Below are 72089 nucleotides of genomic sequence, written 5' to 3'. Positions count from 1 at the left end.
AGACATTTACAACTTACTTCATTCTGAGACTGTGCTGTTCCAAGAATGAGTATCGAGAGAACCTGTGGGAAAATGTTTCTGTTAAAGTGAGGATGGTGTCGTAATGAACAGTGTAGCAGATCTGGAGGCAGGAATGTGTGGATCCAATCCCTGATTCCACTTTAGTAGCTGTATGAGCTACAAATCACTTATCTCTCTCAGCCTCAGTGTCTTCATCTGGAAAATCAGATGATTGTCACAACCTTATATGTTTTTATTTAGTATTTTATTTTCCCCCTGTTACATGTAAAAACAATTTTAACATTTGTTTTTAAAACTCTGAGTTCCAAACTCTCTCTTTTCCTCCTTCCCCACCCTACCTCATTGAGAAGGCAAGCAATTTGATATTGGTTATAGCTGTGTAGTCATGCAAAACATATTCATAATAGTCCTATTGTGAAAGAAAACATAGACAAAAAAACTCAAGAAAAATAAAGTTAAAAAAAAATCTGCTTCAATCTGTATCCAGACACCATCAGTTCCTTCTCAGGGGATGGACAGCATTTTTCATCATAAGTCCTTCAGAGTTGTCTTGGATCATTGTATTGATGTGCTTGTTTTTGAGGAGTGAGTAATAGAACATATCTGAAGTGTTTTGCAAGCTTGAGAATGTTATGGAAATATATTTCATTATTATTTTAAAATATATTGGTCTTAGTGCCAGGGAGCAGCTTGGAATCATTAAAAGCATTATGCAACTTCCCAAATGCCATCCAGCCTTCTTTGTCTTGTATTCCATTCTAGGCCCAACTGTACTCTAAGTCTGCAATGTATACATTATCTCTGTGTCTCTATCTCTCTACACACATTTATCATATACATTAAAATATAATATGACATACATGTACACGAGAGCATGTACACTTACACATAAAATACACATATACATACACATATTAAGTAATATACACATATGTAACAATAGAAATGCTTGGTCCAAGGAGCTTGGAACACTCACTTTATCTAATTAATAGGCCCCAGTCTGTGTGATGTCAATTCTGGGCTCTTATGGATCAGGTTGGGGAATAGGGGGACGTCTGGTTTCTGAAGGGGAAGGTTCAAGTTCTTTCTCTTTCCCTATTCCTTATCCAGGGAGAGGGGTGGGGGTGGGGAATCACTTAAATCTTAGATTTGGCTCAATGTAGGGTCTCTCCAAAAAGAGAGTAAAGAAAATGTTCAATGGACAATGTAGATTAAGTATGATAGCTATTTATTTCCTCTCCAAAAAAAGAAATACACAGAACACAAAGGACTCAGAAATTTGCATAAAACCTCTTATTATATTTCCTGGGAAAGTGGATAATGCTGTGATCGATTTAATCTTTTCTGGTGTTCATTGGTGGTTACCTCAGTCTTTTCTTGAATAAACCACTCATATTAAAGAGACATGAGGCTTTTTCAATATTCTACAAGTCTTTTCATCTCTTCAAACTGAGCCTTATTTTTCGTCATACCTTTCCCCTTCTCCTAGAAGTTATATTGAAGTTGCCAAACAGCAAAGTATTGAGAACCTTTTCTAGTTATTCGATGACATCACTGCATCTTCATTTGCAACTGAGCTTGTATATTACCAACATTAACTGATCTTTCTTAATCTTAGTGCCTTCCCTCTGAATTTTCCTTCTATAAGGTCTACCTCTTCTAGAATAGTTGTTGTACTGTTTACCACCTTGCTTGGAAAATATAGTGCCTCAGCTACTCAGTCACTTCACTAATGGACTAATCATTTGAGTCATTCCTGAGGGTTAGTTGAATCCTCATTCAGCTCACCTGCTGTCACCACTGGCAGACTGTTATGGACTATAGTAACCAAAACTCTGATGGTTCTTCCAATCTATAAAAGTTTATGAGGTTGTGAGCTTATCCACTCCAATTCCAACAGTTAGACCCTTAAGAGCAAGGAAGAGTAAATGTAACAAAGAAATAAATAATGCTGCCATGTGTTCATAGCAGAGCATACTGTACATACTCCAAAGATATGCCTTCCATTAGTCTTTCTCTTACTTAATCTATAGCATATAAAAGGTATATTTGGTTGTGGTTAAAGGACCGAAAAATATTCATAAATATTCATTTCATTCAGATGTCTTGTCCAACCACAGAACTCAGTTTGCAGTACAAGAATAGAATGTACTGACTGTTGAGGTCAAGAGTTTAAGCATAGGCTGGACAACCAACCACTAACTACAGAGATTGTAAAGGGAATACTTACAATGGGAAGAAGGTTGGGTTAGAGTGTTTCTGAGGTCCCATCCCACTCCCAAATTTCATGCTACAAAGTCATAAAAAAGGAGTATTTCTCTTGAAATGCTTCCCACAGGTAACCCTTTGAAGTCTAGAGAATAAAAGTGTCATTTCCATTTTATAGAAATGAGTATTTGAAAAAAAATCCTCTTAAAAGATGATGATAAAAATCATCGAGGGAATTGCATAAAGTAGATTCTCAATTATTCATGGGCAATATATGCCTTTGAAAGAATGGCCCATCATAATTTTTTAATTGTATTCTGTCTTCCCCAAGAATACAGCATAGCTTTAGTCTATAGCAAGGGTGGGGAACCTGTGGCCTTGAGGTCACATGTGGCCCTCTAGGTCCTCAAGTGCAGCCCTTTGACTGAATCCAAACTTCACAGAACAAATCCCCTTAATGAAAGGATCTGTTCAGGCCACATGTGGCCTCAAGGCCACAGGTTCCCCACCGTTGGTCTATATCTCTCTCTTCCATCTAGGATAGCTACTCAAGGAATCCAGACTACGTTTCAGCCCTTAGGTTGGAAGGCCAGTCTACTGAAATATCATGCAGTGTCTTCCAGAGCCATGTATAGATGACTTTTGAATATTTATTTATGGTTACCTAACCCCCAACCCCCAATGCCTTAGAGAGCAGTGACTGCTTTTATACTCACAATCTCTGCTATCTTCCTCACAAAGACTGCAGATCATGTAGCTTTAAGAAGCAAGATGTTGAGGGGGCAGAGCCAAGATGGCAGAGTGAAAGCAGTGACTTTCTTGAGCTCTTGCCCAAACCCCTCCAAATACCTATAAAAAAATGGCTCTACACAAATTCTAAAGCAACAGAACCTACAAAAAGATAGAGTGAAAGAAATCTCCAGCCCAAGATAGCCTGAATGGCTGATCAGAAAAGTGTATCTCACCAGGCTGGGAGAGGAGCGCAGTTAGGCATGGGTATACATGCCATAGGGCACCTGCAGCAGGCCTCAGAGGCTGAATCGCAGGCTGCTGTGGCGGTTTCCAGACTTCTCAACCCATGAACGCCAAAGACAACTTAGAAGGTCAGTGAGAAAAGTCTGTTTCTTTGGTGAGAGAGGAGCTAGGTCTCAGAACCAGTTTCAGAATGCAGCACACAGAGCGCTCTCTGGGGCGGTGGCTGCCTCCTGAGCTTCTGGCCCACAGACTTAGGGGGAATCGGGTGGCTGATCAGAGGGGGACTGCGGGGATCTCTTTGCCAGTGCTGAGGCAGGAATCTCTTGCTTTGCTGGTGATTGGATCTGGGTCACAGTTCTGTGTGGTGGTCCTGGGGCAAGGAGGAGCACTGGAGTGATGGAGCTTGTAGTGGGCTGTGAAGAGAAAATCATCCTCACAGTTCCAATGCAGAAAAGAATGCTTGTGGTCACTCATAGACCAGATCACAGGCCAGAAAAGGAGTAAACACCTCGCTCCTTATCATACCACCTTAGAAGAACTGAAAATTTACAGGTCCCTAGAAGTATCTCTGAAAACAGCTATACAAACCCCCGAAGCCTGGGGCAGTACATTCTCCACATTGGAAGCAGACTCTTACCTTAACAAAGAGTTTAAAACTCAAGTAGTTGGCTGAGATCATGAGCAAACCTCGCAAAAAGAGTCAGACTATATTATTTTACTTTGGTGACAAAGAAGATCAAAACATACAACCAGAAGAAGACAACAAGGTCAAAGTTCCCACATCCAAGGCCTCCAAGAAAAATATGAATCAGTCCCAGGCCTTGGAAGAGCTCAAAAAGGATGTTGAGAAGCAAGTAAGAGAAGTAGAGGGAAAACTGGGAAAAGAAATGAGAGTGATGCTAGAAAATCATGAAAAACGAGTCAACAGCTTGCTGAAGGAGACCCCAAAAATACTGAAGAAAATAACACCTTAAAAAATAGCCTAACCCAAGTGCAAAAGAGGTCCAAAAAGCCAATGAGGAGAAGAATGCCCTAGAAGGAAAAATTGGCCAAATGGAAAAGGAAGCCCAAAAGGTTACTGGAGAAAATACTTCCTTAAAAATTAGAATAGAGCAATTGGAAGATAGTGACTTTATGACAAATCAAGACACTGTAAAACAAATCCAAAAGAATGAAAAATTAGAAACAATGTGAAATATCTCATTGGAAAAACAACTGACCTGGAAAATAGATCCAGGAGAGAGAATTTAAAAATTATTGGACTATCTGAAAGCCATGATCAAAAAAAGAGCCTAGACATCATCTTTCAAGAAATTATCAAGGAAAACTGCCCTGATATTTTAGAACCACAGGGCAAAATAGAAATTGAAAGAATCCACTGGTGTCCCCCTGAAAGAGATCCCCAAAGGAAAACTCCTAGGAATATTGTAGCCAAATCCCAGAGTTCCCAGGTCAAGGAGAAAATATTGCAAGCAGCCAAAAAGAAACAATTCAAGTATGGTGGAAACACAATCAGGATAACACAAGATTTAGCAGCTTCTACATTAAGGACAGGGCATGGAATATAATATTCCAGAGGGAAAAGGAGATAGGATTACAGCCAAGAATCACCTACCCAGCAAAACTGAGTATAATCCTTCTGGGGAAAAAAAATGGTCATTCAGTGAAATAGAGGACTTTCAAGCACTCTTGATGAAAAGACCAGAGCTGAATAGAAAATTTGACTTTCAAATACAAGACTCAAGTGGAACATGAAGAGGTAAACAGGAAAGAGAAATCATAAGAGACTTATTAAGGTTGAACTGCTTACATTCCTGCATGGAAAGATGATATGTATAACTCGTGAGACCTTTGTCAGTATTAGGGTAGTTGGAGGGAAAAAACATATGTATAGATAGATAGATAGATAGATAGATAGATAGATAGATAGATAGATAGATAGATAGACAGATAGATAGATAGAGGGCACAGGGTGAGTTGAAGATGAAGGGGTCATACCTGGAGAATAAAATTAAGGGGTGAGAGAGGGTTATACTGGAAGAAGGAGAAAGGGAGAGGTAGAACGGGGTAAATTATCTCACAAAAAATAACAGAAAAGAAAAGGCTCTTACAGTGGAGGGGAAATGGGAAGGTGAGATGGAATGAGTGAATTTTATTCTCATAGGATTTGGCTTAAGGAGGGAATAACATACATACTCAATTGGGTATGGAAATCTGTTTTACCCTACAGGAAAATAGGGGGAGAAGGGGACAAGAGAGCAAGGGAATGATAGAGAGGAGGGCAGACTGGGAAAGGGGGTAATCAGAAGCAAACACTTCTGAGGAGGGAAAGGGTCAAAAGAAAGAATAGAATAAATGGGGGGGCAGGATAGGATTAAGGGAAATAGAGTTAGTTTTTCACGGCATGTCTACTATAGAAGTGTTTTGCATAACTGCACGTGTATAACCTATATTGAGTTGCTTGCCTTTTCAATGAGGGTGGGGGGGAGGGGAGAAAATTTGGAACCCAAAGTTTTAAAAACACATGTTTAAAAAAATGTTTTCACATGCAACTGGGAAATAAGAAATACCGGAAATGGGGTACAGGAATCTATCCTGCCCTACAGGAAAGTAGAAGGGGAAGGGAATAATAGATGGGGGTGAGAGGTAGAAGGGGGGGCAGATTAGGGGAATGGATATTCAGAATGCATGACATCTTGGGGTGGGGGCAAGGGTGAGATAAAAATTTGAAACTCAAAATCTTGTGGAAGTAAATGTTGAAAATTAAAAATACATGTTTAAAAAAATTTAATCTGAAAAATAAATTAAAAAAAGAAAAAGAAAAAAGTATGTAAGCTGTTATCTTACATACATATTGTCCTAGAAATATGTAGAGAGCTAGAAAGAATAGTGGAAGCCATCTAATCAAGTCTCCTCATGTTATAGATAAGGAGGGTGAGACTTAGAGAGCGTCCATCATTCCCTCAGGGTGACATAGGCAGCAAAAAGATGAATTGCAATGGGAATCCAGTACTTTTGACTTCAAGTCCAGCACACTCATTCCCATGGCACTGCTCTGCCTCAGTTTGTAATAGTGTATTATCAATAAGTTTAAAATTGTGAGTTCAAAAGTTTGCTCTATTCATGGGCCTTGGAATCCAGCAAGCCATTTTATAATTGATCTACCATAAACTAAGACAGAAAGGAGCTGGAGAAATTCATCCCTTCCTTCTCTACTTCAGAAGTCTGTGATTGTGTCAGTGCAAATCCTTATTCCATTCAAGCAGATCATAAGTTCTTTGTAGTGTATGGGATGGACTGGAAGAGTTGCATCCAAATTAGTAACTTAGGGGCCAACCTCATGGCAGCTGGACAGGATAATGAATAGAGCGCTGGCTCTGCAATCACAAAGACCTGTGTTTAAATCTGTCCTCAGGCTGTTGCTAGCTGTATGGCCCTAAGCAAGTCACTTAATCTTGATCTTACTCAGTTGTTCAACTGTAAAATGGGGGTAATAATAGCACTTACCTCCCAGGGTTATTGTGACAATCAAACGAGAAGATATTTGTAAAGGCTTGCACAGAGTAAATACTTAATAAAACTTCTACCCTTTCACCTTCCTCCTCTCTCAGAGTGAATTTCTCCACCATTATCTAGGCAGAAGCTCAGGTGGTAGACACATAATCTGTTGCCAATTTGTACTGGAAGCCTTTCTATTACCACTGTTCCCTCCATGCCATGAGAAGGCATCAGAGTACAACTTTTAATTGAGAGATCCATACCTATTAAAAAAAGAAAAAATCAGAAATCATGCCCTATTGAAATGAAATTTCATCTCAATAAATAAATGATTAAAAAATATCTAATCATAATTTTTGAAGTCTAAAAGCAATGCATTTTCCCTCAAATGATTTTAATAAAAGCATATTAACCTTCAAAAAAAAAGAGAGACAAATTGTTGAGTAAAGGAGTTCATGTTGGCAGTTCCAGAGAATGTGCAGAAATGATCTACTGCAAGTACTTGTCTCTACAGAGTCAGGGAGAACACGGGCCTCTTGCCTTTGAATTATGAGGATCTCCAAGGAATCTGTCGAGAAGACAGAGAAGTAAAATGTAGGGAGAAATTGCATTGTCAGAGCATACATTTACACAAAAGGTCAAGAGACTTCTGTGAAGAGAGTTTGAGGAGCTGGAAAGTACAATATATTTTTGGGGAAAAAATAGTTTTACTGTAATTATTGAAGACAACCCCAAAGAACTAATCTAACATTTTCTAAGAACTGGATTTAATCATTATTTTGAGGAGAAAGTTGAAAAAAATAGTCTTAATAAACTTTAAATAATATCTAAAATGAGATGAATAATTTAGGATTATATTTCCAAACAAGTGAAGCAGCATCATTCATTGTCATACTGTGGTTTCAAAGGAAACTGATTAAGATTTTTCTCATAACAAAAATACTGTTAATAGTTACATATGTCTTTGTCTGTTATTAATCTTTTGTCAATATGTTGTATGTGCTCAATAATGGTAACATTTATTTAAATATAGAAAAGTTAGCATTATTACTATTGGGAAATCATTTTTCTTCAGGTCATTCAATATAAATAATTCAATAAATTAATTATTAACTTAATTAAACATTAATTCATATTTAATGAACTCAGATGGAAGCTCAACCCAATTAATTATTAATGGGAAAGAGATTGAAATTGTATTAATGAAGTAGCAAATTATCTCAATTTGGCCTCTGGGTTACTCTAGATCTCAGGACAATACAATGAAATAAAAGAATGAGTAATGGGGTGCTAGGTGGCACAGTAGATAGAGAACCAGCCCTGGAGTCACGAGGACCTGAGCTCAAATCCAGCCTCAGATAGAAAATACTGGCTGTGTGACCCTGAACAAGTTATGTAACCCCAAATGCCTGCAAAAAGAAAAAGAGTGAATAATGAAGCAGTTGAACATTGGACATGCAAGTGAGAAAATAGTCAGGTCTCCATTTAGCTTCCTATAAAATTAGGTAGGCAGCGTAGTTAATAGAACCTAGACTTGGGTCAGGAAGACTCCAGATACTCACTAGCTGTGTGGCCCTGGACAAATCATTTAATTTCTATTTCTCTCCATTTTCTCAAAAGCAAAACACAAATAAAACCAGAATTGACCTCTCAGTGTTATCCTCAGGTAGGAATCAAATGAAATAACATTTACAGAATGTTTAGCACAGTACCTGCTAAATAGTAGGTACTTAATAAGGACTTAATAAGTTCCCTCCTACAAACAAAGGGTCATTCTACCAACTTATCATTTTTTTTTCCTTTTCCTTTTCTTAAATAGGTCTTTATCTATAGAAATTTTCACTCATCCAAAACCCAATGCAATTTTGAGGCAGAATCTAGCAATTGAACAAATAACTAAAATAGAGATTTTGGACATGAATTCATAACAAAATCAATCTTTTAACAAGCATTTATAAAATGCCTAATATGTTCTAGATGCTACCCTAGACACTGGGGATAGAAAGACAGAACTAAAGCTTTGCCTACCCTCAGGGAGCTTACTTTCTTTTTTTTTTTTTACTAATTTATTTTGATTTATCAACAATCACTTCCATAAACTTTTGAGTTTAAAATTTTCCTCCCTCTCCCTTCCCCCCTCCCTCCCCAAGATGGACTGAAATCCGATACAGGCTATACATATACATTCCTATTAAACATTTTCATATTATTGACATTGTAAGGAAGAATTAGAACCAATAGGATGAACTATCAGAAAGAGGAAACAAAACAAAACAGAAGAAAAAAATAGCAAATAGTCTGCTTCGATCTGCATTCAAACTCCATAGTTCTCTCTTTGGACATGGATAGAATTCATCATGAGACCTCTGGAGATGTCTTAGATCCTTACATTGCTGAGAAGGGCTGAGTCCATCAATGTTAGTCATTGCACAATGTGGCTGTTACTGTGTACAATGTTCTCCTGGTTCTGCTCACTTCACCCGGCATCAGTCCATACAAGTCTACTGCCTACTCATCATTTCTTACAGCACAATAGTATTCCATTACATTCATATACCATTATTTGTTCAGCCATTCCCCAAATGATGGGCATTACCTCAATTTCCAATTCTCTGCCACCACAAAAAGAGCTGCTATGAATATTTTTGTACATGTGGGTCCTTTTCCCATTTGTATGATCTCTTTGGGATGCATCCCTAGAAGTGCTATTGCTGGGTCAAAGGGTATGCACATTTTTATAATCCTTTGGGTGTAGTTCCAAATTGCTCTCCAAAGTGGTTGGATCATTTCACAACTCCACCAACAATGCATTAGTGTTTGAATTTTCCCACATCTTCAACATTTATCATTTTCCTGTTTTGTCATGTTGGCCAGTCTATGTGTGATGTGGTACCTCAGAATTGTTTTCATTTGCATTTCTCTAGTCAATAGTGATTTAGAGCATTTTTTCAAAGGACTATAGATAGCTTTAATTTCTTCATCTGAAAACTGCCTGTTTATATTCTTTGACCCTTTCTCAATTGGGGAATGACTAGTATTCTTATAAATTTGACTTAGTTCTCTGTATGTTTTAGAAATGAGGCCCTTAGAGGCAGCTAGGTGGCTCAGTGGATAGATCACCTGCCCTGAAGTCAGGAGGACCTGAGTTCAAATCCGGCCTCAGACCAAATACTTGACATTTACTAGCTGTGTGACCCTGGGCAAGTCACTTAACCTCAATTGCCTAAAAATAAGTAAAAAGAAAGAAAAGAAAGGAGACCCTTATCAGAGAGACTGGTTATAAAAATCCTTTCCCAATTTTCTACTTTCCATTTAATCTTGGTTGCATTGGCCTTGTTTGTGCAAAAACTTTTCAATTTAATGTAATCAAAAGTATCCATTTTGCATTTTGTAATGTTCTCTATCTCCTGTTTGGTCATGAATTCTTCTGTTCAAGGAGCTTACTTTCTACTAAAGAAGATTGTATAAATATGTAAGTATATACAGAATAATTTCAATAAATTAACCGATAAACCTTTAAGGGTTTCATAATTAGCTAGGTGTTGCAGATATAATGAAAGGCAAAAAAATGTACAAGATAGGTAAAGCAAAGCAGGAAGGGCACTAGCATTGAGGGTATCAGGAAAGGCTATTTGAAGAAGGTGGATTTTTGAGCTATGTTTTGGAAAAAAGGAGGAATTCTGTGAGGTGGGGGGAAAGAGGGCACAATTCCACTTGGAAAGATGGCCAGTAGAAAAGCACAGTGATGGGAGAATGATTGACATATGTGGAGGACAGAGGGCTGATTTAGTTGTATCATAGAATGGGGATAGAAAGGGTATAATGTAGAGGTTGGCTGGAAAGATAGAGGCCAGGTTATGAAGAAATTTAAAAGCCAAACACACATTTATGCTTTGGGCAATAGGGAATCTCTGCACAATACTGAGGAGGAAAATGACATGGTTAGAACTACATTTCAGGGAAATCACTTTGGCAGCTGTGTAAAGCATGGATTTTAGTGGGGAGAAACTTCTAGCAAGGAGAAAAATTGGGCAGGACAAAAAGAGAGAGAAGGATAAACTGAAGAAAATATAACGGAGAGAAATGCAATTAGTAGTCATAACTGTGAATGTTTTTTTTTAATTTTATTAATTTATTTTGATTTATCAATAATCACTTCCATATGCTTTTGAGTTTAAAATTTTTCTCCTCCTTCCTCCCCACCACCCTCCCAAAGATAGTGCACAATCTCATATAGGCTATACATTTACATTCCTATTAAACATATTTTCACATTAGTGAAGTTGTAAGTAAAAATTAAAACCAATAGGAGGAACCATTAGAAAGAGGAAACAAAACTCAACAGAAGAGGAAAAAAAATGATAGCAATTCAACTTCCATAGTTCTTTCTTTGGATGTGGGTAGCATTTTCCATCACAGGGCCTCTGGGGATGTCTTAGATCCTTTTTGCTGAGGTACTGGGAGACCTGTTTGCTGGGCTGCTGCACTGCTGCTCCCCATCTTTCTTCTATTTAGCTGTTCCAGGGTTTTTTTCTGGGGTGATATTTTCCAGGTTTTCAGAGGTTGATAGGGGAGAGTGAGAGCGACCACCTTTTTACTCTTCCATCTTGGCTTCCGGAAGCAGAAGGCCTATAACTGTGAATGTTAATGGGATGAATTAACCCAAAAAACAGAAGCAGAGAGCAGAGTGGAATAAAGAATAGAATCCGACAACATGTTCTTTACTATGGACACACTTGAAACAGAAAGCCACACACAATGTTGAAATAAAAGACTGAAGTAGTCTATTATGCTTCAGCTAAAGTAAAATTAAAAAAAAATGCAGGAGTAGTAATCATCGTCTCACACACACACAAAAGCAAAACCAGACCTCCTAATCAAAAGAAATAATCAGGGAAACTACATTTTGCTAAAAGGTACCATTGACAATGAAGTAATATAATTTTTTTACAAGAAATTTCTCAAATATATAGAGGACTGAGTCAAATTTATAAAAATAAGAGCCATTCCCCAATTGATAAATGGTCAGTGCATGAGCAGGCAGTTTTCAGAAGAAAAAAATCAAAGCTGTCTATAGCCATTTAAAAAAAAATGCTCCGAATCACTATTCATTAGAGAAATTAGAACAACTCTGAGGTACCACCTCACACTTATCAGAAATGAAAAATGCTTGAGGAAATGAGAGAAAATAGGTACACTAATAAACTGTTGGTGGAGTTATAACTCCTCTAACCATTCTGGAGAACAAGTTGGAACTGTAATCATAGGGCTATAATACTATGCATACCTTCTGATCCAGCAATAGCACTATTAGGTCTACATCCCAAAGAGATCAAAGAAAAAGAAAAAGGACCTATATGTACAAAATATTTATGACAGCTCTTTTTGTGGTGGCAAAGAATTGGGAATTGAGGGGATGCTTGTCAACTGGGAAATGGTAGAATAAATTGTGGCCTATGAATATGATGGAATACTACTATAAGAAATGACAAGGGGGAGGTTTCAGGAAAAGAAAACGTGGCAAGATCTATATGAACTTATTCAAAATGAAATGAGAACTGGGACATCATTGTGCATAGTAACAGAAATGTTGTAACGATGATTAGCTGTGAGAGACTTAACTACTGTGGTCAATACAATGATCCAAGACAAATTTGAAAGGACTCCTGATGAAAAAACAATGCTATCCACCTCCATAGAGAGAACTGATGAACTCTGAGTGCAAAGTGAAGCATATTTTCCTCACATTCTTTATTTTTCTTGCTTTTTTGTGATATGGCTAATATGGAAATATGTTCTGCATGATTTCACATGTATAATTGACATTATATTGCTTACCTTCTCAGTGGATGGAGGAGTAGGTGGGAGGGAGGGAACTCAAAATTTACAAAGAACATTAAAATAATTAAAAAAATTAAAAACCAGCAAGATTTAGCAATTAATTGGCTATGTATAGGGGTTAGAAGTATGGTGGCACTTTCAACAGAAATAGGGAAATGTGGTAAAGTGGTCTATTTTATTTAGTTTTTATTTGGGGGGACAGTGAATTCTACTTTGGACAAGTTAAGTTTGAGATAGCTCTGGGAAATCCAGTTTGAAAATGAACAAGGTGTTAACATGAGACAGAAATTCAGGAGAAAGGCTAAAGTCTGTAACTCACCTGAATAGGGATGAAAATTCAATCCATGGGAACCAATTAGGGCACTAAAGGAGAGAGAGAAGAACAGGTACTAGGAGAGAACTTTGGAAATAACCAGACATAAGAACGTGATATAGATTATGACCCAACAAGGAAACCCAAGAAGCCACACTCATGTACATATCAAGAGAACCGAGAGGAAGCAGTGTCCCTAGAATCCAGGGAGGAGGGAGTGTCTAGTGAAAGGACAGTTAATGGCATCAAATGCAGCACAGCATTTAAGACCCATAAGCCTGAGGGAGACCACCAGATTTGGCAATTAAGAGGTCATTTGCAATTTTGGAAAGAGCAATTTCAATTTAGTAGTGAGGTCAGATGCCAGATTGCAAAACCTCGAGGACAGAGTGAGAAGAGGGGAATTGAAGGTAATGAGATTAAGCATCTTCATTTCTGGGAGTCTGAGAAAGGAGAAGCAATTTTAGGATGATAGCTTGAAAGTAGGATCCATATCAGAGGCTGGAGGAAAGGAAGGCAGAGAAGGAGGTGGTCTCAAAGTGTTTTCAGGAGAAGGAGAGACAAGGAAACTCATGAGAAATAAGCTCAATTTTCTTAATAAAATAAGAGGTGAGAATGATATTCAGTTGAGAAGGTAGGGCTGGAAAGGAGCAAAGGTTTGGAAGAGAATAGTTTCCAACATGCTATTCATTAACCTGATTCCAGTCATAAGGAAAGAAATCACAGATAGTAAGGTACCCAGAAAGTTTCAGAAAACAGATTCAAGAAAAAATATAATGATGTCTCTTGCATATTCCTTTAGTGATTTCCCAGGCATGCAGTGAATGGAATATAGAAGGCTGGTCTGAGGCTGTCTCCAGCATGGTTTCAGAGAAATTTTTCTCTAGGCAAGACATGCTATTTCCATTCAGATCCACATGGGGAAATATGGCATGCAACATTCTTTAAAAAAAAAAATTTGCACATTAAGCCTAGTAACATAATCCATTTCAAATCAAAATCTCCCTGGCACCCACAGGGCTAGTTCTTGGCCTTGTCCTCACATTTTTGTGGAGCTAAATTATTTCCAAAGTAATTGGACCTGCATCCTCAGCCTTTCCAGTATTCTGCAGCTGTAATATCTGTTACTTTTAACCATTGCCTTCAGAAGAACCCTGTGGAGCTTTGGACCATTACTTCCTTCTTCCCATGATGCTTAGATCCAGCCTTGCTGAAAGATGTCAGTGTCCCAGAAAGAAAACATAGTGGCTGGCATGAGGACTGAATGCCACACCAGCCCCTGATCATTTATACATTTTCAGGCTCCAAAACTGAATTCTGATACTTAGCTCTGTGTCCTATATGACTTCAGATAGTCATTGATGTATCTGGGAAAAGATAATTAGGTATTCCCATCTTTGCCATTTCATCAAATGAATGAACACATAAATAAAATGGCAAAGATGGGAATACCCTCCAATGTCATTATGTTCCCTTGGCGTCTGTCCGAACTTAGAGGTGTCTTTCATGTACATTCTATAATTTTAAGATGGAAAGAAATGTTGATAGAAAGCAATGGGCTATGGAGTCCAATGAGCTTGACAAATTCATCCATCTCTTTTAGCTACAAGTATAAAATGCTGCTTAAAGCCTCTAGGTCAGCATAATCACTCCACAGTGCAAAGGGTATTTACTTAGTACCTCAGATCAGCGTTCTCCCAAAACAATACCATGACCCTGGAGTATAGCATGCAGGAAGTTTATTAGTAGAGACCTAGAGTCAGTAAAGTCTATGACCAGCCTGAGGTCAACAAAGGCATTTGTGAATAAAAGAATGTTACCTGTGGCCTATTCTGAAATAGGTGAAGACTAACATAAATTGCATTGTTTAGCCAAGGAAGAGTGGCTTCAGACATTCCTTAGCTTTCAATTCTGTGCAATTCCACAAATATTTACTTGGATAAGCCCTAAAGGAATAGGAAGATTTTAACTCCATTGGTCCCTTATGTCACTCTTTCAAGTTCACCTTTGTATGCTTCTTTTGAGCCTTGTATCAGGGCAGGTGCAAGCGCTGGTGTTCCTCCTGGCCCTGGAACGAGGACCAGGCCCCTGCTCTCTTCCAGTCACAAGTGCCAGTGTTCCTTTCTCTCTTGGCACTGCAAACAGGGCCCCTGCTTCCTTTTTATTGACTACAAGCACTTCTCTCTGCCCTACATCTGAGCCCCAAAACTGTGTATGGGCAATAGAGTTGCCAATCAGTGTCAGCTGCACCCAGTCACTGCAAAGGGTCCCCTGTAATTTCTTTCTGACAAGTTATCTGACCCTCTTACCATCTCTGGGCCGAGAGCTCTTCAAGCTGCTGCTGCTGCACCATTGCTATAACTGCTGTCGCCTCCAGGGCTCACCACTGGTGCAGCTGCATCATGTGTTCAGGGTTGGTGCCCATCTCCATGGCATGAAGGTCTCCTGTCAAGCTCTTAATTTGTCTCAGGTTGTAAGAATGTCTCACTCTGACCTTTTGTTAGCTCTGCCGCTCCAAAATTTGACTGGAGGAGTTACTTTAAAATTGTTTGGAGGGAGTTCAACTGGATTGCTGTGTCTAATCCACTATCTTGGCTCTACCCTCAAGTACCTAACTTTTAAGAATAACTTTGGGGCAACTAGGTGGTACAGTGGATAGAGCTCTGGCCTTGGAGTCAGGAGGACCCAAGTTCAAATCCAGCCTTAGACACTTAATACTTACTAACTGTGTGACCCTGGGCAAGTCACTTAACCTAGACTGCCTCACCAAAAAATAAAATAACTTAAAGAAGTTTCTCCCAATACTTGCTCCTATCCCTAACTTCTCTGTTTCCATAGGTTGTTCCACCACCTTTGTAGACACATGATTCCTTTACATTAGAGTCATCTTTTACTTTTTCCTTTCCCTTACCTCATATATTGAACAAGGCGCCAAGTCCTATAGATTCTACCTGCATGATCGTTCCCATTTTTTGCTTCTTTTTCACTCCCACTGCTATCGTCTTAGTTACCCAATATTTGTATCATGTCATAGCTGAGCTATGATAATAACTTTCTAACATCTTTTTCTTTTTTCCAGTGTGTAACATCTCCAACCTGTTCATTATACTGTTGCCAAAGTAATGTTCTGATACCACCATGCTGATTTACTACTCCTTTGCCCCAAGGCCCTTCAGTGTTGTCACAATGGTTGGCAGTTAATACCACTACTAGTTCTGTATCCCAAAAAGATCATAAAAAGGGAAAAGGACCCACATGTACAAGAAATATTTATAGCAGCTCTTTGTATAGTGGCAAAGAATTAGAAATTGAGGTGATGTCCATCAATTGGGGAATGGCTGAACAAGTTGTGGTATATGAATGTAATGGAATGCTATTGTACTGTAAGAAATCTAGAGAAGGCAAATTTCAGAAAAACCTGGAAAGACTTACATGAACTGATGTTGAGTGAAGTGAGCAGAACCAGGAGAACATTGTATACAGCAACAGCAACATTGCGCAATAATCAACTATGATAGACTTAGCTCTTCTCAGCAATACAATGACGCAAGACAGTTCTAAAAGACTCATGATGGAAAATGCTAACCACATCCAGAGGAAGAACTACGGACTCTGAATGCAGATCAAAACATACTATTTGCACTCTTTGTTCTTTCTCATAGTTTTTCCTTTCTGTTCTGAGTCTTCTTTCACAACATGACTAATGTGAAAATATATTTAACATGATTGTACATGTATAACCTATATCAGATTGTTTGCTGTCTTGGGGAGGGAGGAGGGAAAGAAGGGAGGGAGAAAAATTTGGAACTCAAAATCTTACAAAATGAATGTTGAAAACTATCTTTACGTAAAATTGAAAAAAATACTATCAAGAATTTGAAAAAAACCCACAATGGTTGGCTGTTGTCCTTTGTGCTTGAAAAGGACCAAAATGAGATCTCTATGTTGGGGTACAAGTAAAGTGTATCTGACTACAGCTGATCAGACTAATACAAGCTCAGAAGACACAAGTAGTCCATGTGAATATTTGGAGTGCAGATGTCTCTAAATTTATGCATCTCACTTATTTTTTTAACTACGGCAAGTTTGCTTTGCTCATAGAGCACAGTGCCCTCTCTGATGCATGCACACCATGCTGGGTGCCTCTGTGTCAGAGCTGTTATGCTGACCTAATTTTGTGTGCCTGTGAAACCTGGACAATCTACTAGCACCATGTTAGGAAACTGAATCACTTCCAATATAATTGTCTTAAAAAATTCTGAAAAATCTGAAGGAAAATTCTGAAGATCACCTGGTAAGATAAGGTACTGGACACTGAAGTCCTTTCTTGAGCTGAACTGTCAAACATTCCTATTCTACTGCACAGAGCACAACTCTGATGGGCTGGCCACATTGTGCAAATGCCAAATTTACATTTCACTGAAAGAATATTTTATGGAGAACTCACACAAGGCAAGTGCTCACAGAGAGATCAGAAGAAGCAGAAAAGGACACTCTCAAGGCCTCTCTGAAGAACTTTGGAATTGATTGTTAGACACAGGAGACACTGGCACAGCAACTTTATCAATTTTTACTGGTACCTAATGTGAGATCACAATTTCCTGTCTTTTAAAAATATTTTTGAAACATTTTTGTGATATAATTTGGTGCTCACTGTATCCACTGTTTATCAACCATTTTCACACACAAAAAAACTTATCCTATAAAGACATGAGGCTTATGTGTACTCTGTATCTGTAAGCCTTTGAACCTTCTCATTTATTTCTCCTTTATCATGCTTTCTTATATACTTCTTGCCATCCTCACCTTTTCTCACCTGAATTGAAGTCATCAAATATCAGTGTGTGTATTGATATAAATTGAAGGATATTATTTTTTTCATAGAATTGTTCAACTTCCATTTTGGTGCATAAACTGCAATTATTTCCATGTTAATCTTTTTCTTGGAAAATGCATAGCAATATTTCAGTAGAAGATGACCAGAAATATTATTAAATGATGCTTATTTTTGCCTTTGGGTATATATTAAAAATAATCCTACAAATTCCTTTGTTTTCTTGTTGTTTCGTCAAAAGTGTATTCATAGCCCATCCTTAAATGTAGCTGTAGCTACAGGATGGAAGCATTAACTAGCTGGGCATCACAGTGGATAAAGTGCTGAGCTTGGAGTTAGGAATACTTGAGTTCAAATCTACCTTTAGATTCTTCCTAGCTGTGTGCCCCTGGACAAGTCACTTAAGAGCCTCCATTTCCTCAACTATAAAGTCACTTCATCTATGTTGCCTAAGCTTTCTCAACTTTAAAATGGCACTAATGATATCACTTACCTCAAAGGGTTGTTGAGGGGATGAAATAAAATAATATTTGTAAAGTGCTTAGAGCAGTGTCTGGCACATAATAAATGTTTGCCACCTTCCTGCCTGTAACTCTTCTTTTTTTCTCTCCTTATTTTGTTTATGTAAAGAATGTCAAGATTGTTACAACACAGTTCATGTAGAGTATGTTGATTAGTTCATCACTGGACAAATATCTTCCACTTAGAAAATTATTAGTGAGATTAAAGACAATACACAGCTCTAAACCCGTGATCCTTGGCACGCCTTGCCTGCTTTCCTACCCTTCTTCCACTTTCTCTCTGAAGCATTAAGGGATCAGAGGGGATTCAGGACCATTTTACATTTCTCTTTATTTCATGGATTGCCATGTACATGTACATAAAAACTTATATGCATATGTAGCAATCAATAAATCACATATTTATTAGGCATTTACTATAGTTCTAGGCAATAGACTCTTTAAATACAAAGGGAAAAATGCAATGCTTTCTGTCCTCAAAAAGCTCACATCTGTGTGTGTGTGTGTGTGTGTATAACACATACTAGAATATAACATGACATAACATGATGTAACATAATATAATGTAATACAATATAATATAACACAACACAATATAACAATATAATAAATACATATATATTTCTATCTGCACACATATAAATACCTATTTTATACATATGTATATATAGAATAAGCATACGCATGTATATGGCTTTAAATAAATATATATAATATGAACATATGTGTGAATTAATATTAGTGTGAATATAATATGCAATAACTTAAAATTGCATTAAAACTGTTGTTGAATGTGTATATGTATACGCCTCATATATATGTACATTTGTATATACATTACATACCCATATACTTTGCTATATATATGTATATTCTAGATGTATATGTATACATGTGTATATACATTTACGTAGATCAAATTCTCCAATAAAAAGAATAAAAGAATAGAGAAATAGATAATAAAACAAAATCCATTAATTAGTTGCATACAAATAAAAATGAGAGGGTAGAAGAAAACTGTTCATTCTTTAATGCACTCCAAAAAGCAGGTGTAGTGATTATGATTGAGTATTTAATTAAATTGCTGAAGTCAAGAGACACAAATAAATAAATTACATTGTTCCAAAGGTACCATAAGCAACGAAAAAAAAATTGGAGCAAACGTAGACTTGGTAATGTATGTATGTTTTACTTGTTACAGGGAATGTCCTGAGTGAGGAAACTTCCTAAATCATTGCAGGGCAACACCTTCTCTATAACTTATAATTGTAGAGAGTGGCTGCCCCAGGATCATACATCCAGAACATATTAGAAATAATTATTGAACCAGGTCACCAATAATATGGAGAATAGTAGAATGGATTTGAGAGTAGAATTCAGCAACACAGTGTTTAGCAGAGACACATTTGAAAAAAAAAGATTCTCACAGAGTTAACACGAGGGACCAGCTCAGAATTTAATATACCTCAGGGAAACTCAAAAAAGCAGGGGTGTCAATCACCATCTCAGATAAGGAACTGATAAAAATACACATGGTTAAAAGTAACAAGCAATGAAACTAGATTTATTATGTTTAAAAGAACCAAAGACAACAAAAGAACATCTCACATACATATATGTATATGTATATGTATATGCATATATGTATATGTGTATGTGTGTGTTTGTGCATCCGTGCTATGAGTATACGTTTATGCACACATGTGTGCACATGCACACTCACATCAAATAACACATCATGTAGGTATTTAAAGAAGGTTACAGTAAGAAATAAGCGTTAAAACTAAAGTTATTGGGAGCCTCAATGCACTCCCTTCAGACCTATAGAGAGCAAACAAAAGGATAAATAATGAAGAAATTAAGGACCTGAAGAAAATCATAAAAGCACTGAACATAATAGATCTCTGATGATTACTGAATGGGAAATGTAAAGAGTACATATTCTAAGTTATGCACAATACCATTACAAAAATTGATCATTTACTACGGCATTAGCAGCAACAAACAGTTGCATGAAATTGGAAATATTAAACACATCTTTTACTCACTACAGTTCAATAAAATTATAATCCACAAAGGACATCTAAAGAAAGGATCTAAAATTAAATAGAGGCTAAATAATTTAGTACTAATCAATTGGTAGGTCAAAGGACAAGTCATAGAAATGACAGGTGATATCATTAAAGGAAATTGAAATGAGTCAACATTCCAAAATTTTTGGGAGGTTACCAAAGCAACTTAGTTGAAAATGTACATCCTCAAATATTTCCATCAACAAAAGAGAAAGAAAATAAAATGTATCAATAAATTAGGCATGGAACTAATAAAAAATAGAAAATTAACATTTGAAAATCTAAAAGCAAAAATATGAATTATAAAAAACAAATACCCTTAAAATAATAAAGTTGAGATTTTTAAAATAATATAATAAAATAGACAGTCTGTCCTAATTGTCACAATAAAAAGTTTTAAAAGGGGAATTCCTAAAATAAGAAGAGGAAAGAAGGGGAAAACTGAAACTAGCTTACCAAGTAATAATTTAAATGAGATAGATGAATATTTATAAAATGTAAATTGCTGAGATTAGAAGATCAAGAAACAGATCATTTAGAGACTCTCCTCTTAGAAAAAAGAAAGAACAAGCCACAAATAAGCTCCTAACAAAAACATCCCAGGGACTAGATAGATTTAAAAGTAAATTCTATCAAACATTTAAAGAAGCATTAACTCCAGTTTCACATACATTATTTGTAAAAATAGGAAAATATAGCATCCTGCCAAGATCCTTTTCTGAGACAAATATGGTCTTTATAAACAAATTAGGGAGAGATAAAGTAGATAAAGAAGACTACAGACCAATTTTCCTCATAAATATTGTTGTAAAATATTTAATAAAATATTAGTAAAGAGGTTGGGACAAATTGAAAAAAGATTAATAATAGCCAACATTTATTTAGCAAAGTGCTTTAAATAGACTATCTCATTTGCCACTCATGTCAAGCCTGTGTGTACATGTTATTATTATTCCCATGACAAATTTAAATGGAAAGAGAAGTTAGGTGATTTGCCCGAGGACACATAACTAGTGAGTTTCTGAGTCAGGTTCCACTGAATCCAAATCTGATCTCTATTTACTGTGTGATGTAGCTGCCACTATAACAAGGTTGGATTTATACCAGGAATACAGAATGAATTCAACATTAGGAAAACTAAACATAATAGACCATATCAAAAACAAAAAAGAAATAAACAAAAATCACAAAATATCACTAGATTTAAAAAAAAATCCTTTAAATAAAATACAGCTTTAAAAAAACTTTTCCAAACATTAAAAAGCACAAAATTAAATGGACCTTTCCTTAATATGGTAAATTTTATTCATTTAAAACCAAAATATAGCAGTAGCTATATTAAGATCAGGGGTAAAACAAAGATGTCACCACTACCAGAAATTCTAGGTACAGCAATAAGACAAGGAAAAGATCTTAAGGGTACAAGTACAGGCAAAGAACAAACCAAATTATTGGAGGGTTTTGCATATGATATGATGGTTGATTCATAAAACTTTAGACACTGAACTAAATAAAAACAACAACCAGTCAAGTTTGTAGTTGTTTGCTGTGTTCAACTTCTTTGTGACCCCTTTTGGGTTTGTTCATTTTTTGATGAAGATACTGGAGGGTTTTATCATTTCCTTCTCCAGCTCATTTTATGGTTGAGGAAACTGAGACAAACAGGCTTAAGTGACTTGCCCAGGGTCACAATAGCTAGTAAATATCTGAGGCTGGATTTGAACTCAGGTCATCCGGACTCCAGAACTGGTTCTCTACTCACCGTACCATTTAGCTGCCCTAATCTGTCAAGTAGTGGGATACAAAATAAGAATATAAAAATTCTATAAAAAATAAGTATAGAATGTATAAAAACATTTGCAAATCCATCTACCAAGACACATAAAGGAATTTTATGAATTCTACTACAAGATATTCTTTTCCAAAATGAAGGAAATCATAAATAATTAGAGAGGAATTAATTGCTCATTGTTTAGATATGCTAATTTTAAGAAAATATTACATTATCTAAATCAATCTGGAAGAACAAAAAAGTTAATAATCTAGCCTAAGGGAAGAATGGAATGACAGAGGAAAATAATGAAAAGGGAAACAATTAAAGAAAGTGGGAAGGAATGGGGGATAGCAGTAATTATACATCACTCTATTAAAATGTAGGAATCACTAGAAATAATTTGGTAAACATTAAAAAATAGAAAAAGCCATCAATGGAATATATTAGGTACAAAAAACCAAGAAGCAATTGAATTTCATAGTAATATATTTATAAATTGTGATAATTAAATTTATGGAAGCCAACAAAGTCACCAAATGAGAGAATGTAAAAGGCATTGAAAAATCAGTGGTTAGAGTGCCAGGCCTGGAGTCAGAAAGACCTGAATTAAAATCTGGGCAAGTTATTTAACATCTCCTCTTCTCAGTTTCCTTTTCTGTAAAATAGGTATAGTAATAGCACCTGCCTCCCAGGGTTGTACTGAGACTAAAATGAGTTTTTATTTGTGAAGTGCTTTGTAAATCTTAAAGTGCAATACAAATTCTTGTTGTTATTATCATTAAGACACAACAAGGTCACCAACTACTGAGGACAGGGATCACTAGCTGATGAAAACTGGTGGGGAAAGTGGAAAGCCATCTGGGAGAAATTAAGCTAAGACCAAATGTGACACCAGATGCTATAAGAAACTCCAAATGGATACATGTAGATATGAAAGGTCACATCATAAGTAAATTAGAAGAAAAAGGGAGGAAAGTCATAGCTTCACAACTTTAGATAGGAGAAGAGTCCTTGCCCAAAATGAGGGCACAGAATATCACAGGAGATACAATGCGGTTATCATGAGGGAATGTAATAGACGTCTGTTGAGAAACTTTGCCTCCTCAAAACACATGTGAATTTTTTTTTTTTTTTGCTTTTTTTCCCCCCACCCAGCCCTAGAGATGGCTACCATTAGACACAAATATTTACAGTTTCATGTGTAATCATCTTTTTTATTATACTGTTATGGAAATGCTTGTTTTGTTACATAAATTAAAAATAAAATAAATAAAAAAATTCCAAGAAAACAAAAACACATGTGGTATGTTCAGACTGCTGCCAACCCACATTGGCTAGGGATTAGGAGTGGGGGTGGAAGTATATAATAATGTATAAAGGAAGGGCCCTGCCCTTGGATTCAGGACATGCACTGTATTATATGGCTATTTAGTTTTCATTTACTCTATGGTAAGGGAAAGCTTTTTCATTGGCTGCTGACCTGGAACTCAAATGTGAAAGATTCCCATGGGAAGACTTTGATCTTGGTCTTTCACTGGCTGCATTTGAGTGAGTACAAGAAGCTATAAGCCTCCAGGTGGGGAGAAATGCTTCTGGCCTTTTCGTCCCTTCCAAGATGACAGAAAACTACAAGCAGAAGGCCTTGCTCTTGCTTCTGTCCATAAAAGTGAAAAGGTTTTGCACAATCAGATCAATGAAGTTAGAATTAAAAGGGAAATATTTAACTGAGAGAAGAAATTTTGCAGCAAACTTATCTGATGCAGATCTGATATCTAGTATAGACAGAGGGATAGATAGATCAATCTATCTTGAGATATATTTATCTGGTACAAATCTGATATCCAAGAGATGGATAGATAGATTTCTCCCAGATGGCTTTCCACTTTCCCCACCAGTTTTCATCAGCTAGTGATGCCTGTCCTCAGTAGTTGGTGACCTTGTGTCTTAAAGATAATAACAACAAACACATAAACAGATAAACATACATACATGCATACATACATACATGCACACAAACACACACACGATATAAGAACAAGAGCCATTTCCCAGTACATAAATAGCAAAGGGTCTAAATCATTAATAATAATAATAGAAGTGGAAACCAAAGCAATATTGAGTTTCTAGCTCACATCCATCAGATTTCCAAAGGTGACCCCTCCAAAAAAGAAAAGAAAAATGACAGTTATTAGAGAAGGTCTGAAAGGTCAGGCATATTTGTGAATGATTGATGGTGAAGCTGTGAAATTGGTTTGATCATTCTGGAAGTCAAGCTGTAAGTATAACCCCCAAATCACTAAACTACCTCCTCTTTGACCCAGTACTGCCATTATTAGGCAGATTTCCCCAGGAGATTTTTTTTGATGGGAAAAGTTAGATATGCACATATTCATGTACATATAGATATATGCATGCAAATACATATATATGAGAGGGACAGACAGAAAGACACAGAGAGAGATAGAAAAGGTGAAATCATTGTATTGACCCAAGTTCTGAAGTCTTTCAAAGTTACTTTCCTTTACAATATTGCAGTTACATAATTTATTCTTTTATTTCTATTTACATTTCTGGTTCTATTCATTCTACATCAATTCAGGTAATTGTTCTGTGTTTCCCTGACCTTTCGCTATTTCTTTTTTTCTTACAATACTAGTATTTATTATGTTCCTATGCAACAATTTGCTCAGCCATTCACAAATGAAAAGTTTTCTCTTTGTTTCCAGTACTTTGCTACAACAAATAGCATTGATACATACATGCATACCCAAAGAGACACACACATTCATTCATACATACATTTATGGCTCAATGCATGACCAACCACTACTCAGGGAGACAAATGATGAAGCATGTTTTCTGTCTCTTGTCAGAAGGGTGATGGACAGGAGTCACAGAAAGTCACACATTTTCAGTCATGAACAAGGCAATGCTTATTTCACTCGACTTAGATTTACCTGTTACAAGAAGCAGCTTCTTTGAAGAGAGGGAATGTTCCAGTTCAGATTGGGTTGGTGATGCCATTGATGAATAAACAAGGAGAAAGAAAGATTGTTAATAAAGCATTTAAAAACAGAAAGGAAAAAGAAGAGTACACAGATAGGTATAGTATGTAGCATAGTCATGGTTTCATTTATATTTTTCTCTCCTTTGAATATGGAAATATCCATGTTTGTTGATTGTTGAGTTCCTAATAAAAATATAAAAAGATTGTTGACAAAACCTCTCTCCTAACCTCCACTCTTGTATCTCTAAATGCCTATTGAAATCTCAAAGTGGATATACTGTAGACACCTTAAAGTCAACATGGCCAAAACCAAACCATTATCTCTTGCCCCCTATTTTCCCTCTTGCTCAATTCCATATTACTTTTGAAGACACCACCATCCTCCCTGTCACTCAGTCTTACAGTTGTCATCCTTCACCTGGCACCCTCCTTCCCCACTCTATTCAATCTCTTTTCTCCTCTAACACAACCACCACCCTGATAATCAGCATGTCCTCACCTTTCACACCTAAACTACTGCAATGTTCTGCTGGTTGTTCTCCATACCTTGTCCCTTTCCACTTCAGTCTATCCTACACTTAGCTGTCAAATTGATTTTCCCAAAGTAAAAGTTTGATCATGTCACTCCACTATTCAATAAATCCCAAAGGCTCCCTGTCACTTCTAGGATCAGAAATACAATCCTTTGGCTTTTAAAGCCTTTCATAACGTGAGTCTTCCCTACTTTTTCAACCTTCTTAAATCCTTTTCTCCTCTATGTACTCCATGATCCAGGGACCCTTCTCTTCCTCACATAAGACCAGTGATCTGCTAGTAAAGGTTTAACAACTAGCCTTGAGGTGGAGGAAGTGTGTGCATAGATACTTTCAATTTTAATCGGCATTATTACACTTTCATAAATCTAGACAATCAACAACATAATATTTCCAAGACACACTGAAAATTTGACAATGGGTTCTTGCAAGCCAGTTCCTGCTAGCTTCAGCACACTCCTGAATAAGCCTCGCCACGTCCTTACTCCTTTTCACTGACTGCCTCCACACCTAGAACACTCTCCTGCTCATCACTGCTTCCTAGCTTCTCTGGTTTACTTTAAATTGTGAGCTAAAACCCAACCCTCTGAAATGAGACTTTCTTATTCCCCCTTAAGCTAGTGCTCCCCATGTTGATTATTGCAACTTGTCCAGTATACAGCTTGTTTACTCTATACACAGTTATTTGTATATTGCTCTCTCCATTAGACTATGAGCTCCTGGAGGGCAGGGACTACTTTTGCCTTTCTTTGTATCACTAGAGCTTATCCTGGCGCCTGCCATATATAATTCCTTAATAAATATGTGCTGACATTACCTCACAAACTTTGGTACCAAAAAAAGTCAAAGAATACATTCAGTAAGGCACACAAGTCAAAAGTGACATGTACAATTAGTCACAAAAGCTGTTCGGTGGTTTAGCTTTGCTGTTGTCAGGGAATGTACTTTGTCAAGAGGTTGATTTGTGTGGCTGAATTTGGATAGAAAGTTCTTATAAATCAAGGTTCAGATCATGAGATTTCACTTTTTTTCAGAGAGAAAAAGAGACCAAATGTGTCATTTTTTCCCCCCAAAGCAGGGATCGAATGAGTGAACTGGCAACAACGCCGTAAAAGAGATACAGCTTGTTTTCAGGGCTGCCTTTGCCAAACGCTTCAGACTTGCTTATCCAATCTTCTGAAGCATCATCTGCTGGACCACCCTTCCTCTCAGTCAGTCAATCAATGAACATTTACTAGGAGCTGAAGACTTCTCTTCCCGAGGTCAAATCTGGCTTTAGACACTTATTAGTCGTCTGACCCTGTGGTGAAGAAGGAAATGGAAGTATCCTTGCCAAGAAAACTCCAAATGGAGTTGCAAAGAAATGGTCACAACCAAAAAACAACTCAACAATAAAAATGTGGCAGGCATTGCGCCAAGTGCTCCAGTCACATGGTCCAGAAGGAGGCAGCAAGGCATCTCGAGAGGCCCTCAGTATGCTTTATCCATATCAACAAAGCACTTGGAAGCTCTATTATTTCATGACATTTCTCTCTCTGCCCTTAAATTGGAACCTCATATGTCACTGGAACTTCTAGTATTTCATTTGATGTTTCTCTTTGCCCTTAAACTAAAGCTCAACATGTCACTGGAATTCCAGTTGTTACTAGAAATGCAATTTTAAAAATTATTTTACAGAATTTTCCTCTAGTTGGACACATGGGAAAACAATCTGGCATATTGTCTATCTCTTTCCTATTTTAAAGCATAAGATCTTAAATGCTGCACTGGAAAGGATCTTAGAGACCATGGAGTCTAACCTCTTTGTTTTACAGATGAAAATAACCTAAAACCAAGGGAAGAGAAATGACTTGTCCAGGGTCATGTGGGGTATGGGTCGCTGGTATGACTGGAGTCTAGATCATCTGGCTCCAGAGTCTCTTCTCTTCAATGCTTCCTCTTTACAAATGCTTATAAACATGCTTGTAAAAGCTTATAGGGCATGTGTGGTGGTAGCCTACTTTAAAAGACTCAAAACAATCCCACAAGATTCATTTCCAAGAATTTTGTTCCCTCCTATTCCCCAATAATGTTTTACTGCATTCTGACTTTGACAGCCCAAATTTTGCTCATCTCACATTCTAGGGATAGAGAAAGTCATTTGGGTTCAATGAAAGATTCTGACTTTAGATTTTAAAAATGTGCCTTAAGTGTTCGTAGCTGCCAGAATGTGTCCTGCGTCTTAGAGACAAATGCTGATGAGCTCTGCTGTTGGCACCCTGGGAAAGCATGCGATGATAAACACTCCAGCTGGCAAATATTCCTTCCATTTCTATGGCACCTATGATGTTGAAATCTGTAAACAGACATATTGAACAAAAGTCAGAACATGGCATGCTCAGTTCACCCCCTTTGGGGGCAGAGAGAGCAGGAAGTTGTAAATCTGTGCAGCTATGCCTTCAAGGAGCTGACAAAGTGAATGAATCCTTCCCACAGTGCTTAGGGAGAAGCCTTGCAGCCTAAGCTGAAGCTAGACTGAAAAGGGGGCCTTAGTTGAGGAGTACTACGGACATAGGCTCAGAAGGATGAGAGCCTGTTAGTTTTTTAAGGGCAGAGAGGTAAATTGTTTGCAGAGGGACAAGAGAGTAGAGAAATAAAAAAGATGTCATTTGCTTCTCTCCATCCAGATTTGGTAAAATTTGATAAACTGATAATCATGGATTTTTAGAGCTAGAAAGCATCTTCAATGCAATATGGTTTGTAGGATTGTAGATATACAGCTACAAGACACTTCAGGGTCCAGCTGGTCAAATCCCCTCATTTTAGAGCTGGGAAAAATGAGACCCAGAGAAAGTAAGTGACTAGTGTCACCTTTTTTTTTTTTTGCAATTGGGGTTAAGTGACTTGCCCAGGGTCACATAGCTAGTAAGTGTCAAGTGTTTGGTCTGAGGACAGATTTGAACTCGGGTCCTCCTGACTTCAGGGCCAGTGCTCTATCTACTGGGCCACCTCGCTGCCCCAGCATCACCCTTTTTTGGCTAAAAATTGCCATGCATTGGTGGGCCAAATAGTTTACCTGTAAGCATGGTGGATAGTACTCAGCATTCCCAACATTCTGGAATAAATGTCTACAGGGAACCCAAGGATGTAGTCCAGAAGCCATTCCAGTCAAACAGAGAGGCAGAGAATGACAGAGGAACACTGTTGCGTGTTCGTGTTGGCACAGACCTCTCTTTGGTCCCCAGGATATCTGGGCTGAGAACAGCCAAGTGATGAGATTAGCCTTTGGATGTTCACTATTACAAGCTGAATAGCGTGAGGCAGTGGCCAGCAGACTCTGGGCCTGGTGGAAAGCACCAAGCTGGTTTGCAACTCTCTTTTTTTAAAAGTCCCCCACCCCCAAAGAGGAAAATCTACTTATCTAATTAGGTGATTCTGATTCTAGTTTTAGTTCTGTCTTCTGATGCCCCATTTTGTTGAGAGACAGACAGACAAATACAGAGACAGAGAAACAGATAAAGAGACAGAGACAGAAACAGAGAGTTACAGAGAGAGAGAAAGAGAGAGAGAGACAAAAAACACAGAGACATAGACGTAAAAAGAAAGAAACAGAGTCAGAGAGACAGAAATGGAGAGAGAGATTTTGAGACAAAGGGACAGAGAGAACTCATATAAACTCTTGGTTAAGGCTGTAAGTATTTGTCGAGAGGTTTCCTTTGTAATTCCCCCATAATGCTGTCCACTTATTCACAGCAAACACTTGCTTAGAATGCAGTGAAAATCATTTTATGTCTATCTGGAGACAACACCCAGTGTAAAAGTACAGATAGCAAATGGACAAGATTTAAGAGTAAGCAATGCCAGTTCTCCAAAGTCAAGCCAGGTTAACTAGCATTTATTAAGGACCCACTATTTGCCTGTGCTAAGTGCTGGGAATGCAAAGACTGAAAAGGCAGCATTGAGGCAGGGGAGCGTTAGGAAGTGGAAAGGGGATAAGTTCACCCCATCCCAGTAGAGGAGCATATTCTGTCCCTGCAGGTCACTTTTTAACCAGGTCTATGAGCCAGACAAGCCTCCAACTGTTCATAACTATATACACTTCAGGATAATACCCTTGAAATCAGCACTGTCTTCCTATATTTATGTCCCAAAGACTCCAATGTTTCTAGGTTTTATCATGCTTCCCATGATCCTCCAAACCTGCTTCCAGCTAAAAATATTATAGTCTACATTAGCTCCCTTGCTGAAAAGGTGCTATGCTTCTAACCAATCAAAAAGGCTTTAAATTAAAAAGCTGGAGGGGAGATAAAATCACATCCAGAGACCTCCTAACTAAGATAATGTGTTACTAGATATGGAATGTCCAACTCTGGAAGAAGACTGGCAGAACAGTGTGCCAGGAATGACTGGAAGATGATAGCCAAGAAGAAAGACTGCAGTAAAGCTCAGCAGGTATCAGTACGAATGAACCAAGAAGGGGTCCTCAAGAAGGTGAACTCAAGAGTCCAATCCCCAAACTGGCAGGTCTGATCTCATTGATAAAAACTGATGAGACAGGACTCATAGGTATGATATACTCATGGCGTTGTTGTTCATCCTTCTTTTTGGGGAAGGACCAATGACATTACTGGGGTGATGGTATTACTTGCACATGAATTGGATATAAGTAAGGTAAAGTCTCACAAAGTCATCAGCCTTGCTCTCTCTTCCAAAGTCATCAAAGTCCTGTGGCCAGACAAAAGTCAAGGTGACTGGAGATGGTCTAGGATGCAGTGGATGACCTTTGTGTCTTTGATATCCAGCCAATCTCTAAGCACTCCATGAGCACCTGCTCGAGCCACCCCCATGATTGTTGGAACAAATTGTTCTCATCTGCCCATTCTGCTGGGGGAAGTCTTTACATGCTTGCAGTAGACATCCCCCAACTTACTGATGGCTTTGAGGCCTATCAGTTAATCTCAACCTGGGTTAGCCAGTCTGCCAAGACAATTTTACTGGGGTGTCACTGCTGAGCATGATACAGCTTCTTAGAGCTACAGATGAAAGTTGGGTGACAGAACAGTGAAGGTGGATGAGCAGCCCTGAAAAGAGCTCAGCAAACCCTCACACCAGAGGGGCTCATCCTTCCTGAATACCCCATATACTCCAGAATATACTCATGCATATATCCCCAAAAGAGTTATATCTTTCTACTGCCACCACTAACCAGGCACCCCTAGGCTGAGACAATGAGGGCTGGTGACCTTCTCCAATCCCTGTCCTTTACCTTTCCTCAGCTTGGGTTCATTGTCTGAGTTGCCTGTCTCTTCCACAGAGGACCTAGGCTGACCAGTATACCCATTCCACCTCAGCCTCAGGTTTCATATGAGAAATTCTATTTCGACCTCTCTTCTAAGGGGGTCTCGCCAACATAGAGAAAGGAAGTAAAACAAGTTGCCACAGTACAAACATGGATCAAATATGGAATGAACAATTTTATTCTCACCCAGGAAGGGAAATGCCAAATGATAGTCTCATGAAAGGATTATAATCTGTTGAGTACCTGGTAGCAAAGCTACAGTGGGACATTTGTAATGGTTAGTCTCTAGCTAATTTATATTTCATGTCCACCGAATACATACTGATTGATGCCATGTGCATCCTTTTCTTTCTAGTGGTTTCTTTCTCTGTGGGAGATCCTTTCCCTATTGGCTGGTTTGCTGCTTCTGCCGCCTCTGCAATATCTCCAATAAACAATATACTGCTGCTCAGGAAGAAGGAGGAAAAGACGCTATGAGATCTCACAAAACCTTGTATCAAAGTAAAGAAGACACAAACAGGAAGTGTTCCTATCCCAGACAAAAGTGTCTGTGACATGATATCTTGTGGTCTGTAGAAGGAGAAGAGTCCCCCACCACTACCACTCTCCTTCCAGAGTTCAGAGCATTTTCTGTATATATTGAGGCCAGAAGGAGAGGCCCGAGGAGTGGGGATTGGCCTTTTAGCATATCTATGGAGCTCCAGCTCAGCAGCTGATCAAATGTATTACAGTGGTCCATGGGAAAGAGTCAGAAAATATATGTGCACAGGCTCCAAAGTAGAGGATGGAGGAGACATCACAATCTCCAAGGGGCACTATACCAAGTTCAAAAGAAACATGCTAGGTAAGAGGTGCAGTAGAGCTCTCTGTTATAAATTAATCAGGTACGTGCATGTAAGTAGATCCAGGAATCCAAATTATTGTTCTTTATTTTTATTTGGGAGCATGAAGGGACAATGGAAGGTGAGGTATAGTAACCTGGTAATGAACAGTAGGATGAGGAAAGTAGCAGAAACAGGGAAAAAAAGCATCATTGAAGCATTCTATGAACCACTAGATTGAAGGAGAATTAAGCAAGTTATTCCATAAATTGGTTTTTCAAAACCTGACTTAATGGTAGGTAATAACAATTGTAATTATTCACACATTGATAGGATTGCCATCAAAAGCAGAGTGACTAAGAAATGTGTAGCATGATAATGAGAGTTTCTTCCTCAAAGGATGTGCAGGAATCAATAAGGAAAACAGATTCTAATTAACGTGAATGAAGGCATAAAGCATTTATTAAGCACTTACTATATAAAAAGCACTGTGCCAGGCTGGGTAGAGAAAAAGAAAGGTAAGCCAGTCCTAGCTGTCGAGGAGCTCCCATTCAAAGCAGAGAGGTAATCCATGTGGGAGGTTTCAGCTGCAAATCCAATGCAAAGGTCCTACAGCCCTTGGCAGGCAGCAGCAAAACATGCAGGTTCTTCTCTTCTTTACTGTCAAGCGAGTACCGCATAGCGGGTACTGGGCCTGAACTCAAAAGCTGGCCTCAGACTTAGATCTGTGATCTTAGGCAAGTCACTTTAACCTCTATTTGTCTCAGTTTCCTCAACTGTAAAATGGGGATGATAATGGCACCTACCTCCCAGGGTTGTTGGTAGGATCAAATGAGAAGGCACTGGAATTAAGAGATGATAGATAGGGCTTTCTGTACAAGGCTTCCTAAAGGAAGCCAAGGAGTTCAGAGTGGGTACCTAGAGCGTTGCTGCTTTAGGGTCTATAGTCCAGGCTGAGGATAAGGAGGTGAGAGAGGAGCCCCCTGATGCCTGACTAGTCCAGGCACCTTGGTTCTCAGAGTCCTGGCCCATTTCTTTGTGGAGGCTGCCTCTTCTGTGAGTATTCTCTCTTTGCCCCAACACGGCTTCTGTTTCTCTAGCTTCATGTGTCTCCTGCATATCCCATCAGAAGCTGAGATCCTTTTCTGGTATCCCTCCTGGACTTTTTTAACTGACTCCTGAAGGTGACCTGGAGGTATGGCTTTCTGTTCCTTGCTCTGTGTTATTGCTCCTTTGCGACTTATTTGGACCTCATAACAGGATCATTTGACCAGTGACCACATTTTCCCACATTTTCATAATTAATTTAGCAACTCATTATCAGGCCCCTTTCTGTGATTAGGTTTGTAAAAGGCCAATTCCCTTACACTTAGATATAAATATTTCAAGAATCTAATGGCCACTTATGTTTATGTCTTCTTTTGAAAACTCCATCATCTACATTAGAAATTCTCAAATCCACCTCAGAAGTTGGGCCTATTCTTAAAAAACATTAGTTACCATTGGGATTGATTAACAAACACTCCCAAGTCCAGTTTTAAATCCCTCTTCCCCAGGCTAACCAGCCTTCTAAAGACACCAAGAACCTCCTTTAGCAGATAGATGTGACATAAGTTAAGGGTGCTGTCTTCCAAGAACACATATACTTTGTTGAGGAATCTGACACACTTTTTGTCATCAATAACATCAAACATTTATCCTTGTTACACAATTAATTCTGTGGAAATTTTTATTCTTTCAGATAGAAAATGGATGAAAGTATCACTGGAGTTTTCCCATCTTCTTGAATTATATTTCTTCACTTTGTGGTTCTTAAATTATATTTCTTCACTGTGTGGTTGGGCAATACCATTGATTTTCATGTGACTGCAAATATGGGGCATTTAGCTATCAGGCCTGATTGGTTTATTCATTTGGTTCTCTTGGGACACTTAGAAGGGTCATGTAGCTCCCAGATTACAAGGTTCTGTGTGTGGGAAAATCCCTTTTCTCTTTGATCAGTCTACCTCTTGGATCTGCTGATCTCCAGAGGGCTTATAGCATTCTTTATTAAGAAGGCCCTGTATTTCCTTTTCCAGTTCTCTGGTCTCAGTTCCCAGTGGAATAGGAGATATTTCACTTGTGTTCATTTATGATTTCTGGTCAACTTCCTTCCTATAAACAAGCATTCCCCCTTGTTGACACCCAATGCAATATATTCAGTAAATCCTTCACCTTCTTTGCTCCTCCAAAATCAACAAACCTCCCAATGGAGCTCTTCTAGCATGTCAGTGTGCTGATTATCACTCTCTACAAGCTTCTCCCATAAGTCACCAAGGCTTTACTTTCCTTAAAGGATCATATTTCCTGCCCCAGAGCATCTTGGGGAAGCATATCCACTCGGACATGGACATAGTCCAAGAAAAGGTAGTTAGCAGTCTTCTTTCTTCCTCTCTAGATAGAGTTTACACAACCTTTTCCTTTCATCCCTAGTTCCTTACACATTTGATTCTCTTGTAAGAACCTAACACCCATCTCTTTAGTCACCACTTTATTGCTTCCTTAAATGTGTTTGCCATTATATAAACATGAGCTGAGTCATGCAAGTGATATATGGTAAACCACTGCTTTGTATCTGACAAATAATCAGCAGTGATTCTTAGCAGTAAGGCTAAACCCATGTTGCCTGGAGGAAGATAACATGAATCTTTTTTTTTTTTCCGTTTCGAAGGCTGACTTATAAGCATTTAGGGGGGATTGCTGTTCAGTCGTGTCTAACTCTTCACAGGCTTATTTGGGGTTTCTTGGTAGATATGCTGGAATGGCCCATTTTACTGATGAGGAAATTGAGGCAAATAGGGTTAAGTAACTTGTCCAGTGTCATATAACTAGTTTCTGATGTTCCTGAATCCAGGTATTGCTCTATATCCACTGCCCCACCTAGCTGCCACATAACATTGATTAATTGTTTCAACTACTAAAATCTAAAGGTCATGGAAAACCTTTTCTCCACACACACACACACACACACACACACACACACACACACACACTGAACATCTTATATGGGGAGCCATATAGTGAGCATAGACAATGGATGACAGGACACAGGATGCTAGGTTTAGAGTCAGGGGGAAACTTGGACCAGAGTGGAGGACACCCTGGTTAAAGGAATTATCCTAACCAAACTTCTGAATGCCTTCATGTGCTGTCAGTACCTTCAAAATTCAGGCTTCAAGGACAAAGCCCAGGCTTTCCTTCCTAATTGTAGCACTGCTTAGAGACAATCTAATCCCATATTCTCATTTTGTAGGTTAAAAACCCCGGGGCTTGGAGAGTTATGGTGACTCATGCCCTCTGACTCTACATACTCGTTGTATTGAATTGAAAAAGAATTCTGCATTCAGCTCTGGCTCTGCCATTGATTTTTTTTGTGTGACCTTGAGAAAGTCACCTAACCTCTGTGGGCCTCAGTTTCCTTGTATGAAAAATAAGGGGACTGACTAGATAACCTCAAAGCAGAGCTATAAGTAGTATAGGGAAAGCTGGACTTTGCCCCAGGGATCTGCATTCAGAGGGTACTGATCTCACTTATACTTCAACAGCTTGGTTTGCAAGAATGATTATTTCAGTTAGGAAGCTTCTTATCATAAAGTTAAGCATCCCCAAAAGTAATCTGTCTCCTGGGCTCTCTATCTCTTACCCCGTGCCTGCTGAGGTTGTGGATGCATCATGCTACTTGCCCTGGTGAGATTTATAACCTTTTACTTTTAAAAGCCAAAGTGTTGCCGTCTACAAGATCCTCTCCAGATCTTAGTCTGATGATTCCATGATCTGAGGCGAGTGAAATAATTTGAAGATTCTCTTTCCTAAAATTTTAATGAGTCAAAGAACAGTTATCTCTATAGATAATATTTCTGATACTGATTTCCACACTACTGTTAAATAGAAAAAAAATTGAAAATACAATTCACCACTCTCAAAAGAAAAACAGAAAGTGGAATATAATCCAGATACTTCTTTTCATTGTTCCTCTGTAGCTCTAAGCAGTACAGTGGGTAGAATGATAGGGCCTGGAGTCAGTAAGACCTGAGTTCAAGTTAGTCCTCAGACACTAAATGTGTGAACTGGGATAAGTCATTTAACCACTGTTTGTCTCAATTTCCTCAACATCACATGAAAAAATGGGAATAATAATAGGACCTATGTCCCAGGGTTATCATGAGGATCTAATGAGATAATACCTGTAAGGCATGTGGCATGTAATAGGCACTGTAGAAATGCCAGTAATTATTACTGTGTTGTTACCATTATTATTAATCCATCTTCCCTTCCTTCGATTCTGACACAGAAATAAAGAAAAAAGTAATTCTTGTTAGACTCAGTGCCCATGAGTGTCAAAATCATATGTGCTCTCTGCCCTTTTCCAGCAATGCTGAGGCTTTGCTAGTGCCAGAGATTCAAAAAACAAACAAACAAACAGAACTATATTTTCTGGGGAAAAAAATCAGCCAAGAGTGTGCCGAACACAGGCCTAGGAAGGTGGGTCATGCACTAATGAACAAGGAGATCTCTGGGTATGAAGTCAAAAGATGTGGGATCAAGGAACCTTGGTGCCATTATGTAAATTGACTTCTCCAAAATTGCATGACATAAGGCAAGTGATTTAATCTCTCCAAGACTTTGTTTGATCTTCTGTAAAATGATTCTTGTATTACCTACCCCAAAGAGTAGTGAGGGAAGAACTTTCAAAACTACAAAGTACTATATAAATAATATGAATAGCAGTTCCTGATTTCCCGTAGCTCATCATAAGAACTACCTCTTCATGGCAATTCTTAGTTTTTAAAGTGATTTCCCTTGAAAGATATGTAAGATAGTGAGGGACTCTGTCCCCATTCCACATATGAGAAACTGAAGCTCAGTGATTAAGTGACTTGTCCAGGATCATGTGGGATGAGGACACATATTTTGAATCCCAGTCCAATGTTCTGTCTGTTATACTATTCTACTGTCCACTTAATGAAATTGGAACAAAAAGAGCAAAATCTCATTCTTCAATTAGTCACATGTACTTTTCACATCCTTATCTTCTCTCCTTGAAAAGTAAATGATAGACAAATAGAATGATGAATAGATGGATAGATAGATAAACAGAGACAGACAGACAGACAGACAGATAGACAGACAGATAGATAAAAAAAGCTCCCTGAATACTGAGGTCATAGGGTTTTAGATTTTTAATTGGCTATAGAGACTGTTCAAATCCCCTAAAGATGATCATTTTGAAAATCTTGAACATAGAACGGGGATGCAGGATAGTATATGTATTCTAAATATCAGAAATATCAATACATTCCCTGTAATCAGTAGAGCCAACATGATGCAGGACAATGTAAATTTCCTCTGATGTAACATATTGAAGCAGGATCAAGGTTCCTTATTCTGCAAATCTTCCTTCCCACCTTTCTTACCAGAACATCACTAACTCCTCCCTTCCTCATGCTTCTCCACCACAGTGGTCTTTGGTCAAAGTATTGCTCTCTATTTGTCCCTTCCTTCTTAGCATGGCAGGGCAGGGGATGAGGCGGGGAAGACATGCATACTATTACACTTCAGCTGCATCATGTTATAGTGGACAGATTATTAGTTCTATAATTACAAGACCTGCATTCAAATCCCACCTCTTCCACTCACTGGGCCTACTGAATGACCCTTAAGAAATATTCTTAGAGACTTACATTAAATAGGCAGCTAGGTGACACAGTGTTTAGTGGAGTTGGGAAGATCTGAGTTGGAATCCTGGCTCAAACACTTACTAGCTCTGTGACCTTCCCTGGGCAATTCAATTAATCTCACATGCCCTCAGTTTCCTCACCTGTAAAGTGGGGATAATGATATTGCCTCCCAACAAGTGAGGAAATAATGAGATAACTGAAAACTGAAAACAAGGCAAACCACTTCCTATTAAAGCAATGAGACTATTGGTCATTCCTTCCACCATTTCATTGCTAGTGTCAACTGGACGTAAGCTGATTTAAAATGAAGCCATTGGGTTCACTTTTTAAAAACTAAATATGGTCATGAAAAAGTAGCCCATTTTCTCCAAGAGCAATCATCTGATTTTGAGGAATAATTTAGTCTTCCAACACCAGATCATCTTGCTGTGTGTGATACATGCTGTGTAGACAGAAAGATCCAGCAGGCTGGAGCAGGAACCCTTTGCGAAACCCAGCAGGATTAATTCTTGGTAGTTTAACAAGCCCCCAGCTATATTATCCATTAAATCATCTCAATGTCAACTGCTTCAAGATTTATTTAGGTTAAACAAACCATGATCTGTTGCTACGGGAGACGAAATCACAACAATGACAGGCGGGAGGCGCTGTAACATTTCCGTTGAAGGCACTGTTGAGATTTCAGCTCCCTTTCATGAATCAAACTTGTCAAGTTTACATGGATGGTATTTCCACTGATTTCCTTTCATATGTGCTACAGCGAAGCTTATCTTAGATTTTCAAACAAAGTGCAAAGAAATCTGTCAAATAATGGGTAATATCCTGGAAGGAAGATTTTTTACTGGAGACTTGGGCTATGTCAAAACAACAGAAACTGTTTTGACTCAGTCTCCTTTCAGACTGTGCCATTAGACTGGAGGCTGAGAAAGAGGTGTCTTTTGATAACATTTGGAACTATTTATTCTATGCTTTTGGAGGATTTTAAAGATTCATACACTTGCTAAAAACTAAAATGAGGGACTCCTTTGGAGTTCTTTGAACATGCCCGGAACACTTTTCTTTTCTTTAAAAAAGAAAAAAATAATAATAATGCAGCTTTGGATCATGGTAAATAAAAAAGAAGATTGAGGGTTTTGAAGTTTCCGGAACCTATTATTAACCACCAAATGTACCTTAGGTCTATTACATTCACTATATGCTTCCTGGTCTCTTTATCCCAAGAGAAATTCCTCAGTGCACAATGTTGTCATATGAATTACAGATCCTCTGGGGTAAGCAGGTTAGCATTTGGCTCACAAATAAGAACAGAATGTTTTCATCTGTGATTAACATACTAGCCTTGACAAGGTTTCTAAGTGGATTCATGTTTTCATGGTGATAGAACAGAAAAGAAGCAGACAAAGTCATTATGTGGAATCAATTCAAAATTATGAATGAGTGGTGGAGACCATCAAAGATGAAGAAATTATACTTGAGAATTCTATTTGCTCTTGGACATAATATAAACAGCAATGTCAATAGAAGCAGTACTCTACAGTTTATTCTGAGCATATTAAATAATTCCTTGACCTTGAGACTGCTATCTCTAGATTTTGGGTGCAGATTTTTAACTTGTAGTCCTTCTGTGGTCAATGGTTATGATGTCTGGTTATATAATTTATACAAAGGATATTTTCCATTTGTATGAATAATTGTTCTTTGCTTTGACACACTATAAATCATCATTTACTTTTCATGATTTACAGCTGTCATTGGGGTTGAATCCAAATGTGACTAAGGAGCTATGAGCCACATAAATAAATCTGTCCCAAATAGCATGCTGAAGGGATACATCTGTTGTTGAGGTAGGCAGCCTAACATTTGGCTAGTTTCATTTCCTGAGCAAATTACTGTAATTTCCTGATTATAACCCTCAGGAGCTCATGTTCAGGCAGCTCTGAGTTTCGATACCCGCTACACTGAGTGATAGCCTGATTCTTCAGTCATGAAAAATATTCTCTTTTGTAAAGGCATGAATGACCCTGAAAATTCTGTCTCTGAAGACTCTGAGGGCCCAGACTGTCTTCAAGCTACTAAAAACACAGGGCTGCCTGAGTATCTGGTGAAAAATACAAAGGGATCCCTGGCTGAGGATATCAGAGATCATTTATAATTCTAAATCCTAAATCGAGGTCTCTTAGCGTGGAGTCCATGGGTCTGTGGATGGATTTCAGAAGGTCTGTGAATTTGCATGGGGAAAACATACATCTTGATTGCAATATAACTGATTTCTTTTGTTAAACTATGGGTTATATTTTATACATTTAAAAACATAATTCTGAGAAGGGGTCCACAGGCTTCACCAGACTGCCAGAGTGGCCCATGACACATAAAAATTTAAGAAACCCAGCCCAAAGTCCATATTTGGGTATGGGTAAAGGAATGGGCAGAGCCTTCAAAACTGACGGGAGGATCGCCTCTATTTGCCTTTAGGAATTAGAGGTAGAAGAAAATAGTACTTAGATTTTAATCTCACCTTTGATGATTACTACATGTGACTACTACTTAACATCCCTGAGACCTTGGTTTCCTCATCTGGAAAATGAGTGTTTTGAACTATATGAATTATGAGGTCCTTTGCAGGTCTTTGATCACATGATCATAATGAAAACTTTATAAAATATCTGAAAATATATCTTGGCATCGTGGTGTAGTGGATAGAGAACTGTATATGGGCTCAGAAAGACGTGCCATTGACACCTAATAGCTGTGTGACCCTGAGCAAGTAACTTAACCTCTCAGTACCCTCAGAGAACTTGATAAAACTAAAGGATAAAGAAAAAACAACGCCAACCCAATTTGATAGAGGGAGTTCTTTCACCATGACATCAATAAAATTATCATTTTAATCCAATGGTGGTGATTGTGGGTGCCTTCAGTATGTTTGATAGTATAAGCTAACACTTGTGTAGCACTCAAATGTTTGCCAAGAACTTTATATACATTTTCTCTTTAATCTTCATGACCACCCCATGAAGTAGGTGCAATATTATACTGAGACACAGAAGTTAAATGAATAGTTCATGGTTGTAACAGCTAGTAACTTCAAAAGTTTCCTCCTGACTCCAAGTCCAGGGCTTTTTGACTACCTCATGCTGCTCCTTTTGGGGAAATCTGGAATTTTGCCTTCATTGTTAATATTTTAAATAGTCACCAAATAGAGAAGAGAATTAGATAAATTTTAAGACATCATTTTTCCTACATAAAAGGAGGTGGCATAAGAGGGAAGAAAGATTCTGTGATTTTATTTGGATAGGGGGCTACAAAGGAAGAAAATGTCTCTAGTAATGCAGATATGCACAATTTCTATGACTTCTAGCCAAGAAAATTTGCCTGGGGCAGTGAGAGGTTATATGATTTGCTGAGGGTCACTCAGATGACCCTCAACAATTCTGAAGATGATTCAATCCACTATGATATGGTCTCTCCATTTTTATACACAAATAATATCTGTTGAAAATCTTTAGGTTTTTCAGTAGAGTATGGGTTCATTCTCATTTGAAGGTCTAAGATAGAAACCATTATATGCTATCCCAATAATACTGACCTAATCCATAAGCCAAGAAAAGACTACTTTCATGTTAGGGCAGCTTTACTGGGATAGGGTCTCTAAATTAGAGATATAATTGTAAGTATTGCCTCTGATACACACTGGCTGTGCAACCCTGGACAAGTAATCTAACTCTTCTAAGTTTTAATTCATAAAAATGGGGATGGTATTATTTTATAGTGTTCCTACCTCATAGGGTTTTTGCAAAGCTCAAATGAGATAACCATAAAGTGTTGTGTAAGTTTGAAGTCTCTATGAAAATGACAATTTTTATTGTTATGTGAACCCTCAAGTTTTATTCACTCAGAAGTTAATAGACACAGCTCATACTTTCAAGAAACTTGTTATAATTTATTGATACAAAAATAAAGGATACAGGGAGGATATCTGTCATCTTGTGATGGAGACACCAGGTCCCCTCTTGTCCTGATGATTACACAGTGACTGCTCAACTCCATTGAACCCCCAATTGACTTGGAAGACTCTTGAATATAGGGGCTTGTATTGTTTTATACTCAAAATTACAAAAGGAGCTGGTGCTCCTTATAAAGGTGCAAATCGAAGGTATGGCACCTTTCAATACACCAATCGTGAGTGGCTAGATAAAAGACTCACCTAGGGTTGGTAAGATTCCTGCAGAGTTTAGTGGGTTACACCTACGGATTCATCAGCCATTCTCAATGTTACCATCTATTCCCTCACCCCATCTTTCCTTTGAAGGAAGGAACCTAATCTGAATAGATTCCCTCAAACAGATCTTTCTAAATAGTGATCTAAGTTATTTCATAAATTGCTGTAAAATATTGGATAATTAAAAAAGTAAAACCCCCTTCTCTTCTTGTGACACACATATGACATAAATATGCTATATATATGAGGGTGTGATCATGACCTGGAGTATTGGCTCATATGTGCTGTCATACAGGTAAAAAGTCCATGGGGTTGGGGGGGGGTACAAGTTTGAATCTGCTTAGAGTTCAATCTCTGAATTAGCTGTGGAATCATACAGTTGGAGCCAGAAGGAATATCACACTTTCATTTTATAAATTAGGAAAGAGAGGCCAGAAAATTGAAGTGATTTGCCCAACGTCATACAAGTAGTAGAGCTGAGTATTGTATCCCCAAAAGGTGTTATGTCCCCAAATCAGGTTCTCTTTCCTCTGGAACATGAGTCCACACTATATGGGGCTTTATTCCATTAGCATACACACTTTTGAGACAAACGCCCTCATTAGTTTAAACAAAAATTCTTTGAGCACACTTCATATGCCCACACATTTATATTTATATATGTGAAAAGTGCTCAGAGGATTTTTGGTACACATTACATATATAGCAAGTTAGGCCAGTAATATATAATCTATAAGTATGTGTCTAAACATATACATACATAATTATGCATGTATATGCCTATAAGCATGTGTAAGTATATATACATACATGTAATTATAATCATATATCTATATATTATTCAGATATATGTGTGTACATTTCTAAATATATATGTGAATGTTCTATTATGTTGTGCATTATAAAACATAAATAGAAATAAAAGATTAAAGATAAAATTACAGTATTTTTAAAATATTTTATTTTAATAATGGTACAAAAAACTTTCTGCTTTAATAAGAGTAATGTGATTGCAGATGCTTCATTATTTTTTAAATTCTTGATATGATATTTAGTGATGTGGTAATTCAGACCCCTGGTTCAAAGTTTAGTTTGCTTGATACTTGGTCCTAATGACTGCCATAGCTAACAAGGAGATAGAGATGGGCATCTGAAGATGGAGGAAATATATGATTGGCTCAGTTTACCACCTCATGATGCTAATTACCAGTCCTATCCATTGACTATTGATAGCTTAGAATTCCACCTTTGAAAACTGCTTATTCATATTCTTTGACCATTTATCAGTTGGAGAATGATTCTCATTGTAGTAAATTTGACTCAGTTTCATATACATATATGTATATATGTATATATGTGTATATGTGTATATATATGTATATATATACACACACACACACACACACACACACACACGGGTATATACACACACATATGAAATAAAACCTTTATCAGAAAAATTTGCTGCAAACATTTTCCCTCAATTTTTTTTTGCTTTTCTTTTAATTTTGTTGCATTGGTTTTGCTTATGCAATTTTTTTTAATTTTATGTAATCAAAATTATTCATTTTACCTTGTGTGAATCTCACTCTCTAATTTGGTCACAAACTTTTCCCCCATCCAAAGATCTGACAGGTGTTCTCTACCATGTTCCTCTTATTTGCTTATAATGTCACTTAAATCAATTAGCCAATTGCCGTCTTCCATGACATCAATCAGTTGTTCTCTAAAAAAAACTTGTAAAGCATTGCATTTGTTTTTAACAAATGGGTCCAGAAAACACTGTAATTCTTCATTTAGCAATTTTTTAAACCAGTGAGCATGTTCTATCATCCACATTTTCAAGAGTGCAGATACGAGACCTTACACAGGTGATGCACTTTGATTACTTTTAGCCTGCATATGTTGTCTTTATCTTGTTGGCTAATATCTTGAGCCACAATATGCATTGGAGTGAAATGTACCAGAAATTGCTACATTTCCATTGTAAGCATTTATATCTTAGAAAGAGGGAAATACTACTAACTAGGGCTTGATTTATTATTTAGTTGACCATTTAGCCTTAGTAAAGCAATGCACAAAATGTTAATCATGCAGATTAAATTTTAAAATGTGTCATTTTTAGAATGTGGTTGTGAAAAACTTACCAGTAGACTTCTGACAATGTTATTGTCAAATATTTTATATATTTCATTTTCATATTTCAAATAACCTTGCTAGTTTCTATTTTTTTCTTGTCCAGCTCCTTTCCAGATCTGATTGTGTCCTAATCGCTCCTGCCACATAATGTCACAAATGAAAAACTCTCACTAGAAGTAGGAGAAATGTTGGTTCTGCTATTTTCTTGGGGGTTTTTTTGTCCACATTCTTTGTTTTATATCCTATCCATGGTTTCTCTTTTGAAAATTTTTTCAGCCACTTGTCCATTTTGTGAGGATCAATTTAGTTAAAACTGGACAATGTTATCTGAAATATTATCTGAAAACATAGCAAAGCATATATTAACTATGACATGTTGCATTATGTTGAGGGAGGAATGACTAAATGATGGTAGCACGTAGTTCCTCCACTCTAAAGCCTTGTTTTCCCTTAGTGTGCCTCATTTATTGCATACCAATTGAGTGAGGGTGGCACTGCCAATTTGCATATGAAATATGCCCAACACTTCATTTCTTCCTCAATTTTAGATAAAAATAAATAGAAAGAGAAGTTATCATTTTTGCACACCCTATTGGATCTTCTTGAGCCCTATCTGATGTATGTGAACCCTACTTTGGAAACAACTTCTCTACTTGAAAGGTACCTCAATTTGGGGTAGCAAACATTTAACCACTTGCAAAAAAACCTTCTGGCCACTAGAGGACAATCAGGCCTGCATAAATCTGGGTGACTACTAGCCCTATCAGCACAATGGCCTCCAAAGTGAAGTTAATCTCTTTGGCCCTAAATAAAGAGTTTCAATCAATCAGTGAATGAATTAATCAACAAACATTCATTAATCACCTACTCTGGTCCATGTGGTCACTGAAGATATAAAGAGATGAAATAAAATTTTGAAATATGGATATTGTTATAATTACCTACACCAAAGATTTTTTTTCTGTGTCACACACACACACACACACACACACACACACACACATTCTGTATGTGCTTAAATACTGTCAATTCTTCTGTTAGAACCTAAGTAATCTGTGAGTAGTGACTGCTTCATTCTTTGTCTTTGTAAGCTTAGCTCATAATAATCCCTTGTTGACTGATTGATTAGTGAATGACGGTATCAAGCTACAGAATGACACAACATGAAATCCTATTCTTTTAAAGTCATGTTGATCTCAATATCTGTCACCTGAGGGAAAAAAGAGAAAGGGTGGATAGACTACAGATTGAAAACAACTCTCTAAATTTATGTGTTATAAATGAATTGCCTATCTACATTCAAGAACAGTCCCTATACCAGTGAAATTACAAACATGGAACTAACAAAACAAGACAAAATGAATTTAAAAGAACCCTACTCTTTTAGTCAATAACAATGTATCAACAAAAACTGTTATCGTATGACATATTCCATGCCCATAGTTCCCTACTTCTGGAACAAGCTTAGTCGTTATCATTAAACTACATTTGACTTATTTTTTTTTCCAGTTAAACTAATGGGCAGGTAAGTGGCTCTTATCAGAGAAAATTATTACACTGATTTTTCCCCATTTGAACATTTTATGTTTCATCTGAGTCATACAATTTTGTCTATGCAAAAGCTTTTCAATTTCATGTGATCAAAATTGTCTACTTATTAACCTCCGTCCCTTCTTTAATTAAGAATTTACCCAATAGTAATATCTACTAAAATCCTTGATTTGGTTATCTTTTATTTTTTTTAATAATATGGCTGACTTTTAATATACACAGCACATATCCATTTTAAGTTTACTTTGGAATGTTATATACTTAATTGTGCTCAAATTTATTTCTAGATAAGAAATATTTGTCAGCACTTTTTGTCAAATAGAGTCATTTCTCAATCAATTTATTTTTCAGGTTTATCATACTGGGAGATTAAATTCAATTATTTCTGATGATTCTTATTCCTATGATCTATTTTTTAAAAAAATTTAACCCATAGCAAATAGTTTTGATGATTGCTACTTTACAATATAGTTTGAGGTATCAAGTGCTATTTTCTCCTCCATTTATAATTTTGTTTTCATTATTTGAGATTCTAGATCTTTTTTTCCACCTCCAAATGAATATACTGTTTTGTCTGACTGTAAAATAGAGTCTGTGTAGTTTGATTGATATATCACCAAATTAGTAAATTAATTTATTTAGTATCATCATTTTTATTGTAATGGCATAGTATACGCATGATCACAAATTTCCCTCCAGTTTAAATGGCTGTTTTTGTTGATGATGATGATAATGTAGTATTTTGTAATTGTGCCTAAATAGTTCTTGATTGTGATTTCCTGGATGAATACACAACTATTTTATCCATATTGTAGTTATTTTTAATGGGACTTCCTTTTCTATTGTTTCCTCTTGGATTTGTTTTTATTAGGGTAGGGTCTGCACCTGTGTTTTATTGTTATCAAGAATTCCCAGGGGGAAAAAAATTTCCACTACAAATGCAAGTCAGCAAATTCTCTGCAACTTATATTCTTAAAGTGCTGCCATGGACACTGAGAGATTAAGACACATGCCCAGGGTTACACAGACAGTATGTGTCAGAGGTGAATCTTGAACCCAGTTTTTCTTGGCCTCAGATCAGTTCTCCCTTCACCATTCCATGCTGTTCTTCATTGTTATTACTATTCAGAAATGGTGATGATTTTTGTAGGTTTTATTTTATATCCTGTTGCTCTACTAACACTCTTAATGGTCTCAGTTACTTTCTTTGCTTATGCCCTAGGATTTTCTAAGAAAATATTTATGTCATCAGTAAATTTGGGTATTCTCCCCTCTTATTTTCCTATTTTGATGTCTTCAATTTCTTTCTTTTGTGTTCTTGCTATCACTAGCTTTTCTGGAACTCTATTAAAAGCATCAGAGAAAGTAGAATTTGTGAGAACAATATCTTACCCCTCTGCTGTCATGAAAGTTACTCAAATCTTTACTTAAAGGGTAATGAAACGATCTTCAAAACTAGATTGCCTCAAGGACTAAAAGTTCAGGCTAGTAACATTTTCTGTTCTCCCAAGTATAAAGAGACAGGACTTACTCCAAGCTTTCTCTGATGCTCGCCTGGCAGACTACTATGGGCAACTCAAAAGAAGAGGAATTATGTTTGCCTGAATCACCTCATGCTATTTTTGATTCATATCCTTATCTAATATCTTCTTGCAATGGCTAATTAAATCTCCTTCTGTTAATCAGTTAATGAGTTAAAATGTATCATTTTGTTTCAATATTGGACATTTACTCTCAAAGAACTGTTCTGAGTCAGGCCCAGCCCAGAGAAAGAGGCATCCTTGATTTACCTCTTTATTTTTTTTGAAACATTACAATATTCTCCCATTTCATGTAATGCTAGCTTTTGATTTCTGATAGATATGTTTTATCATGTGAAAAAAAGAAAAAGGTCATTATATGCTTATTCTTTGTACAGTTTGTAATATAAATGTGTTTTATTTTCTAGAGGCTTTTTCTATGTCTATTTTTATAATTATATAATTTTATACAGTTTTTAAAATAATATTATAACAATAGTTCTCTTAATGCATAACAATCCTTGAATCCCTAGCATAAATATTATTCAATTATTGTAAGGAATATTTATGGATAAATTTCTATAGGTTTTTTTGCCAGAATTTTACCTAATTTTTAATTTGATGTTAATTAATGATATTGGTCTATAGTTGTCTTCTTGCTATATCCTTCTCCTATTTAGGTATTAAGACTATATTTGACACATAAAAAAAGTTTGGTAGAATAATTTTTCTTTCTCAACTTTTGAAAATAATTTGTTTAATATTAATTATCCTTTTTAAATTTTTTGATAAAATTCTTCTACAAATCCATCTAAACAAAATGAATTTTAAAAAATTTGTGGTTCCTTTACAGATAGTTCAATTAACATTTAAGAAATTTGATTTTTCAAGAACTATATTTCAAGTTTTGTTAATTGAGATATTTTTGGTGATAATCTAAGTTTTGATGACATATAATTGTCTTTAGTAGATTATTATAGCTTTTTTTCTACTTTATTGTGATTTCTCCTTGTTAATTTTTTAAAATTTATTTTTCTCCTTTTTAATAAGATTGTGTAAAGTTTTATAGTTTTGCTATTATTTGAAAGAAATCATTTTTAGTTTTCTTTCAAAAATATAGACTTTTTAATTTATCTTTTTCTTCTAACTTTTAAATTTTTAACTATTTTGTTTATTTTTTATTCTTTCATTGTTGGTTTTATATTTTTGCATATTTAGTTCATTAATTCTTTATTTTTTATTTTGAAAATATGTCTTTAGGGATGTAGTTTTCTTTTGAAAACTGTTTTATTATCTGTGTCCCATACTTTTTATATTATCTCATAATTATAACTATCTTTCACACAGTTATTTTTTCCTGTAATTTGTTGGACCCACTAATGTTTTCAAAATATTGTTAAGACTCCTTTTGAGTGCTTCTTTTTCTTGTGTTCCTTGTATGGATTGGTATTATTATTATTATTATTGGCAGTATTATGGATTGTAAAGATTATATTTAATAATTTAGAGCTTGTACATATATTTATATTTTCTCTATGCTTTAGTACTTGGTTTGAGAGACAATCTCAGGTCCAGAAAGACTAGGTTTTGAGTCCTACCTGTGACATAAACTAGCTATGCAATTCTGGCTGTTAATTAACCTGCTATTGTTTTAGGCCAACATCAGCAAATCACAGTCTAAGAGATAAATACAGCCCACTACCTGTTTTGTATGTCCCATAAGCTAAGAAGCATTTTTTTTACATTTCTAAATACAAAAATTTTTATTTAAAAATGTAAACAAAAATTGTTTCAGGGCTATACAAAAGAGGAAATTGAGCTAAATTTGGCTCATAGGCTACAGTTTGCTGACTCCTTCTCTAGGGATATCTGTAAGATTATAATTGGAGAGAAATTGTTCACTGAACCTGGTAGAAAGGTGTCCCTTACCTGGGAGGTCCCATCCCAATGAAATCAGAGGTTCAAGTTTTTGCTTTTTCAGTACTTTTTAAAGGTGTCATGTGGTTCTGAAAAAAATGTATTTTTTAAAATGTTCCTATTCAAAATACATCATAAAAATTTTAGCTCTAAATTGACCAATAATTCATTCAGTTCTTTGCTTTCCCCTTTATTTTTATCATGCTGTTGGATTTGTCCAGTTCTAAGAGAGGAATATTAATATCCCTATTTGTTATCTTCTATGTCTTTGTGCTACCCAACTAATTTTTTAAAAATTATTTTATATGACAGATATTTGCTCTAGCCTTCTATTTTGATTCTGTATTTGTGTTTATTTTGTATATTTGTTTTTCCTGCTTGCAACAAATTGAGAAGTTTGTTTTCTTTTCCTTGTCAGTCTCTTGTCTTATTGGATTATTTAGTGCATTCATATGTAAAATCATAATACTTAGTTGTTTTTACCTCATTTTTTTCCTTTTTGATTAAAAAAAATCACTTCTTTTGAAGTCTGTCATTTGTACTTGCATTTCATTTTGTCTAACCTTCTTTGATGAAACCATATGATCATCCCTGCCTTCCATTTTTCTGAGCTTTCTTCTGGTTTGGGGTTTCACCTAAACTATTGATTCATTTCTTTTTTCTAACTTAGTCAACTCATTTCATCCACTTTTGTCATTTCTGTTCTCTCTCTCAGTTAAGTGATTAGTTAAGAATCCCTCATTTCATATTGAACTTATTTAAAAAAAAGTTTATTTCTCCTTGCATTTTTTTGTTGATTTGCTTCCTTTCCAGTTGATTCTGAATTTTATTATTTCATTAATTGTGTGTGTCCTTAAGTGATGCATTGGTTAGAGTTCTGAATTTGGAGTCAGAAAGATGTAAGTTCAAATCCTGCCTCAGACAGTTGCTGCGTGAACCTGAGCAAATTTCTTAATGTCCGTGTGTCTCAGTTTCCTCATCTGTAAAATAGCCCTCCCAGGGCTGTTATAAGGATCAGATAAGACAATGTTTGCAAAGAGATTGCAGAACATAAAGTACTCTATAAATACTAGCTATTATTGTTGCCATTATCATCGCTACTACTACTACTAATACCACCACTCTTAATCATTCTTTAATTTCTCTGTCTTCCATATAAGGATAGGGAAGGAAGCAAGCATTTGTTTAAATATGTTAAGCACCTACTATATGTCAGGCAGTGTTCTAAGTGCTTTCACAAATGTTTTCATTTGATTCTCAAAACGAATCTGGAAGGAATGTGCTATTATTGTACCCATTTTACAGATTCAGGAAGTGAGACACATAGACATTAAATAGTTTGCCCACTTCTCTCCTTTAATACTGCTACCAGTCTGGTTCATATCCTCACCACTCACATCTGCACTATTGTTTGCTGTTTGGTCTCCTTGCCTAAAGTCTCTCCCCACTGTAGTCCATCCTCCACTTAGCTTTCAAATTGATATTCCTAAAGTATAGGTCTGATTATATCATTCTCTTACTCAATAAATTATAGTAGCTCCCTATTTCTTCTAAAATCCAATATAGAATCTTGTTTGGCTATTCATAACCTAACCTTTTCCTAACTTTCCAGCTTTCTTGCACCTTAGCTCCCTTCCTATATTTTGCAATCCAGTGACCCTCTTTTCCTTACTATTTCTTGTACAAAACACTGCATTTCCAAAATCTGTGGATTTTTACTGGTTAGGAAATGCCATTCCTCTTTACTTATGCCTCTTGATAACACTGGATTTTTTCAGGTCCCAGCTAAAATCCCACCACTGTGAGAAGCCTTTCCAGGTTGCTCTCAATACTAATGTCTTTTCTCTGACATTGCCTCCAATTTACTGATATATAAATATATCACTATATAAATAAATGAATTAATATAAAACAAATGCAAATATATTTTATATACTATATCTATATTTACCATATATACCATGTCTTTATCTATCTATAGTCATCATTTATCTAGCCATCTTTTAATCTATGTCTTGTATTTAAATAGTTATTTCAATGTTATTTCCCAACTCCTTGAAGGCAGGGATTTTTTTTCTTCACCTTTCTTTGTATCCCTAGTGTTTATCACAGTCCTATCACATAGTAGATCCTTAATAAATATTAGTTGACTGGAATTCTGACTATTCCCTTACACTATTCTGCATTATATTTTCTGATTTGTGAGATAGATAGGTAGATAGATAGATATAGATAGATGAATAGATGGATGCATAGATGGATAGATTTAAATCTTTGTGCCACTCATGATGTTAAAGCTTCAGTAGCCCCAACTAGAATTTCCCTTTCTACTCAATTTCTAAGTTATTTTCTTTCTGGATATTACCCCATCATTCCTGCATTCCATTGCAGACCCATTCTTACAAATACCAGTTCATGATGAGAAGCAATGCTGTAGGGAATCAATTCCTTTTGGTAGAAGTTACCCTATTTTGGGGTGGAGCCAAGATGCTGGCATGAAAGCATTGACTTGCTTGAGCTCTCCCCCAAACCCCTCCAAATACCCATAAAAAATGGCTCTAAACAAATTCTAAAGCAGCAGAACCCACAAAAAGACAGGGTAAAACAAATTTCCAGCCCAAGACAGCCTGGATGGTTGATCAGAAAGGTACATTGTGCCCAGCTGGGAGGAGAGCACAGCATGGCATGGGTGCACAGGCCACAGCAAACCTGGAGCAGGCCTCAGAGGACTGAATCACATGGCAGCTGTGGCAGTGTCCAGACTCCTCAATCTATGAACACCAAAGACAACTTAGAAGGTCAGTGTGAAAAGTCTGTTTTTGCAGTGAGAGAAGAGCTAGGTCAGAGCCAGCTCCAGAGCACAGAGTACGAGTTCCCAGGCGGTGGCTGTGTCCTGAGTTTCCGGCCCACAGACAGAGGGGGAATCGAGTGGCTAATCAGAGGGGGACTGTAGGGATCTCTTTGTTGGTGCTGAGGCATGAATCTCTTGCTTTGCCCATGCTTGGGTGTGGGTCATAGATCTGGGTGGTGGTCCTGGGGTGAGGAGGAGCACTGGCACTGTGGAGCTCATAGTGGAAGCTGAGAGGAAACCCTCCTCACAGTTCCAAGAGAGAAAAGACTGCTTCTGGCCTGTCATTCAAAGACCAGAGCTGAGGCCAGGAAAAGAGTAGATACCTCCACCCTTATCATATCATCTTGGAAGAACTGAAAATTTACAGGTCCCTAGAAGTATCTCTGAAAACAGCTATACAAACCCCCAAACTTGGGACAGTACATTCTCCACATTGTAAACAGACTTTTACCTTAACAAAGAGTTTAAAACTCAAGTAATTGGCCAGGATCACGAGCAAACTCACGAAAAGAGTCAGACTATATTACCTTGCTTTGGTGACAAAGAAGATCAAAACATACAACCAGAAGAAGAAAACAAAGTCAAAGCTCCTACATCCAAAGCCTCCAAGGAAAAATATGAATCAGTCGCAGGCCTTGGAAGAGCTTGAAAGGGATTTTGAGAAGCAAGTAAGAGAAGTAGAGGAAAAACTGGGAAGAGAAATGAGAGTGGTGCAAGAAAATCATGAAAAACAAGTCAACAGCTTGCTAAAGGAGACCCAAAAAAATACTGAAGAAAATAACACCTTGAAAAATAGCCTAACCCAAATGGCAAAAGAGGTCCAAAAAGCCAATGAGGAGAAGAATGCTCTAAAAGGCAAAATTGGCCAAATGGAAAAGGAAGTCCAAAAGATTATTGAAGAAAATACTTCCTTAAAAATTAGAATGGAATAATTGGAAGATAGTGACATTATGAGAAATCATGACACAGTAGAACAAATCCAAAAGAATGAAAAATTAGAAACAATGTGAAATATCTTGTTGGAAAAACAGCTGCCCTGGAGAATAGACTCAGGAGAGAGAATTTAAAAATTATTGGACTATCTGAAAGCCATGAGCAAAAAAAGAGCCTAGACATCATCTTTCAAGAAATTATCAAGGAAAACTGCCCTGATATTTTAGAACCAGAGGGCAAAATAGAAATTGAAAGAATCCACTTATCTCCCCCAAAAGAGATCCCCAAAGGAAAACTCCTAGCAATATTGTAGCCAAATTCCAGAGTTCCCAGGTCAAGAAGGAAATATTGCAAGCAGCCAGAAAGAAACAATTCAAGTACTGTGGAAACATAATCAGGATAACACAAGATTTAGGAGCTTCTACATTAAGGGACCAGAGGGAATGGAATATAATATTCCAGAGGGGAAAGGAGATAGAATTACAACCAAGAATCACCTGCCCAGCAAAACTTAGTATAATTCTTCAGGGGAAAATTGGCCATTCAGTGAAATAGAGGACTTTCAAGCATTCTTGATGAAAAGACCAGAGCTGAATAGAAAATTTGACTTTCAAGTACAAGACTCAAGTGGAACATGAAGAGGTAAACAGGAAAGAAAAATCATAAGAGACTTATTAAGGCTGAACTGTTTACATGCCAGCATGGAAAGATGATATTTATAACTCATGAGACTTTCGTCAGTATTAGGAAAAAATTATATGTGTGTATGGATAGATAGATAGATAGATGATAGATAGATAGACAGATAGAGGGCACAGTGTGAGTTGAAGATGAAGGGGTGATATCTGGAGAATAAAATTAAGGGGTAAGAGAGGATTATACTAGGAGAAGGAGAAAGGGAGAGGTAGAATTGGGTACATTGTCTTTCACAAAACAGACAAGAAAAGGTTCTTAAAGTGGTGGGGAAACAGGGGAAGGTGAGAGGAAATAAGGGAATCTTATTCTCATAGGATTTGGCTTAAGGAGGGAATAACATACACACTCAATTGGGTATGGAAATCTGTCTTACCCTACAGGAAAATAGGGGAGGAAGGGGACAAGAGAGCAGGGGGATGATAGAGAGAAGGGCAGATTGGGAAAGGGGTAATCGGAAGGAAGTACTTCTGAGGAGGGACAGGGTCAAAAGAAAGAATAGAATAAATGGGGGTGGCAGGATAGGATTAAGGGAAATAGAGTTAGTTTTCACAACATGTGTACTATGGAAGTGTTTTGCATAACTGCATATGTATGGCTTGTATTAACTTGCTTGCCTTTTCAATGAGGGTGGGTGGGGTGGGAGGAAGGAAGAAAATTTGGAATCCAAAGTTTTAATAACACATGTTTAAAAAAAAGTTTCCACATGCAACTGGGAAATAAGAAATACAGGAAATGAGGTACAGAAATCTATCCTGCCCTACAGGAAAATAGAAGGGGAAGGGAATAAGAGAAGGGTGGGGAGAGATAGAAGGGAGGGCAGACTAGGGGAAGGGGTATTCAGAATGCATGCCATCTTGGGGTGGGGGAGGGGCAAGTGGGTGAAAATATGGAATTCAAAATCTTGTGGTAAAAATAAATAAATTTATATACGAAAAATAAATAAATAAATGTAAATAAAAGGTGAAAACAAAATTTACCCTGTTTCCAAATTAATGGGGCCTACACCCACTCCTCCCACTACCATGATCAGCCTCCTTCCTAAAAGCCATGCCATCTCATGTATGATTCTAAGTCTTCCTACCTCTACCCTTCTCTGGAAACCAGCTGATTCTAGAAACTCACACACCCTTCTCCTGGGATGGGATGAAGCATGTTGAAGTGCAACAATCTCAGATAGAGTTCCCAATATGCAAACTCTTCCTAGACTAAACTAATCATGAGTTTCTATCTCTCATCAAAGACATACACTTCCTACTCCTTTGAAAGTTCTTCAGTAGCTATCCCTTAGGCACAAAATTCCTTCAATTTCTAGGTCCTTAGTTGTAGACCCTTCTCTCCACCACTTTCATCCCATTATCCCGCAGCTTGGTCTCCTTTGCTTTCTTTTCTGTAGAGATCCCAAGATCACTAATCTATCTTGTTCACTTATGGATTTGTTAAGGTTCCTCTTCTATTCTCTCCAACCTCTCTACCCATTTATTCAGCTTTCTACTTTGCTATTCCTTCCAACTACAGATATTGATTAACCTGTTGGGCATCTGGGTTTTAACCTTATGGCCACCAGTTCAATTTTCCCATTTTTTGCTTCTTCTGGTTCAAGTTCTTCATAAATCGTTAGTGTCTTGGCAATTTTTCATTCTGATATCCCCTCTTTTGGACTCCATCAGTCAATTTCTCCCTTAAAAAAAGGTAACCTCTCAAGGGCAATAAATAATTTCATGGTTTTTTTATTCTTTTCATAATGGCTATGCTTGTTTATCTTTCCTGTGCTTTTGTTGTTAGTTGAGTTTGCAAATCAAATAATGCTTACCTCTGAACTCCCCCTCTTCAAGACTTCCTCAAATGTTCCTGTTATTGTTTGAAGTTCCTTGTTGTTGTTTTTTTCCTTTTTTTCATTCATAATTAGGTTTTGGGTTATAGATCATGCTCTCTGTCATGGATGTGTTGAGTGGGGGTGGGTTGTTGAATGAAAGCTCTAAGTATTAAATTTCTCAGATTTTAATATCTGGGGGCTTTGCCTAGCCTGGGGGTTCTGTCTTCTTATCCTACAGAGCCAACCTTAATTACTCTACATCTGAAGATAATTCCTTTATTTTGTGGTTGAGAGGCTGAAGAGACTTGCAGAAAATTAATAAGCTGTCATCCTTTGGTCACATGGCCCTCCTGTGTTGTATTAATTAATTTTAATCCATGCTGTGTTTCTCATTTTCCCCATCTAATTTCTTGCCCCCTGGGCTCCCTATTCCTCCACAGCTGCCCCCTTTGCTTATCCTGATTGACAGGCCTTAAACCCTTTCTTTAGTAGTGGGGCTTCCACTAACTGCCAAGGGGTTAACTCTACATTTGGTGTGTCTAAATTGCACCATGATGAGTGTTTCAGAACCAATGGGAAGACTCTAGAAATGGAAGACGAAGGTAGGAAAGCAAAGGTGGAAGCAAAGGAATCTCTACTAGAGTTTCTGCTTGCCCTGGGAGTTGGTAAGCCACCATATCTCCCCTAGCCTTTGAAACTAACAAAGGGTTAACTCCCAAAGCTGAATGTCAAAAATTGCAGCAGCCACAAGAATAATGGAACCCATTGCTGAATCATGGATATGAGAACAATCAGATGAGGCAAGAGTGATAGGAGTACAGGAACAATGGGCTAATGAATTGTTGTTGTTCAGTCATGGCCAATTCTCTGTGACCCCACTCAGGGTTTTCTTGGCAAAGATACTGGAGTGGTTTGCTATTTCCTTCTCCAGCTTATTTTACAGATGAGGAAACTAAGGAAAGCAAGGTCAAATGACTTGCACAGGGTCACACAGCTGGTCCCTTTGAAGAGTAGGAACAAAGCATACCAGTAACAAAACATCCATGTAGGGAATATTTGAAGCAGAAGGCCGTCTCATGACTCCTGGATCTAAAAAGGGTTTTCTGTTTGTTTGTTTGTTTTCCCTTCAAGTAGTTCCTGACAAGTAATTTTGGGTTGTCATGTCACTGATGAATTAATTCAAATCAGATGGGTTAGGTGCTTTCAGTATGCCCAGCCCTGGATTGGGTTGGGTCAAAGATGCTGCTCTTCAGGGCTGGGTCTTCACCTAACTCACTGCTACTATTAGTCTCTGTTGTCTCTGATAACAACTCAGGATTCTGAGGAGATCTTTGATGGCTCTTCTGAACTCTAAAAGCTCAAAATTCCATAACCAGGTCTGTTCCATCTCCAGATTGCTATTCACCTAAGATAAGCAAACACCATAGAAACAGATCAGGTGGGAGATAGACGTACAGCAATCCTTCTCACTTGAAAACCATGATGGTTGATTCAAACCTTCCGTAAGCATCCTCAGTTCAGGCTCCTTGACCAATGAGATTTTTTTTTTTGTCAATGCAATTCCTACCTCCCAGTCACCTACAGTCATAAGTAGACTCACCAAGCCTTCTCAAATTGGATTGGAATCAGGTAGGACATACTGTACAAACTGTGTATGCACCAAGGTCTAGGCCCTTACTGGCCAGTCCTCTCATTCCCTTCATGCTGCAGTTGAAAGAGGGTATACTTATTTCAGAAATCTTTTGTTCATTTTTGTAGCAAAATTCTCTCCTATCTAGACTCTAGTTTTGCCCCTTTTTGTTTTAAATGTAGAACTGCTATTCTAGTGGCAACAGAAGTACATAATTCCCTCTCCACCCCCAATTGGAAGAGACCTCATAGGTGAGGCTTCAAAGCTTTAGAGCTGCAATAATAATTATAAGAATGATGATGATGATGATGATGATGATGATGATGATGATAATGATGATGATGATTAATTGAATAGTTCTTTAGGATTTGCAAAAATCTCTGAAAAGGACCTAAAGCTCATCTGGACCAATGTCTCCATTTTATAAGTGAGAAAACTAGAAAGAGGTTTGGTGGCTTTTTGAAGGTCTTCCGGGTAGCAAATAGTCCAGGTAGCATTTGAATCCAGGTCCCCTGATTATTAGTCCAGCATCCTTTAATCACTTTCTACCTGAGCAGGAAACTCTGCGATAATACCTTGTCAAGTGGCCACTCAGCCTCTCAGTGAAGATCTACAGTGGTGGAGCCTTCTTACCTCACAATGCAGTCTACTTTCCTTTTGGACATATCTCATTGTTTGGGATTATTTTTTTCTTCACAAGGAGCCTTAATCTGACACTAACACAGCAAATCTAATCCCTCCTCCACATGAAAGTCCATCAAGTACATGGATATAATTGTTATGTTTGAAATCTTCTCTTCTAGTCCTGACCTCTCTTCTCTATTACAATGGTCTCCAAACTGGGAAATATGCACCCCCAAGAGGCTCCATTATCACCTCAAGGGGGCTGTGGCACAAGGCCCAGGAATATGAAAACAGCCAAACCTAGAGAAGAATAAATAGATTACAACCAGTATTATTATGGCAAGTGGTTAGCGACTGACTCCAGAAAAAAAACTATCATCCTCATTTGAATGATTATTATTAACACTTTCTCCATCACTTCGTAAGTGTAGACAATCAACAAAACACTAAACCCAACCCTGATTTGTATCATTTGCCAGTTTCTGAGGTATGAATGCTCACATTGGAAATTTAACAATCAGCTTTACTTAATTGGTTCAAGTTGTCTCCAGCACAATCCCAACCTCTTCAAGATAGCTAATTGAGTCTTTGTTTCCAACATAAGCACACCATCTCTTTTACCCATTACTACTAATGTTGACCTCCTGCAGCAGCAAGCATTTATGATGTGTGAATTCAGGTTGATTTAACTTAATAAGAATTCAAGAATCTGTAGCAGCAGCTACCCAGACAAAATTCACTCACTATCCTGTGACCCCAGAGTTTTCCCATCCCACTCCCCTGAGATCTTGTGGCTTAGGTGTTCATGGACAGTGGCCAATAAAGGAGTTCTAGCTTTGCTTTTTCATTTTTCATTTGAACAGAATGAATTTTATAACAAGAGAAGGCATGGGTGGGCTATGATTTCTGCCGTAGGTCTCATTACATTATCTTTTCCTTAAACCCACCCTTCTCTGAATTTCTACCACTATCAAGACATCACCATCCTCCCAGTCACCCACTTCAAAATCTAGGAATCATCAAACTCTTCCCTCTCTCTCACCCCACATATTCAATCTACCTTCATGACATTTCTCATGCCGTCTTCTTTCTACTCCCAGGATCACCACCCCAGGCCAAGTCCTCATCACCCCTCAACTGGACTATTACAATAGCTTTTGGATTGGCCTCCAACTCTCTTTCCTTTCCAATCCATTTTCCACACAGATTCCAAAGTCATTTTCCTAAAGCATAGGTCTGACAATGTCACTCCACTAATCACTAAACTCCAGTGACACCCTATTAAGGCTAGTATCAAATATCATTTCATTTTTATCTCATCTTTTTACAATTTGCACTTTTGTTTGTTTTACAGTGCACATTATTAGTTCATTAGTATATGCATATAATAATTTATAAACAAATATACACGTTTTAGGGAAACATGCCTAGATGTTTTTTAATTGATAGAACATGTGGTCAAAAACTAAACACTTGAGTTTATGTAGTATGCCCTTTCTAAAATGTGTCACCCAGAACTGAACACTCAGAACACTGAACACCCAGAACAGCTTCATGAGCTTGGCAAGTGTGCCTCTAGGCTGTGATGACTGGAAATGTCTGACTCACCTTTCTCCCACTTATGGGCTCTCAGCCAGCCATCTCTACATGTGACCCAGGTATCTGTTTTCTCTTTCACCTTGTTGTTTTTGGTCTTAAAGATTTACTAGTGGTTTCTTCCTTAACCCATCTACTCAGTAACAATTCACTGTGACCACTCCATCAAACCCAGTTTCACTCAAAAACCCTCAACTCTTCACCACTCCATCTCCCCAGCAAAATTTTACCCCTTTCTCACTTTGAAGGGCATCTCCTCCTAACACAGTTTCTTTTCAGTGCTTCAGAATACATGGGTAAATGTTTAAAAGGAACATGTTTTAGCAGGATTACACACACACACACACACATACACACACACACACACAAGCATCTGTGTATGTATATATGTGTGTGTGTATACATATATAAGTTACATATGTATGTGTGTGTGTGTGCTACTTTGGCATATATATAAATATAATAGCTAATGCCATAAATCTACAAATATAAATACAGGGTATCCCCAAATTCTTAGGATAATTTTGAGTTTTAGAAGCTTAAAATTTCGCTAAGTCTTACTAAATATATATAGACTGGTGAATATATCCACTAGTTGCACATAGCAGTGATTGACTCATAGTAGATGCTTATTAAATGCATATAGGTTGGCCGCAAATCTATACACATTTAATAAAGTCCAATGTGTGCTAGTAGTTGGCAATTAATCTATTTTTATCTAATAAATGGTTATCATATGCCAGGAACTGTGCTATGTGTGGAGAACAGAAGTACAAAGAATGAGAATCCACCCTCAGACCACATTTGTTTATTTTGACAATGATTTGATTTTTCTAAATCTCAAAAATTATATTATCTTATACTTTCAAAATATATGGAGGCAGATAATGGTACAGGTGACTTGGAGTCAGAAAGACAATTTAGATCTTTCCTTTTACACTTCTTCACTGTATGATAACCTCTCTCCTCCTAAATTTCCTGTTCTTGTTTTTGTAACAACTCATATATGCTCTCTTCTCTAATCTGATACTGCCACCACCCCAGGGTAGGTCCTCATTACCTCTCCTCTGGATTGTTGCAATAGGTGCTTGTGGATCTGTCTGCTTCACTTCTCTCTCCATACCAGTGCAGCTTCCATTCAGCTACCAAAGTAATTTTCCTAATGCACAGCTCCAATCACGTCACCTCTTTCCTCCCATTCAGTGAACTCCAATGGCTCCCTATCATTTCCAGGGTCAAATACAGAATACTCTATTTGGATTTCAAATATTTGCTACCTACCTGGCTTGCCTTTCTGGTCTTCTTACAAACCACCAACCCTCCATGCATTCTGTAGTCTGGTAACACTGGCCTCCTTCCTGTTCCTAACACAAGGCACTCCATCTCCCAATTTTAATGAATTTTCCCTGGATGTCCTCCATGCTTGGAATTCTCTTTCCCTTAATTTCTGCTTCCTGTATTATCAGGCTTCCTTAAAGTCTCAGCTAAAATCTTACCTTCTATAGGAAGCCTTTCTCAATGATCTTTAATTGTAATGCCTTCCCTTCATTGATTATTTCCAGTTTGCCTTGTCTGTATCTTTTTTGTACATAGTTATTTGCATATTGTCTCCTCCATTAGTCTATGAGCTTTTTGAGATAAGGAACTGACTTATACCTTTTTTTTTTGTATCCTCTATGCTTAGCACAATGCTTGGGAAATAGGAAGAATTTAATAAATGCTTACTGACTTGACTTGAAATCAGATAATATGTTTAAAAAAACCAAAATTCTGCAATTCTTAATGTGTTACATAAATGCTAGTTATTATGTAATACTACATATCATATATTAGCTTATTTATTACTTATAATCCTATAAGGTAGATTGCATAAGTATAATTATGCTCATTTTTATAAAGAATAGAAAAAGCAGCCTGATATAGTGGAAAGAACACGAGGAGAGGAGAAAGGGAAAAAAATAATGAAATAAGGTTTATCAAGCACCTCCTACATGCCAGGCACTGAAATACTTTAAAAACATGACCTTATTGGCTGCTAACCTTATAGCTAGGAGCCTAGTGAAGAACCTAGTTCAGTCTTTGATGCGTATAGCAGTAAAGTAGCACCTACCTCACAGTGTTAAGAGAAAAGTGCTTCTTAAACTTTAAAAATTACAGAAACATGAGTTATTCTTTTTGTTCAAACCCCAGGAGCCTATGATTTCTGTTTTCAGTGTGGCTTGACTTTCTACCCACACAGGTAAAATGGCCTTATCATTCATTCCTTACAAAATACTGTGGTGACAGCTAGATGGCACCACAACGGATAGAGCGCCAGGCCTAAAATCATGAAGATTCATCTTCATAAATTCAAATCTGGCATCAGACACTTACTAGCTGTGTGCTAGTAAGGAAAAATCACTTCACCTTGTTTGCCTTAGTTTCTTCATCTGTAAAGTAAGCTGGAGAAGGAAACGGCAAACCACTCCAGTATCTGCTAAGAAAACCCCAACAGGGGTCACAAAGAGTCAGACACAACTAAAAATGACTAAACAACAAGCAAATAGTAAGGTGAATTGAGTAGTTATAACCAAAGACAAACCAACCAACCTTGTCCAGGGACACTCTATGTAGCCAGGAGCCTCTCTGGATTGCATATTTCTCCAGTGACAGACACACAGTCTATCTCTGCGCCTAAGGCCGATGCCTCTGAAGCTCAGTAGGACCTGCTAGATATTGTGCTCCACTGACCTCATCTTTGAGAAACCAGCATCATCTCCCCATAATTCTTGTCAGAGGCAAAAATCAACTTTGGAATTCACAACTGGAAAATAAAAGGGTGTGGCGGATGGAGGGATGGGGAGAGTACAGAAGGGATCAAAAATCAGGAGAGGCACCAACTTGTGGTGAGGATGTGGGGGGGGGGCTGGTGGTAGAGGTTAACATCAGTCCTATCAGTGAGAGATCCTGTTTATATGTGTGTGTGTGTGGTGTGTGTGTGTGTGTGTGTGTGTGTGTGTTAGTGGGGAGAGTGAAGGGCAGACAGAGGCTATGGGACACCAGCCCTTGCTGGGAAAGATCCCTGGACACATCAACATTACAAAGACTCCTACAAGAGATAACTACCTGGCTAGCAGTAGGGAGAGTCGGACTTGGACGATATTACTTGAGGGTGGAAAGAAGCACATTATGGGGTTTCTTCCTATTCAAATTGTCTTGCTACATGTGTTAATCTGGGTTGTTTCCTTGACCTCTAGAATGTACATGTTAACAAAATAGGGCAAATTTTTCAATTGTACCAATATTTTAAATAATCATTTTTAAATAGTTGTCTGTTCTCAATTTCAATGCCCAGGGGCAAAGCCCTGGCCCTCTGTACTTGCTATAGCTCTGACAATGATTTTGTTGCTGTAGCAGAAAAGCCATGCATTATTACCATTAATCAGGCTAATATTGTATTAGGGCAATCTAAAGTGGAGGAAGCTATGATTTCTTTGGGCTTGATAGATGATCCAAAGATTGGGGGTGGGACAGAGGTTTAATAAATATTTTGCTAGAATCTATTGACCATGGATAATATGTATATACATATATGTACCTGTATGCATACCTGTGTAGATATATGTCTATAGGCATGAGATACATATTTCAAGATATACTCACACATATGCATATATGTGTGTATGTGTGGGTGATTTTTTTTAAATCTGCATTTGATATGTGGGTGCATGTATTTAGAAAATAAACCCTAAATTCCATGTGAAATTCACTGTAACCATGTTAAAAATTATAAACAGTCCAGGCTTATAAGGGGAAAAAGAAACCAAAAAAAATACCCTCAACCCATGTTTCCTGAAAGTTTATGAACTTTGGCAAAACTTTTGTTGAACCTGACTGAGTTTCGGGTTTAGAGTGAAACCTGAGACCAAGTGAATTTCAAACTTCTTTATGGGAACTGTACCAACCCCACAGATGACACCCAATTAAGGGAACAAGGAGTTTTCTTTCTTACCTGCTGGGCAAGGTTGCCTCAAAAGTCTTCATTTATGACAGCTCCATTTATATAACCCCGAACATCCTGAATTCTTTTCAAATCTGCTTAAAATTTATCATTGAGGCACCTTCTTTCTTCAGAAAACAATACCTTTTTATTTGATAAACATCCTTCTATGATAAGATAACTCTGTGACAACACCCAGACCCCTGCTCTCAGAACTCTAAGAAATATCACCAGATACTGGCTATGTCTTTTGCATTGAGAGAAGATGAAGGATTTCATCTTCTCTTCAGGATCTCAAAGGGAAAAAGACTCTGGGAAGATGCCAGCATGACAGGAGCTGGAAGTCTCCATCATGTCTTTACTTTCAGCTTGTTACACTAGAAAATTGGGGGAATTTCCTCTTGGGTGAGATCTGGGACTATCTCTCCTGGCTGAGCTGAGTCACAATGCTCTCAAAAGGAGCACTCATTCAAACTGGATTTTCTGTGCATATTCTTCTATGCATATTTTCTGTGGTTTTGTTTTCTTATCATTTTGGATAAATGGGTTTATTTGTTGTGTGTGATTATTGTGAAATTGGCTACAAGTGCGAAGGAAGTCAAGTCGTGCATATAAAGCTTGGGACCCCCTTTTCCCATTAATGAATAGTAATCTAGAGATCAGTTTGAACCTTAAAAATCACTTCCTCTAGATTAACATTTTTAAGGGAGCAGATAGATGTCCAATAGATTATCCCAACACACTCTTTCTCTGAGGAGGTTAGGCTCTGAGCTCAATCTTCTGCTTCCCCTCCTGACAGGAATTTATATTTCCTTTGGATAAGCGGGAATGGGGGTGGAAAGGTGAGGAGAGACCCCTGAGATGTGTCTGTTCCTGACTCCCTGACACACATACCTCCTACATTACACTACAACATGAAGAAATGGCACCAGCTTCACTGTCTTCTGTGCCAGGCTGATCATAATGACAGGTTCAAGTGGGACCAACTTACAACCTCATGCTGCCCAATCTATGTCTTAGATTCAGTCCAACAGTTTCATCAAACTGCCCTGGATGGGAGCCTAATCAGTGATGAATCTGGAAGCCAGCTGGACAACATTTCAGGGATCCAGGCCAGCTCTCACAACAATGATATTGTTCTCAAGGTACACAGAATCCCCATTGTATATTATCCTGGTGATTTTGCCATTGCCACTCTTCCCTCCAGCATTGTTTTCATTATTATTATCTGAGTTCAAATCCTACCTCAGTCACTTACTAGGTGTGAGACCTTGGACAAGTCATCTAACTTTTCTGTACTTTAGTTTTCTCATTTGTAATACAGGCATAATAATAGCACCAGCCTCCCAGGGTTGTGTGAGGATCAAATGAGCATGTGTATATGTGTGTGTATGTGTGTATGTATATATATAATATTATAAATAACTGTATGTGTTTGTATTTGCAAAAATTAAGCACCATATAATTGTTACCTATTGTTTGAGGATTGAGATTGGTACCTGAATTATCCTATAACCATTTAAAAATTTTCATCCAAATTATTCCATACAACCCACAAGCAAACCACGTATTTGCAAAGCTCTTTGCAAACCTTGAAGTCCTACATAAATGCTAGCAATTATTGTCATATTGGACCAAGAGTATAAAAACATTTCAAGATGCACAGACAATACTGTATATGGCAGCAGTTTCCGTGGCCAAAAAAATGAATAAATGAAAACAAACACAGCAGACAAGGTGGAACTAGCAAGGGATAACACTTAAAAGAGGTGTCCACAATCGCCATGGTGGAAGGAGCTTAGGCAAGCCATCAGAACTCTAGAAAAATGATAGAAGATGATATTCAATATCTAGCTTATGCACCCTAAAGAAAACTTGAACTCTATATTGCCCAATTAAAGGCAACAGAAGAGAAAAATAAGGAAAGGCACAAGAAAACAAATACACATCAGAAATTCTGGATTCTTTCAATCACCAAATGAAAGCAACAGTCAAAAGATGAAGTAAAATAATATTTGTAAAGTGCTTTTCAAAACTTCAATCACTAAATCAATGCTAGTTATTATTATTATCATCATCATTATGATCATCATCTTTAAAAGGTAAAGAGCCTATCCAGGAATGAAAGCAGCACAAAGAATAAAATAACAATTTGGCATTTATCAAAAAAATTGCTACCAAACTTTGAGAAATTAAGAACTTGAGGATAAAAGAAAACCTCAGAAGAAGGAGACTGTGGGAAATTTCTGGTCATCTTTATGATTATGACAGAGGAAATGCACATTCGATTCCATGAGAAACTATAAACTTGAATATCATTAATATAATGAATAACAGAACTGTTATGACCTTGAAAGTAATCAAAACTCTTAATTTCCCTGGAAAAAAATACCAGGAGGTGGGAAGACCAGATAAGATCCATAATTACTGACACACACTGCATGGTGGTGCATGAAACTACAAATGTGTTCTTTTTCCAGAAAAGTCATGTTGAGCATAGATATATACAGTAATCAACTGTGTGAATATGTTAAGAGACTGGCTTGCATCATGAATCAAAATTCAATGTTTAAAGAACCTTGCTGGTAGGAGTTGTAAAATGGATTATGACATTTGGAAAATATCCTTTTAAAACTATAAAATGAACCATAACAAATTTGGAAATTATCCCAAAAAAAACTCTACAGTATTAATGCAATGGAGTTTCCTAAATCTTAAGGTAGGTATGGAAAGAATTACACTTCTCACATAAAAAAAAGGAGAAAAAAAGATTTGATAGACATCCTTGGAGTACATGGCGAACAGGTCAATAACTCACAGAAAAGCAGACCTTTCACCAAATAGGAGGCAAGGATGAAAATAAATATCCATCATTTGATTTGTTGAATGTAATCAAATGTGGTTTGCCTTTTGTCGGAACCTATGAAACAGCCAAGATCCAAGACTGGGCTAGAAAGATCCTCCAAGAAGAACATCCACATAAACTCCATCAATAATATGTCAGCCAAGAAGCACTCAGCAAATGGCTGAGTCATAAGGATATATTTGTGGAAGTGGAAGAGTTTATGATAGCGACCCAGGGTTAGGTCATTGCCACCCAAATCACAGAAGGACTGTCTTCAAGAAACCTATATTGAGCTGTGAGTATGTGAAGAAACAATGGGAACTGTCCAACCCATCCCTTCAGGCTATAAAAAGACACTACCAAATAAAGGCTTACTATGACATGATTTGAAGGATCAAATCATACAACAGAAGCTCAATATCTTTTGTGAACAGACTGATAACAAAACCCTACCCTAGAGTGACAGTCCTCAAAATATCGTGGAGAAATCAAGCAACAATGTACTGGAACTGGACCATCATCACAGACTGAGGTCATCTGTAATTGCCTGGACATTCAGATCAAGGATGGGGGAAAAAGAATGTTGTTAATAGATGTCACTGCACCAAATATACACAATCTCTAATTTAACACAGAATGAAAATCTTCTAAAATATGGATATCTAGCAGAAGAAATCAGTCTCATAGGAACAGAAAGGGACATATGTTATTCCTTTCATCCTGTCTGCCACTGGAGTTTTACTGGACATGCTTATAGTGAACCTACGAAGAATGATCTTGCACCTAATAATTGTATTTAACTACCAAAAGAAGTTAATTTTATCCACCTCTATGATAGCCCATTGAATATTAAACGCAAAAAAATAATAGGAGAAGGACTTGTCTCAATACCGCTTCTATTCAAATCTTATTGAAAAATATGAGAATGAGGTCATAGAAATAATAGTTATTATAATAATCGCTCACATGTCTATAAAATTTTAAGTCTTTTAAATCACTCTCTTCACTACAGTCTTGAGAACTAAGGGATACTAAAATTAATGATAGAGATAAAATGACTTGCCCAAGGGCCATATCCCTAGCATAAGAGAACTGACTTCATGTCCTCTGACACCAAGACCTGCAATCTTCCCGTAACACCATGCTTATTCTTCTTCAAGGCATACCACACTTTTCATTTCTTGGGCATCATTTATTGGAACACTCATGACCATTTAATTAACAAGAGTCCCAGATTCAGAGTAAGATGGCTGGGGTTTGAGTCCTGGATTTGTAACTGTATGACCTCAAGTTCAGTGTCTAAGAACCCTTGAAAAAAGTACCAATAGTGATAATACTCTGACTACTCAAAAGTATGAAAATGGGAGATACTGGTTTGTCAAAGGTCACCACCATCATGGAGCAAATATGCAGATTCCAAATGCTATAGATGGCAAGTTTCTCCTCATGCTGCTATTTCCAGATAATATTGTGCTGATTTCATCAACACCTACAACGTCACAAAGCCTTCCAAAGGAGAGTCTTAATAGATTCGAGTTATAAAAGTGGTAATATTGGGGTTTCCCAGTAGCCTTTCTTGGATATTTATTTCACTACTGAATGTTATTCCATCCTTTCCAATATGGAAGCTGTACTGAAGGTTACCAACAACAGTGTACTTTCAGCGCACAAAGTTTTTTTCCATTGCATATTCATCAGATATTCTTCATTCGGTTTGCAGTTTCACATCTATAGGTGTTTTTTTTTAAAGTTAAAGATCTTTAAAAATGTCTTTCTCCCTCTATAGGATTGAAACTCAAGGTTCTATGACATTGTATCTACTGTCAGATTTGATGTACATGTTGTTTAGTTTTACCTTTTTTTCTTTTTCTTTTATGAAGTTTTTTTTTTTTAATAAAAGAGAGCTCCATTGGTGGGAGGTGGGGTGAGTGGGAATATATTCAGAAATGAGAGGGATGTAAAAATGAAAGATAACAATAAGAAAAAGAAATATTTAATCTCTGGAAGAGTAAGAGAAACATGTTTTTAATCTAGCAGGAAAAAAGGGGTTCTATGTTACTGAAAGGTACCTATTTTTCTTTGTTTTGAATAGTTGTGTGTTAAATAAATATTTGTTGAATAGAAAGGGAATATTAGAGTCCAAATTGTTGAAATGCCACTCCTTATGCTGATAAAATCATTGAAATGGAATTGAATAGTTTTTAAAAAAACACCTGGCCCTAACACAGTCTATTCCGTATGGAGGCAAAATATGCAGTTTTCACAATTAGTTTTCCATTTCTCTGGAAGACTAATGGAATTCCCTGGCAGTTTTGATGATGATCCCAACACAACAGCCTTCACAGCTAAGATATCCATGAAAAATTCTTTGTGCCAAGAGGCTCAAGTTAGGTCTTACCCACCCTCAATCTGATTTTCATGATTGGGAAGGAGGGACATGCTCTTGTTTAAAAGCTCCTGGCTTTATAACTTCAACTGTAAAATAGGTGTTATTGATGTCAATCCTTTACCTGTGTGAGCAAGTGATACAGAAAAAGCCCAGGGGGGAAAAGAGTCCCTAAAATGGAATCAAAAGTTTGGCTCTTGGATGAGTTGTGTAAGCACTCTGAACCTTGGTTTTGTCATCCAATAAAATTTGAATCATAAAGGATAGCTGTGTATGTCAATAGATTAAAGTGGGGAACACTTATTGTCCTAGTTTTTATCCTGCACTTTAGGATTCACAGACAATATGGCCTTTTATTCCACAATCATCTTCTCATTAGCTGATTTGCCATCTCAACCAGAGAACAATCCTTGAAAGATCTAAGACTTTAAACTCTGGAATTCCCACCCTGAGGTCTCATTGACTTCATTTGTATGCTCCACATGTAGATCCCCTTAATATCTAGGTCAGCTCCTGCCATGCTACAATTTACTGTTGAGCCATCTTCTGCTCAGCTACCTGCATATCTAACCTTTGCCTCTCTGTTATTTATCCTGTTCCTTCACTTTCCAATTCAGTAAACTCAATCAAATCAGTACCACTAATTATGCTAAATAGGAGTGCCCTGGAGGCAGCTAACTGGCAGGATGGATAGAGGTCTGGCCTTGGAGTCAGTAGAACCTGAGTTCAAATCCAACCTCAGACACTGACACTTACTAGCTGTGTGACCCTGGGCAAGTCACTTACCTCACCAAAAACAAACAAACAAAAACCCACACCAATCTAATCTACTGTGGCTCCATTCATCATCCCTGTATCTTTCCAAATGACACTATGCATTGCTGACCCATACGCCTCTTTTTTTCTCTCTCCTCTTATTAGAATGTAAATTTTTTGATGGCAGGAACTGTCTTCACTTTTGTATTTGTATGCCCAGGGCTTAGCATAGTTCTTGGCACATAGTAAACACTTTATAAATGCTTTTTAATTTATTTCATTCTTAATCTTTGATAAGTTTCCACAGTCATGGAAAAGTCAATTAAGTAGACAAGTATGACTTGAGCACTTTTTGTATTAACAGCACCATGGAGAATGCAGAGCACTGTTGTTCTTCAATAAACCACAATGTATCTGGAGAGGCATATACACAGAGACATTTCTAACAATATTAGATAGAAGAGAAAAAGTGCCAAGTGAAAAGTATAGACAGAGGAGATCAGAAGATGAATGGTAGAAGACTGTGGCAGTCAAGGAAGGCTTCTCAGAGGAAGTTATATTTCATTTGGTCTTTGAAAGGTAAGCTGGAATCAGATAGGCAAAGAGTAGCAAAGAGAATATTTCAGATGCGGACATGATATAGTAGATAAAATGGCTGTATGATATAAATCGACCTGTCTTCCCTTTGTGTGAGTAGTGAGATTGTCTTTGAGATTTGGTGGATCTTAGGGAATAAAGCTTGAATTATTTGTATGGCTTCCTTGTCCCTGAGGCATAAAAGGCCCTGCCTATGGGCAATTGGTGCCACAGAGATTTTAGTCTGAATTTAGAGAACGGAATAGAGAATCTGAAGGGACATCAATGTTCATGCAATCCATCTCCATCATAACATACCTGACCAATGATTGACCTGTTGCCCTACAGGATGCCTTCCTGACTGGGTTTTGCCAATTGCTGTGATGAACTTGAAGTAAGTCACTTAGGATTAATTAAACGTTCGTTATGTACCAGGTACCATGCTAAGCACTGGGGAGACAAAGAAAGGCAAAAACAATCTTTGTCCTCAAGGAGCTGACATTCTGATCAGAGAGACAATGTGTGTGTGTGTGTGTGTACACACACATATATATATACACACATACAAGATATACACAATGCAAATGAAATACTTGTGGGTGATGAAAAGGGCAAGGGTATGATCATGTCTAAATGACTGAGGTGGAGTGGAGAAACAGGGCATGAATGTGGGAATGTGAGAATAAGGAATGAACAAAGAATGTTTAAAGGCAGTAAGTAAAAATACCTTGGATCTAGAGAAGGCTGTGCTTAGGAGAATTAGAAGCAATGAGTGGAAATGGAAGCCAGATTACAGAAGGCTTTGAGTGCCTTCAATTCAATATAGAAAGTTCCATAAGGGCAAAGATCACATATAATCTCAGCTTTATCATCTCTTCTATTAGCATCACAATGACCTGCATACAGTAGGTGCTTAATAAATATGTGTTGAATCAATACACTAAGTAAGTTAGACTTTATCCTGTAGTTAATGGAAGGCTTTAGGAAGGGGAGGGACACAAAGAATTGGGTGCTCTCAGAGCTGGGTGTTATCTCAGACATCATTGAATCCCACCGATATCTGAACTAGAGCCTTTTCTCCAACATCCTTGACAGGTGGTCATCCAACTTTTTAAAGACCTTGAGTGAGGAGAAATCCACTGCCTCCCAAGGCAGCTTAGCCCACTTTTGAATACCCCTCCTTTCCTTGTGTCATGCATAAATTTCTCTCCATTATTTCAGCAACTGATCCTGGTCTTGCCCTATGGGACAAACAGAAAAAGTTTATTCCCTATTCCATGAGACAACCTTTCAAATACATGAAGACATCTATCATGTTCCCTTTCAGTTTTCTCTCCAGGATAAACATTTAGTTCCTCCCTTCAGCTGTGGAATTTATCCTCTTGGGCTTGATTCTTGGCCTGGCTGAGTAGTATCATATTCACATTTATGGAAAGATATAATGTTTACAAAACACTTTCCTCACAACTCTGTCATGTTAATAGTGCAAGTATGAGCAACTCTATTTTACACGTGAGTAAAATGAGGCTGTGAGTTTTTGTGACTTGCCCATTGTCAGATTGCTAGTAAATGTCAAGGCAAAGATTTGAACTAACAGCTACTCTTCTTTTTACCTCAGCATGCTGCTAGCATGACAACTTGACGTCAGTGGACCATTCTGAGCTATGTCTGATTACTTTCAACAGAATATTCTTTATGTCATTATTTTTCTTTAGAGTTGAAATGGAGCCATGATGGGTCAAGAGCATCTGCAGTAGATTATCAAAGATGGCTAGTTTGCTGGAAGAAGTATTAGTGACATTACTGAGGTAATATATCACCAGAAAAGGAAGTTAAATGAGACTGAGATAACAGATGGACATTTCCAGTACCACACTGTTGTATCTTTCAAAAATTAAAAGAAACTGAGGAAGAAATACCTCCACTACATTAGGCAAACCTTTTAGTCAAGTCAAGGTAAGTCAATAAGCATTAAAGGCTCAGACGGTGGACATAGTGCTGGGGAGGCAAAGAAATAAAAAAAATAATAATCTTTGTTCTCAGAGTTCACAGTTTAGTAAAGGAGTCAGCATGCAAACAGCTATGTGCAAACAAAATACAGAAAGAGTAAAATTGAGATAATCTGAAAGGCAAGGGTTAGATTAAGGAAGACTGGAAAGGACTTCTTACAGGAGACAGGACTTTAGATGGAACTTAAAAGAAGTAAGGGAAGCCAAGGGGACATAGATGCAGAGGGAGACTATACTAGGCATGGGCATAGTCAGTGAAAAGTCCTAGAGTAAGGAGATGGAGTGTCTTATGTGAGGACCAGTAAGGAGGTCAGTGTACCTGGATCATAGATTATGTGGTGGGCAGGAAGGTATAAATAGACTGGAAGGATTGGAAGAGAGAAAAGCTATGGAGAACGTTAAAAGTCGAGCAGTGGATTTGGATATGATCCCAGAATAATGGGGAGCCACTGGCATTTGTTGAATAAGGGAAGGAGCATATGTGACAGTTTCAGACTTGTGCTTTAGGAAGATCCATTTGACAGCTCAGTGGAAGATAGACTGGAGTGGGGATGAAGCTTGAGGCAGCCACCAAACAACAGCCATGGCATAGTCCAGCCATGAAATGAAGAGGGCTTGGATTTGGATGGTAGCAGT

This window comes from Phascolarctos cinereus, unplaced genomic scaffold (genome assembly GCF_003287225.1).
Source record: "Phascolarctos cinereus isolate Bilbo 61053 unplaced genomic scaffold, phaCin_HiC Scaffold_9;HRSCAF=440, whole genome shotgun sequence".
Taxonomy (NCBI): Eukaryota; Metazoa; Chordata; class Mammalia; order Diprotodontia; family Phascolarctidae; genus Phascolarctos; species Phascolarctos cinereus.
This window is presented reverse-complemented; position numbering follows the sequence as displayed.